The 72,089-nt window shown below is 37.5% G+C and overlaps 1 protein-coding gene across 1 annotated transcript; it reads right to left on the reverse strand.

The window, feature by feature from the left end:
* Positions 1 to 1,585: 1,585 nt before the first annotated feature.
* LRRC2 (leucine rich repeat containing 2) lies at positions 1,586 to 57,508 on the reverse strand. Its single transcript, XM_049795445.1, has 8 exons — positions 57,384 to 57,508; positions 47,018 to 47,228; positions 39,159 to 39,315; positions 27,295 to 27,431; positions 7,430 to 7,575; positions 5,094 to 5,249; positions 3,105 to 3,241; positions 1,586 to 1,682 (listed from the first exon to the last, which is right to left on the reverse strand). Exons 1-8 carry the CDS (start codon positions 57,506 to 57,508, stop codon positions 1,633 to 1,635), a joined length of 1,119 nt encoding a protein of 372 aa, XP_049651402.1. The 3' UTR covers positions 1,586 to 1,632.
* Between the last annotated feature and the right edge of the window lie 14,581 nt (positions 57,509 to 72,089).

Consider the following 72,089-nt stretch of genomic DNA (forward strand, 5'->3'; position numbering starts at 1 on the left):
CCCCTAGTTTTTCTTAAAATTACAACTGTCACAGTGGACATCTAGATTCTATAAATACAGCAGTTGTGATTTCCATTCCTACGATTATCAGTGGATCATATTAGACTACAATAGAACTCTAGAGATAGAATTTGAAGCAATGCCAGATCTGATGTCTTATAGGAGTTTATTGCATCAATATCAATACCTAATCAACCAAATGTATAATTTCACTACAAGAAAATTTGGTAGAGTAGTTTCAGAGAGTCTGATTTCTCTAAGCCCACTTTGCCACTATTTTATCATATTTCAATATCTTTGTAATAAAAAAAAAATAAATCAGATTTTCCATTCTTCTGTTTCAGATCAATGTCAAGTTTTCTTGGAGTTTTTTAAAACTTTCTTTTTGTTCCAGGACTTGCTTAAAAGCAGCAATAACACCTAGAGACCAACTCAAGAAGGTTTAGTTTTGGATAGTAATATAACTGCAGGAGTTTGTGACTGGAATAAATAACACATCTAGTATTTACAAATTCTCTTCTTTCAAAAGGTTGAATGCTAAAAAGGAAAGAAAACGTCAAAAGCAATGTTCTTTTATATGGAAGTCTTGAGGAGCACATCCTTTGTTGCTTTGCTTTTTAAATATGATTGTCACTACTGTGCAAAACTGGACATAGCTCATCTATAATAAAAAAGCAAGATGTAAATGTGATTTCCTCTACATGCACTCATAAGTTTAGGACTATTTAAATTCTCTAATCTGAGTCTAATTTGAGTCTAAATTCTCAAAGTCTCAAGTCTTTTTAGATTAAAAAGTATTGATTTATTAAACAAAAGATATATGAAAATCTAGATTGCTGAAACTCTACAGTATATATACTTACATAATTGTATATAAACAGATTATTAAATAGCAAGCAACATAACTTTTTATCAAGCAAACTCATTCTTATACAACTTTGAAAATTCCAATAAATGTCCACAAAATCCTGTAATCTGAAACCATTAGTAGAAAACCTTTATGATCATTTTGCTGATAGTATTTGTTCACACTGCTTAGTTCTTAAAATCTTATTTAATACACTGCTATATTGTAAGACTGCTTAACACAGAAGTTTCAGTCACATTGGTACTTGAATTTGCAAACAGGTAAAAGCTTATAATATGCTTGAATAAAGCAGCAGAATTGCTACAGTTTCTATGTATAAAGTTGTTGAAAATTATCTAAACTGAAAATCCTGAGAGCAATTTCTCTGAAGACAGAAAGTAAATGCAAACAGCTATATATGTGTTCATGCTTTAAATATTGTAAAGAACTAAATGTGTTATTTGGTCTTAAGAATACAATAGGTCACATTCATTTTCTAAATTAATCCTTCCCCTCTTATAAAATCAATTCTCTTTTTAAGATGATGATTTATGTTCCACTGTCTCTATTACAACGTATAATGTCTTCATCCTAAGGGTACCTTTGCCTGTGTATAATTTATTACAGTAAGTATTTACTTTCACCAGCTCTATATGTAAATTAGTGGCTGTTGTTGTGGACTTGAAAATAAATACGTTGGGTTAAAAGGTGAAACAGCATCTTATTCAGGTGGATAAAAATAGAGTTATTCTGATATTCATTAGTGCTGTAGAGATTTTTGATCTTCAGAGCTGAAGACTGAGTAATACTTTTGTAGTGTAGGAAGGAGTAGAATCTGTGAAAAGAGAAAAATGAAATACATCTCAGACTTCAGTATTGTAATCCAGCACAAATAAATGGGGCCCTTAGCTAGAAACAGCTAGATTTGGTTTTATTTCAAAGATACTCCACAAGTGATCTCTGTGCTATCTTTCAGAAATTCTGCTGGCTAGTATTACGCAGAAGCTATTCCTTCACTGTTGTGCTTTTCAAAAGCAGGTGTTGGCATAATATATAGCACAAGAGTTCAGAAGCAGGAAATCCAGGAGTGATCCATGATCCAACCTCATCATAAAAAGCATGGAAATAAGTTTTGTCTAGGAAGGCAGAAAAGTGTATCCCTGAGCTGCTTTGACCCAAAGGAGTATAAAGCTGGCCTATGCTTGACAGGGCCAAATGCAGGTTTCAGGCACCCATTATCTTAGACTCCACATTTCACAAGTATGTAAATACAACTTCATCACTACATATTTCGTGGGTATTGCTAAAGCTAAATTATGACCTCAGTTTTTCCTCCATTCTTTCTCCTTGTTTTAACCACTGTTGCTACTTTTATCAGAATCTGGCACTTTTAGAGCAGACTTCACTTTAAAATTAGACGGCTTGCATACTCAAGTGTGTAGCTTATGGCCATTAAGGAGCAAAAGTCCAGTATCAGAACATGAAAAGTATCCTGCAGCCACATCCTGTGGCCTTATTTTACACTTCTCTTTTACCAGGTCTTGTAGGATCACTATACAGACCACTTACATGACATGCAAGAAATTAAAAGGTACCGTAAGATTAATTCCACAAAAATTCATTTCTACACACAATCTCTCAGAGAGATTTAAACAGAGCCTACAGGCTATTTTGGTTCAGAGGAAATTTTCCCTTTGTTTCCTAACACATTTTACTAAACAAGACTCCAGGGATTGACAGTTACTTAATTATGGTAAATATAAGACAGAATAGCAAAACGAAGTAATATGTAAACTTTCACATGCTGTGCAATAAAGAAAAAAGCAGTGATTTTACTACAATAATTTTACAGTGGTTAAACAATTAGTGCATTCATACAGATACACTATTAAAGAATGTTCTATCAATGCAAAGAGCATTTCATATATACACTGCATTACTTTTTGAGGAAAGGCAGTTCTGCAGGAATTCAAAATCGCTAATGCTAATCCCAAGACAGGTAAGTAAACCTGGAGAATGAGGCTAATCATTGCATACATTATCATTGAATTGTATACATTTGTTCAATATCAAGTGTTTTAGTTAGGGACCAAACTTTTAACAAAACACGTTTGACATTTTCACTTTTAGTCTTATTTAAGACCATAACAGATAATTACAGTTTAAGGGTATATTGCTTGTACTCATAAAAACTAGTGTTTCAAATGTATGTCTGCATCTATAACCAAGACAGCAGGAAGTGTACTGTAACACATACCCCTTTCCTTTAGGTCTTCAATGTATGCCTTCATAAACTCTTTCTCAATTTGCTCCCGTTCACGTTCACTTTCTATAATTTCTTCTGTGTCTTCACATACAATAGTTTCAACTGGGCTGTCCCTGAGGCTTACAAATCTAGAGAGATTAACATAAGAATATATGCAACAGGCTTCTGAACATCACTGGCCAACATGAACAACATTTTAGAAGTTGCTACTACAGCCAGAAGGGCAAACAAAGAACACTTGCTCAATTTTTGTATCATGGTATTGTTAGGATCCAGTTATTATTATAAATAAAGATCTCAGATGGCACCTTCTCTATACTCCACTTTCCATATAAAAGTGACTAGATTTATCTCTTTCTTTTTGCCTACATACATAAATCATTCTTTGCTATTACAGATATATTTCTTTTGAAATATACTTACAGATATATTTCTTTATTATGGAACTTCTGACAGACTACACTGTAATTTCACGTCTGTTAATGAGAGGTATGAACTTCATCCTAAAAACATTGCCTAGCAATCTGGAATTTTTCCAGTATCACTTAGCTGACATGTATCTCCATTTTTTGGTTGTTGTACTTCTTTTTCCAATGCATGACTGGACATGCATTATGTCGTATTTGCAAATTTCCTAAAGCTACACATTGCAGGTGAAAAACTAGATGGTTACATAAACAACTTACAAAATGTGCAAATATAGTTCACAGCATTCTGAAAATCTCTGATGATATTACCACTCCAAGAAGGAAAAAAATCAATAAAATTGTTACTTTCAAAAGAACAAATGTTCCAACAAATCATATGGGTTTTTAAAATCTCATAAATTGCTGTGAGTCTGTGGTCAGTTGACCTTGGCTGGCCAGGTGCCTACTGAGGAGCTCTCTCGCTCCCCCTCCTCAGCAGGACAGGAAGAGAATATAAGATGAAAAGCTCACAGGCTGAGATAAAGATGAATTAATGAAGAAAAGCAAAAGCAAAGCAAAGCAAAAAAAAATTATTCTCTACTTCTAATCAACAGGCAATGCCCAGCCACTTCCTGGGAAGCAGGAACTCAGTACTTGTAGTGTTTGCTTTGAAAGACAAACACCTTAATAACAAATGGCCCACCTCCTTTCTCTTAGCTTTTTTGCTGAGCCTGACTTCATACGGTATGGAATACCCCTGTGATCTGTTTGAGTCAGCTGTCCCAGCTATGTCCCCTACCAACTTCTTGTTCATCCTCAGCCTACAGGCCTTTGTGGGGGAGGGTTGGAGAGACAGCCTTGATGCTGTGGAATCATTGCTCAACAGTAGTCAAAAACTTTGGTGTGTTATCAACACCATTCTAGCTACAAATACAAAGCCTGGCACTGTAAGGGCTGCTATGGGGAAAGTTAACTCCATCCCAGCCAGACCCAGTATATAGTCTTGAATGGTTTCATAATCAAAACTCTGAACATCGCCTGCAGAAATGCAAGGTCATTGTAATTGCAGACTGAAAGGCCTTTTAGTCTTATCCTCCATGCAGCAAGGTACTGTTTCACAGCAAAGAATAGATGAACTACTAACCTCATGTGACACTATTTAGCCTTTTAACTAGCCATGTGTCCCACTCCCAACAGCATACTTCTGACTGCACTGAGCTTATCAACAGCTAATTGCCAGACGAGTGGTCCCACTCTGGGGCATGGCTTTGCAACTCCAGAGGTAGAGCTACTACGACCAAGTCTACACAGGAATAGCAATTTAGGCATACAGACACACAGTGTAGGGAACTGGCAGATGAAAACCAGAAAGCTTCGACCTCTCTGCAATTTCGAATCTTGCTAGTGCAATGCTTTTTGCAATGCTAGTGCATCCTTAAGGATTCTGATATAAATTGGGTCAGAATTTGACCACCAGGTATGGTAGAAACTGATGCTTATAAAAGTGTTTCTTTTGGGTGCATCTACCATATCTTCTTAAGAACATATTCCTTCCTCTGTCACTTTTACTTACTTTAATCCTGTGGTTGACTCACAGACAGCTGTAGGTATCTCAACCAGGTCATCCCCACTGACAACTAGCAAATTGAGGTTTGGCATGTTGACCAGAGCTCGTGGAAGGTAAGTCAACTTGTTTTTCTGTAGAAGAAGCGTCTGCAGTTGATCTAACCTGTAAAAATGTGAAAGATAAAGATAATGTAAAATATTTATTTCAGACAGGAACATCTATCCAAAATAGCAGTACATACTTAATCTTGTATAAAAAAAGAACAATTATATGCACCACGTTTGGCTTCTCAAAAATTACTTATACCACACTTTCACAAATTGTCATCAACTTTAATGGAAATTTCCAGTTATGGTTCAACATTATAGATATTACTAGCATACCTCTGACATGTACTCAGAAGCATGGCCAAGATAAAATGTTACAAAAATTACTGTGCTTTCATACAGAATGTTGACAGATTATGATATAAAGCCTCAACATGTGTATCCCAGAACTAATGAAAAATGTGGGTCACCAGCTTACACCTTTGCCCATATGCTGGTTTCTATGAACCAAATACATCTGTGCTAGGCAGTATACTCCCATCTATTGTATTTCACTAGTAATTAGTACTGTGGGGAGCAAGAGAAAGACCAGCTCCTGGTCATATGACTTTTGCAAGTTGTCCCACTGAAATCAATTTAATGGCAATGTTTTGTGGAGGAAGGCATTGGGCTTCTTTTGCTTTATTTCCCCTGGCTTTTCCTAATTCAGTAGTAATTTGTGGCTGTGCATTTATGCCTTGGAGTAGATAGAAGACAAAAAGCATAGCAAACCGATGAAACAAGTTTACCTCATTTGACCAGAAGGGTCCATTCCTAAAACACTGTTGCAGGCTATTGTTTATCAGGCCCATATGGTTTGTTTGAATTTAGGGAAAGATATTAAGTAAGGCTTCAGTTTACTGCCAACTCATCTTTTTTAATCACAGACTTCATGGTAGTTCACTGAGGTTCTTCGACACTGCAGGCATTGAAATCATGAGTCTGAATAAGAGTACCAGTTTATGGGGGAGGGGCGGGGCATATCCTGACATTTTCTAGCCTTCAGAACACACATGAGCCCAAGAGATCTCGAAATTCAAAACTCAAAGACAAACAGAGAAAATCTTATTTTGTGTTATCTGCTTATGATGCTTTAGTGTTGAGGCTGGCAACTCAATACGAAATGGAGAAGATGAAATGTAGAAAAGGAATATTTTGGAGATAGATAAATATATATAGGTTACAGGGAAAAAAATGATCCTTAAGTTGAGTGTGTATCCTTCCATAAAATAAAAATATCTTCTTAGAAGCTCTTTGAAGTTAATCAAATTTCTGCTCAGGTCCTCTGGAAGAAAATGGCAGGTTTATACTATTGTGGCTAGAGCATGTGAATTACATAAATTAAGACTTCAGCCCTGCTGTCAGAGAAATCTGTGATTACACAATGTCCCAGAAAAGTCTTTTTGCCCAACAACAAAGGTCTTGTGAAAGTTAAGATTGAATGAGTTTTCTGTGAAGTCTCTTCTGACTCAGGGATCTCTATTCCCAGATCAACAAATAATCCACATTTTTTTAATAAACTTCACTTAATATGTGTTTTGGTTTACTTACGGCTATGTAAAGTTTTGTAAAACAAGTTACAACAGGATTTCAGAATTAATAAATAGGCCTAGGGATAATAAAAGTGCTTTCTCAGGCTAGTAAGTCCCATTAAAGGGATCAGTCCCATTAAAATGAGTTCTAGTGGATCTCTAAAATGAGAGAGTGAGTATATGTGTGCACATGCATATATACTTTGGAGTAGGAGGGGAGGATTGTCAGTGGGTTTTTTTAATCTTACCAATATTTTTCTGCTTTACTGAAAAAGTTTTTCAGGTTCTTTCAGTAACTTAAATATGCTTTAGTTCATGTTTTCCTCCACCCCTTCTACCCTCCAGATTGATACTGCTGCTAACTGCATATGGTGAATCATCTTTGCTGGAACTGGGGCAGAGTATGCCCCATGAACTTCCCAAAGAGCAATGCCTGGATATAATGACAAAATATCATGAATACAGCAGAAAATGTAATTAGTTAATGGAACAGTAGAGGCACTGACTGTGCAATCTGCCATCAATGAGCTAAAAAATGTAGTTTCTGTTCTCTGACCTAGTCCATCAATAATAACAGTAAAGCTTACATGCAAAACTATCTGATGCATATCCAAATGTAATTTTTTCATGTGATTTTTCATTAATGGTGTCCCTTGGAACCTTGTTATTTTCTACATTTTCTTTATAGTTCACAAGCCTGTCAACGAATTAAAACATAAACTACCTGTCTATGTCTTCTGGGAGATCTTTCAGGTTGTTGCTGCTAATATCCAGCCACTGCAAATTAGACATCCGGAGTACACAGATTGGAATAGAATGGAACTTGTTTGCTGACATGTCCACAACTGTGACTTGTTTCAGGTTACTTAGCTAGAAAGAAGTGGTGCTTTATTTTAGTTACGTTTTGCAGATACAAGAAGACATTTCATTCATCAAACATTCTTATTCCTCTCAAAGCACTTAGAAAAATAAGAATTGAATTATATTTTTACTCAATTTTTTGCCAGCCTTATCACTTAGTCACATTTTATAGGAAAAAGGATTTCAGAAATAACTACGTCCCAAAGTGTTCATCACCTTTCTAGCACTGTCATGGTATTGAATGAATTTTTTTTCTAATAAAACCTATAGTTTCAGGTGCCACCAAGGCTGCAACCAGACAATGACTTAGTTCCTTCCTAAGTTACATATGAACTAAGGTCTGAAGTGACGAAACACAGTTTTGATAATTTATAGAATCCAGGTTACCATCCTCAAAATCAGAGATTTTATAACTCCCATCAAAAATACATAGATTTCCTTTGCTATAACTCTGTTATGCACTGAAAGTGTATTGTTACGAGACCCTTAGAAAATGAAATTGCCAATTTAAACCAACAGAAAATTTGGTCCAATATTTTTCAAAGATCTTTAAAAATACATCTTTCATACTGCAAACTAAATATATAAGGTGCACTAGAGCTTTTTATTTGAATACTTTTCAAAGGAATTACATTTTTAAGTAATAAACCTTTAGTGCAATGAAGGTTAACTACAAATGTAAAATATATCTGTTAAAGAAATAAATGTGTTAAATAAAGTTCTCTGTGTACTGAATCAATTATTCACACTACCAGTGTTCATAAAACCATGCAGCTAGCTAAAGTGAATGTCAAAAGAGTATAAATGTTAAGCAAAAAAAGTACTTTAGTATTGAAACTATGTCTCGGAGCTTGTAGTCATATGTCACCATCATAATCTAGGTCTGTAGATCCTGATACAGAAGAGAAAGTAGCAAAAAAAATTTGTTGGTCTTTGCCTGAACGTTTCTTAGAATGTAGAAAATAATTAGGAATCAAAAACCCCAAACCAAACATATTTTCCACTTCCAAAGTGAGCAAAATGCAAGCAACAGCATCAATTATGAAAAAAAAAAATCAGAAAGTAATAAAATACATTCTGAGAAATATTTTTTTAATTATCTTTTTTTAAGAATCAAGTTATGTTCTGTTATATTTTATGGCCAAACGTCTTACTGCAGTACTGCCAGACTTTCATCTTAATTTGACTCATGCCATTTAAAATGTTCACATTCACAACTTGGTGCTGTGTCAGAGCCAGTTCGGTTTCGGATTGTTTTGGTGGTGGTTTTTTTGTTTGTGGGTGTGGGGTTTTTGTTTGGTCAGGGTTTTGTTTTGTTTTTTCTAGATATAACATCATATTGTTGCCAGACCTTAAAAATTTGGGGCAACGTTTTCAGGCAGATTTACTGAAGTTATCTTATTACAAATGACTACACAATTAAGTTTACCTTTCTAAAACATAATTAAGGTTCAGAGTATCTCAAGTCAAAGATATAATTTCTAAATCTGCATTAAAACAGCCTTGGTGAGGCATTACCATGGAAATGTCTGACTCCTGATTCAGAACAGGCAAGCACACATTTTATTCTGATACATCTCACTTCCAAACCATTTTGTCATTTTGAGGACTGACTACTAGCAATGAACCCTCATTCCTATACTGTAAATTTTCCAGATGCTGAATCTTTTTTTCCAACAAAACAGAACCTTCCTTTGAACAAGGAAAGCAGAGTGACTCTTCTAGATCATAGCAATGAGAGAATAGAGAAAATAATTGGCACCATCTTTACACTGCATTTACTTTGTGGTTTCAAATTATTGTCACAATTCCAAATCGCAAGCAAATATTTCAAGTTTCTCTTTACTCAGAACAATTTGCTAAAACTGCTGATACATTTCTTTCAACAAACTCTGCCAAAAGAGTTCTCAGACTATGCCCAAAGAAGAAAAGCCACAGTCTCCAAACACCAAGCAGTAGGTTATTTTAAAATAAAGACATCACCGTTCACCCAAGTTCCTAAACACTTTGCTTTCACATGCAGTCACCTGTCATGCTGAAACAACTTGATAATGTTAACATTAAGTGGTAAAATGGTATTTCTTTAACAGTAGTAACTAGTTTTATAGGTTTTCCTGAAAGTGCTTTATTGTGTTAAATATTAAAAGTAACATTAATATAGCAGTATTTTTTTAATAAACGTTTCTGCCTTTTTTATACAGTATTGAAAATAGATTGTTTTAATACTTGATTAGATGAGAATCTACATTTTTCAGAAGTTTGTACTCCCATAAAAATGTACCAAAAAAATATAAGGCTATGAACTCTCTTGATATAAAGTTTAGTTCAGCATGCCACAGAATATATGGAGCCATAATTATATTGTGTAAACTGCAAGCCCTCAGTACTTGTTCTTTTAGGGTAATATTTAACAAAACCTGTCCATTTTGTATAGTATGTTGAAGCCTAATGGAGTTTTTATTTAATCTGTCTCTGATATGTTACCAACAAACATCTATGATATACGATGCATTGGAAATTATGGCTCCTATGTGTTATATTTTCTAAAGAAAACCCTGTGTATTTTATTTCTTCTTGAAGGACTGATGGATTTTTGCACCTTTTATAACATTTCATTTTCAAACAAGCATGGTTCCCTTATCATTTTTACATAATAATTTATTTTTGCGTGATGCTGATTTTTGCTATTTTCCTTTGTTATATGACTTTGAATCAATCAGTGTATAGGCTTTACGCAAGTTCCATTTTAAAAAATAGTTATATTTGATAGTCTAGCTACCTGGACCCACTTATTGTGGTCCTTATGTTCAATCACTGTTGTCATTTTTATTTGACAAAGTGCCCCATTTTGCTTATCTTAATAATTTTTTTCATAGAAATAATCCAGATAACATTGTAGAACTCTACTGCTTCTCTTTCCCTCTGACAGGTGAACCTTCAGTTGAATGAAAAGGACATCATGTCCTGGGCTGAACAAGTTATTTCACTAATGGGTGTGTTTTTAATTCCTGTCTGCTTTTACCATGAAAGGGATTTACTGATAAAGTTGCATGCAAGTTTACCATGAGTTGCATACTACTTAGCGCCAGCAAATGAAAAGGTGTAAAGTCATGTCAAGCCTTACCACAAAATTACTGTATTTTTCAATTACATGCAAACATTCTGAGACAGAAACAACATCCCATCAAATTCAATGTATGACTAGACATACAAAGGATTAACCCGGAAACGTCTATCAATCCACTACAAAGGTGCTTTTGCCCAGAAATTTTAGACTCAGTGAATTCAAAAAAATTTGCACCACTTCAGTAAGATCAGGTTATCACATATGTTGTGTCCTAAAACAGACAGATTGGCACTCAGCATCTCATTAGCTTGCTGAAAGCAGTACGGTGTGCATGACAAAGGAGCACCCTAGGTGCAAACTGCACAGTTGCCCACTTAGCTCTCAGGCATTCAAACTAAAACCCCAGCTTTTCTTTCACAGAACTGTAAGTGTAACCTCTTCTCCAATCTCATTGACACTCCTGGAGAGATATACCAATTAAAGAAACAGGGTACAAGCATCTTTAGAGGTGGAAGATAACTTTCATGAAGTCACACTTGTTTATTTATAGCCCAGTCCACCATCGGACTTCCAAACTGGACTCTTAAACTTGAGGAGGCAAAGGCTTTTAACAGTCAACCCCACACTTAGTAACAGGGTACTTATTCACATATTTTGTGACAAAACCCTCTGAAGCCTAAAAATGCATGACTTCAAACAGCACTTCATTTGGTGGTAACATGATAAGCTAAATCCAAGAAATGTATGTGGAAGCATATCTTCAACCAAATGGCATTATTCAGATTTTGCAATGCTAAAATCCTAAATCTTTTGCAGAGTTAATCCACAAACAGACATTATTCTGATGCCAGACTGTTTACTTTGAAGTTTAACATTATCCCTTTTCATCTTTGGAACATTACCATCATTCAAACACCTAATGTTTAAAGTCTAATAGAATAATTATAGCTATGATGATCTAAGCATAAAAAGTTCGTAGAAAGGGACTTTGCTTTTTATTAGAGCATTTTTTTGTATACACAAACCTTTCATCAGGTCTGCAAAGAATGAGAAAGCTGGCTGCATATGCAATATTCACAAAATTATCAGGTATTGATCATTCACAGGTGATTGAAGAACCACATAGCAATAAGAGCAGGACTATCTTCATCCAGTTAAGATCCCTAAGAATGTGGATCATGTGTTTAAATTTAAGTATAGGAGTTGTTCCAAGCCAATAGATGAGTCACATGCATGAAATTAAGTATCCGATTAATGATTTTCTGGGCTGAAGCCAAAACAAGTTTACTGTCTCAAAAAATAAATTCATGTTGATTAGTTACATTAAATTTTTGTAGTATTACTGCTGCAGCTACACACAGACTGCACATATTATTGCACTTTGCGATCATAAAGTCATCTTCAAATCTCCAAAACTTTTAAATAAAGGACACATATCAGAAAAGAAAACTAGGCTCTACCAAAAGTCAATTACAGGTTTCTCATCAACTTAAATGGATGCCGTAGCTCACTTTGGGTGCATACTCTTCATGTTGTAATTAAAACCACTAGAAGAGGAAGAGCAGCAGCAATGTCAGCAGCATACAGGCCTTAACTGACCTCTCGAGAATGTTTGGATAGTAAGTGTCCTTTGAATATATCAAAAGACCTTTTTAAGATATATTCTGTTCCTTCACGAAGAGATTACCAGAAGTGCTCACTTTCAAAACAGAATAGAAAGACAGAATCTGTTCTCATTTCTGCTCCAAAATGCAACAGCAGTTGAAGAGATAGTATTCAAATGGTGCCATCTTATGATTTAAACATATACTACAATTCTGTTTTGCTATGACAATACACTGTAGCCTGTGAAGTCACTCTTCTGAGTTTAAAAACTGGGTATGTTCATTTGAGCTCATTCTGTAACCCAGAGTAAATGACTATTTGCCAAAGTAGGGCAAGGGGAAAACAAAATAGAAGGAAAATTTATTCTGTAACAACTCAAAAAAGATATCATAAACAAAGATGACAACAAAAATAAATAATTATAACACACTGGTTGTTGGTTTTGCTTTACATTGATAAAATAGTAACCATTCACTTGAAAGGAAAAAATTATCAAGGATATTTGAAGAGATAATACCAGTAGAAGAGAACCAGGTAATGGCATAATATTGACAGAAGCAAATAAATACTATGAAAAATTATGTGAGAAAAATATTCAAGTGAAACTAAGAATGTGGTCCTATGGCTCTAACCTATTAGAGTGGCACCATTTTGATGATAGATGGTGAAATCATTTCACCTTATGTATATTGGTGCTGGGCAATGACAACTGTTTTCTACATCAGATTGAACAGATATAGCCCGATGAACGTGGAAACAAGGCTTTCTTGGAATGTCAGCCAGAAATCACCTTGCTTATAAATGTAAGTGGAAGACAGAATATTAAGGGGAAAAAGACATTCTGACTTAAGCAGTGGTCAGAAGATCTGTGATCTGTGAGCTGCCTCCTATGATACCAGGAATAAGGATCTCCAAAGTTTTTGTTTTGTTTTACAAACAGAAATGGTAGAACTTCTTTTTACCTTGGCACAGAGTAACTTCACTAAAATCCACAAGATTCCTGCCTGCTGTGGTGCAGGACACCAGAGCAGTTTGAAAAATACCACTAATTGGCTACCAAGCAGGAGAACCCTGCAACTTGGAACTGGATTTATCTGTTCTTGAAGCAGGAGTTTCATAAAGAAAATCCCCAAGTTCAGGAAAGTCACAATGGAGATAAGTCTGTTTTGCACCCTGTGACTTATCTGGTCTGGAATTAGACCTTATCTAGTTGAGCAAACTGTTGCAAAATGTCTATCATCAAAATTATTTTTCTTTAATGCCACAGACTACATGTGCATGACACTGATAGTACACAAACCTGCAGTTGAGAACACTGTCAACAATTGAACATGACAGTTCACAAGTTTGTGGTTTGCCAGGATTATAGCAAATTTTCTCTCTCTCCTCTTCTTTCCTTTCTCATAGCACTGTTAGATACATGCAGGGGTTTTTTCTATAGTTTCTTTCAGGTGGTGACAAACCTAACAGGAAAAATTTTGAGTTCATCTCTTCCCAAAGGATTCTTTTCTTTCTATATTATAACAGTATTTCTAGAAGGCTTTATGTCTTGCTCGGATACAAACACATCAAAATCAGAAATACAACTAATATTAGTAAAAGATTCAGATATGGGAAAGATCTTTTCCTGCCCTGGACAAGAAAGCTGAGGAATGGCACATATGTTGCATGCACACTGGGCGGGAGTTTTGCACAAATAGACATTTGGCTACTTTCTAAGAACTTGTTGGTGCAATTAGGAGCATCAGGCTATGAATTCTTGCAGGTTTTAGTGCTTCATTGCTATTTTGCACTACTCCATCCAGGCTGCCTCCAAATAACTTGGGTGTGTCCAAGTAATTTAAAGTATTAAATTACTGTTGTTCTTATTAAGTGTCTGCTTATAAAAATATAACTGAATACTTATTTATATACTTATTCATGAAAGCTTGTAAAGAAGCTGGGCTTTCAAGATACATTTTACAGGAAGAATTCGCCTGCCATGCAACTTACAGAGACCTGGCGCAGGCACTGAACACACTGGAGCCCTCCAGTAATACCACCCAGCCATGTGACCTTTGGTACTGCCCCACAGATGAGAACATAGCAAGCTTACAAACCTCATCTGCTTTTTACTGGAAATTCATTAATTTTTTTTTTTTTTTCTTTCTTCACCCCTGCTCCCCTTTGATACACTAATGAAGCACTTGTTGAAATTGTCTTTTTAAAAAGCAACCAAAAAAAAATTGCCTGCATAGAAAATATCTGGCCAGGTCTCAGTGTAGCCAAAAGGTTCCTATAATTCAGGCAAGCTTCTGGGTCTAAATTATGTCAGGAGCTCTTCTATCAACTCAGAATACCTTAGGAAGAGGTAGGCATAGATACAACTGAAGGTTTGTCCATAATGCTCCTTGGATTACTAAATTTTGGCCTGTGTCTCTTAAACAACAAGGAAAAGATATCTAATAAAATCAGTCATCTGGCCTGTCCCAGCATACTTACTCACAAGATAAATTATGTAGAATCAGGTTTCATGGTACTGAAACAGTATAAGGTCAGATACATTTTACACTTTTTCTTCTATGTCCTATAACAAAATAAGCAGCTTCCAAACAATTTTTTTTACTACCCAGTCCCCTTCAGACTGTGTCCAAGCAACTTATCTCTGCTTAGCTATACATTGCTGCTGGAGAAATTTATTCCCCCAGTAATTTTTTAATAGTAAACAACAAAAAACTTCTGCGTGTTTGTGTACATCATGTGCAATGCCAGATAATATTTTCAGTGAACATGACATTTTACAAGTACCTGTGTAATGCTTTGAGCATATAAAAACATGAATATAACAAAGGAAACTATGACTACTGAGCAAATACTTAGAAGGAGTAACATTTATTATTAACAGCATGCATATAAAACTGTCAAAATTTTCACAACTGCAAGTAAAATCTAATATGGAGAAGTACAAGCTAATACAAGAACAGGGAACACATTTCTTAAACTTACTGAAACCTGGGAAAAGATGGAAAGATAAAAAAAGTAACTATATAAGTCAGTGAAATTCTTGTGTTCACTATGCACTAGTGGTCAAAAAAGAAAATAAACAGTCGGATATATACATAATGTGATATACAATAATTAACCCCAAAATTACTTGCCACTAAATAAAACAATTGTGCACCTACATACAAAACATCATACTTCTAGTTAGTTTTTCTCAGAGAAAAATACAGTAGATGGGATTCAGGGAAGAGGAACAGTCATTAACAGAATGGAAAAACTATTATTTTTGTTAACTTTTTGTTTTGTTGTAGTTCTGAAAGACCTAAATCAAGATTAGGAAAGACTGTAAAGATTAAGACAGTTGGGCAGGAAATGGTAAATTCATAGTGCATTCTTCCTTCACAATACAACAGCAATGTAACCAAAAAGTATTGCACTTCCCAATAAAATGAAATTTCTATACAATTAGGCTATAGGATTTGCAACAACAACATGTTTTTCAGTTTAGGAACTTTGCAGAATTCAGAAGATGACATTTACATAAATAATGAAAGTGTCTATTTCTATGTCACAGTCCAAACAAGCACAGTTCAGATTTTTTTAACATCAGACTATGGCACAAACACCTCACTGACGTTCTTGTAGAATAATACTGAACACTCCATATTCAGCTTGCTTATGAAGATTTCCAAGGTGAAAACTGCTAAAAGTTGAATTCTTTGGAAAGCAGATCTGCAATTTAGCAGTGTATTACGATACAAGCATCATTATTACCAGAGCACGTAGAACTGCAAATAAAGCTCTGTGTTGCTGTGCTGTAAAAACACAGGTTGAGAGATCTCTACTGTGCAGGTTTAATCATTAATAGCCATGACAAGCAAATGGGAGAAAGCAAACAGAAACACAGTGGCAAGTCACTTACCAAGGTCAAAAAATATGTCAGAGAAAGTATAATACAGTTTTCCTGATTTCTAGTCTTGAGATACTAAGGACCACTCCAGGTATGCATTATGAAAAGTCTCAGACATGTATCAAGACTTTATTTAATTATGGTAATGGAATTAGTGGGGATTTAAGATGCTTTATATTTTTTTATAACCTACTCATTTCATCCCTTTTTTTAAAAAATGTACTCCAGCATTCTAGAATTCTGAAGCATCTCATTAGGTCCTCAAGTCTAGCCATCTTATTATTGCCTCTAAGCAGCATTTCAAAGAGCATTTTTTATTAGTAACTTGAAGGTTTGGAGCCAGTTTCTGAGAATGAAAAATATTTCAATTATATTAAAAGCAGTTTGGGGTAGCCTGGCTTCTTCTTAACCATCTCCCTGACCTACAAGGAATGTATTCAAAGAGAAGCAAAAAAACCCAAAACCAAAACCAAACAAAAAACAACCCCCCAAAAAAAACAACAGCAAAACAAAAGAAAACAAAAGAAAACCCAAACAACAGCAATAAAAAAAACCACCAGCAGCAAAAGCAGAAGAGAAGAACAGCGAATCATGAAATGGTGATGCCCATGTGTGACCCTGGCACATGTGTCTTCTAATGCATTGCAGCCCCTCTGTCACCACCATCACACAGGTCAGACATAACTTTTAACTGACTGGCTCTGTATTTCAAGATGAGACAAAATAGCAGCCTCAGGACAGCTTGGCAGCCAGCATATGCCGCCTGACAGGATTGAAACTAGGAGACATAGCCCTCAGCAGCAGTCTAGTGTTGTATACTCTCCCGAGTCATATAGCCATATAATCATGTATCATATAACCAGACACAGTCAGGGAAAGTTCTGTCACATAGTCATACCCATTCTTCACAGAAACTCTACATACAGGTGAGCATTGGCTACATATACCCAGCATCCACACTGCCCATGTAAACTGATGCATGGAGTCTCAAGTTTTGGGTCAAGGAGTTTGGCAGACCAGCATTCACAGCGTCACCTCAGATTAGTCCAGAGTCCAATTGACTAATGTGGCTAGAGTAAAATGCAGGTGATGGGGAAGCAAATAAAACATTTGTCAATTAAAAATAAATAGGAAGAAAAAAAATTACCAGGATCAATTTTGCAAAGTAAAAGATAAGGGAAGTCTACGAAATCTTACTTCTGCAAAGCTGTGTTTACACCATAAAGCATGAAGTTACTTTAACCTTACCATAACCTTTGTAACTTGTCTTTTTATTGTTCATAAAATTACCCATCTCCTTCTGAACTCCATCAGTAGTAACTCCATCAGCTCTATGACAAGCCACAACAGTGAATTAGATGGATAGACTAAACAGCAGGTGAAAACACCTCTTTTTTTACATTAGTTCTGAGGTTTCCAGACGTAAATTTCTTAACCTGAAACTCATTGTGCTTTGCACTGCAGTTCAGAAGCATGACAGAGGCCCAGGTTTGTGAGCTGGCTTCTCTTCAATACGGAAAAGGGGAACCACTGGGCCATATTCTCCTTTGAATTCTCTTGCATCTTCAGCATCACTTTCATTTCACATCGGGTATAATTCTATACTCTTTTGCACAGCACTAGTAGAGCAGATGTCTTACCTGACTAAGCTCTATATGAGACAAAAAAATACAATGATATCTACCTTCAAGTGATAGGGCTGGCTCTTGTCTTTATGCCTTTCCTACTGATCAATGATGATGAATAAAAATCACAGTCAGCCTTACCAAGTGTTCTTTACAGCTGTGAAGAGTTGATCAATCATGTAACTACCTATAATTAGTTAACAACTGATAGGAATGTATTCAGTAATAAATTAAATGCATTAACTTCCATTAGACTCTCCAATTTTATTCTTCTTACAGAGTAAATAATACCTTTGTTTTAGCTGCACTTTATGGAATAACCAATAACATGTTTTTCTTTCCCTTCACTTACAACTCCCTTCTAACTCTCATCAATCCACGTATGTGGGTATCAAAGACATTTTTCTTTAAGTTAAAATATGCAAATGTGATAGTGCTATGTATTTGTTCTTGTCTCTGATTCTATTCAGTAGTTATACAAAATCTGCCTTAGATTATGTCGTTGATGAATGGAGGATATATATAACCAAGATTTTGAAAGCCTGTTTTGCTCTTGGGCTCAATGAGATTTTGAACTGTTTTCACAGAAAGCAGAGCTAGAACGATACCAGTACTCTTTCCTACCACTGAATTATTTTACAATTAGATTCATGCTTTTTGTGACAACATAGCCATGTTGTAGTGTTCACATTATGCCCCTTTGCTCATTGCTAAGTCTTCCCTTACGCTGCAAAACTACTCTGTCATTCCCCACTATAAAAAAATTTCAGACAGTGAAAAGTGGTGTTACTTATATTGAACTCATGTGAAAGGTAAAGAAAAGGTCACTGACACCATAGCACAGAGGTAGGCATGGCTCGGTTCTCCAATGAAGTGGGCTGTTATTATTAGCTGCTGACTTGCTCTGATAGTGGAGTAGTTTTGAAGTGATGCTATATTAATTAGTAGGCTTTGGAAGCACAATGTCAAGAACAGGATCAACTGACACACTTTCCTGTACCTAACTGTTTAATCCTGTTTCCTAACATAGACCCATGCCCTTCTTTAGCCCCTTGTCTATTAAAACATTTATAAGAGCTTCTGCAGCAGTAAGGCCTCCATGAATCTCCTCTGACATCTAACACCTTTGCACCTGCTCTTTTGGGTTTCACACCCCTCCTGCTAATGTTTGATGTTACATCTTATACTAGTTCCATAAAGCAGCTGTTGCTTTGCATGGATTGACAGCACTTCGGCCGACTGTATTGGAAAGCAACTTGTCATGAACATTAAGCAAATTCAAAGGGAAAACAAGCACTGAGTAAAGAAAGGCAAGATGAAATCTTGTCTAACAGAAATGTACTCGAGCCAAGCAATTAGAAAAACATTTCTGAGACTGCAAAATGTGTGCAAAGAAATGCTGGTCCAATTAAAGTCAACTGGACTTTTGCCAGTCATTTAAAATGAAGAATTTCACCATAGGTTGGCTTAATGTTGTTGGCTTCACAGTACAAAGTTAAGCCCTTTATTACACCACTCCTCTCTGCTTTGTGGTCCTGAAAAAAACACACAAATTGAATTCATTTTTTAACAAATCTAGTACATGACTCCTTTGTAACTTTCTAGAAATTCTACAAATGTGAAGATTTTACAGGTTCTTTATAATCTATTGAATGAGAGAGGAAGGAGCTAAGGGTGAATTCTTCCAGTGCCTGCCTGGATAGTGAAACCCCTGGGAAATTAGTGTCCTGTACATCCCCCTGACTGTGTTTTACATTTTATAATTGTTACTCACATAAAAACCAAATGGCAAGGGAAAAAAACAGGTCTGGAAGTTTACAGCTTTGAAGAATAATGTGCTGCTAAAACAACCTGTCATTTTACATTTCTGTTGAGACTGTTGGTGTCCTGCCTGCATAACCAGGGTACAGCTTTGGGACGTCTGAGTCATGGATCACAAAGACATCAAGTTACATGGAAATGCCCAGTGGGGACTTATCTGAAGCTCCCCACACTTGCATAGAGCTTGTGCCTCTTCTCTTCCTGCTAAATGTTTTCTTTTGCTGAATAGGACTCATCAGAAAAACAGAATCAGACCAAAAGAGACTGAAAACTTTCTATCTGTAAAATCTTGGTTTTAAAATATCCTTTGAAATTGTATTAGTGTATAAAAAGTTAGTTATGTTTGTTCTGGATACTGCTGTGTTTGAAAACGTTAGGAGACTAATGTTAATGCTTAATGAATCTCTAATCACGTCACCTCTTTTTTTTAGGGTCACACATTAGCATTGTTGAAAGATGCAAGAGACAACTAATCATAATTATATTTTTCAGGTAAACAAAGCAGAGAGTAGGTACCAGCTATAACTCCTGTAACTCTAGACAGCCTTACCAGAGGGGGTGCATCACTGAACCTGTTGGTCATCAATGTAAGTGACCTAATTGGTGATGTCAAGATTGGAGGCAGCCTGGGCTGCAGTCATCATGCGCTGGTGGAGTTCACAGCTGTAAAGGATATGGTTCAGGTGAAGAGTAAAGTCAGGACCCTGAACTTTAGGAAAGTAAATTTCCAGCTGTTCAAGGAGTTAGTCAATAGGGCCCCCTGGTAAACTGCCCTCAGGGACAAGGGAACAGAACAGAGCTGGCAGATCTTTAAGGATGCTTTCCATAGAGACCAAGAGCTCTCAATACCAATACTCGATATTCTCCATGATATTTGAAATGTCATGGCAGTCAGGTGAAGTCCCCAGTGACTGGGAAAAGGGAAACACTGTATCCATTTTTAAAAAGGTAGAAAGGAGGATCCTGGGAACTACCGACCTGTCAGTCTCATCTCTGTGCCTGGGAAGATCATGGAAAAGATCATCCTAGAAGCTATGCTAAGGCACATGGAGGACAGGGAGGTGATTGGAGACAGCCAGCATGGCTTCACCAAGGGCAAGTCTTGCCTGACCAACCTAGTGGCTTCTATGGAAACTGAACATGGGCTAGCAATGTGTACTCACAGCCCTGAAAGCCAAGCATATCCTGGGCAGCATCAAAAGAAGCATGGCCAGCATGTTGAGGGAGGTTATTCTGCCCCTCTTCTCTGCTGGTGAGACCTCACGTGGGGTACTGCATTCAGCTCTGGAGTCCTCAGCACAGGAAAGACATGGACCTGTTGGAGTGGGTCCAGAGGAGGGCCACAAAAGGGATGGTACACCTCTCCTATGAAGAAAGTCTGAGAGAGTTGGGGTTGTTTAGCCTGGAGAAGAGAAGCCTCCGGCGAGACCTTATTTCAGACTTTTAATACTTAAAGGGGGTTTATAAGAAAGGAGGGGACACACACCTTAGTAAGGCTTGTAGCGATAGGACAAGGGATTTTAAACTAAAATAGGGTAGATTCAGGCTAGATGTAAGGAAGAAATTTTTTACAGCGACAGTGGTGGAACACTGGAACAGGTTGCGCAGAGAGGTGGTAGATGCCCCATCCCTGGAAACACTCATGATCAGGTTGGACAGAGCTCTGAGCAACCTGATCTATTTGAAGATGTCCCCACTCATTGCAGGGAGGTTGGACGAGATGACCTTTAAAGGTCCCTTCCAACCCAAAATATTCTATGATTCTATGATTTTGAAAGCTCCCAAAGTCTGTACCTGCTTATATCTGGAGTTAGCTTAAACCATCTATGCATCAAAAATACAAAAAAAGATTTTATTTGATCTGTTAAAAACACAGTGTGCTAAAACAGCCAGAAAGCATAACCTTGCCATTCCTCTGAACTTCAAAGATCATTTTTTACAGGATTGACATGGAACTGCAGGCATACATACATATGCTCTTTCTTTGACAAAGTATTCATATGCTATAACAGTCTGTCTCGTCGTTTCACTTTGCGCTACCCAGACCTCACGAAGGATACAGAAAACATTTCTGATCACTTGCTGGGCCTGCTAGATGTGGTATTGAACACTCTTCAAAGTAGAATAAATTTGAAAAGCCCCTTTTTAATTTATTTTGAATATCAGAATATCTATCTGTAAGCATTTCTGTCTTGTTGTTGGTAGTGTGGAGTGACTTGCCTGTCCCGTGACTGACAGCATGTGCCACACCAAATAGTACATACGGAGGAAGTGAGAATTTCTTCATCTTCCCTCTCTTCTCATTAAAGTTCCTTCAGGTCATATCTATAGATACTCTTGGCTGATGTAGCACTATTAACAGAATTTTACAGTATGGAAGAAGAACCGGCCCTTCAACACAGCAAAGCTGTCACTGAAATATCAGAACAAAGCAGGTATTCTGCCATGCACAGGAAACATTAATTGGGTGATTCAGTAAATAACTGCAGAATACAATACTTTCTGCAAAAAGCACATCTCAAAATAAGGTCAGAACAGGGTTTTTTACAAACCTATATCAGAAAACATGTTATTTATAATACTGGTTTTATTCCTAAAAAAAAAAAATAAAATAAATCAGTTGCATAACGTGTATGAAAATAGCAATAGCAGCTCTATCCAACAGTTAAAATACAAATACCAGCATCATATTAATTCTTAAATTCACACAAAAGCAGTACAAGAAATTTAGAAACAAATCCATTCATCCCTCCCCTTCTCTCTGCAGCTAGAGTATGGTACCTAGCATAATCCCACTATGCTGGAAGAGGAAGTGCATAACATACAGAGCATGCCTCTCCTGAGCATCTTAGCTAAAGGAACAAATTTACCTCCACAGAGGAGTCTCATCAGCTACGTGTCATCTCAGGAAAGATTGTGCCCTAAACTTCATAGTGCACCTTCTGCCTGCTGAGCTTGGTTACTAAGGTCTAGAAGAATCTGTTACAAGCTGGCTGCATAAATGTAATGCCATATAGGTTGCATTTTCTAACATCTACATTTGATTTCAATTTGGATTTTCAGTTATGTTCAGAGAAATTTTCAGATGTGGCTAAAAAAGGTTTGAATTCACCTGCAGATCCATAAACCTTTTCTGTCAAAGGACTTAGTTTGCAACTAATACTAATCAGATACCGAAGTTTAATGGAACTTTTAAAAACCTAAAGATGCCAGATATCCAACAGTAGAAGAAAGAAAAATAAACTCAAAAGTAGACATCGAACCAGCTTGCTCTTCCTTAGGCATAGTATGACATGGCATGAAATCCTAAGCCTTGAAAAAGTAAAAGATGACAGCACACACCCTCAATTTTTTTTAATGGAACTTCAGATTACCTCATTTTAAGATTCAGAGAGATGAATTACAGAGTGCTGGAAGTGGCCTTTGAAAACAGAGAAAGAGCTTTCCACAAGAAACGGGCAAGTGAGCATTGTGCCTCCCCGCCCAATGTTGTGACACGAGGCATGTCACTCAAGGCATGGCTCCAAAGCACAACCAAACAGAAATACTGCAAAACGTTCAGGTACTGGACATACATGTTCCTAGCAGGCTGATAAACCCACTCCATGAAACAGGTTGCATTAGACCAAGCAGAATGCCATGGTTTGTGGTGGGGTTTTTTTCTTCACACACTGAAAAAGATGGCTGTGTCACTGCCATATATTGAATCTATTAACAGAAAATGAAGAACCACAAGATTTCAGATGTGCTAGAGCATCTCAATCATAGTATACCTCAGCTTAAAACAGCTGCATTAAAAAATGAAATTGGTGGATTAAAAAGGCAAAAAGTATAGTCAGTATACATGCTGGAAACCTCCTTAACAACTGTAGTTTACCTGGCAAGTAGTACAAGATAAAGGTGCTTAGCAATCTTGTCTTTCCTGAAGTTTCCCTGTTTACAAAACAAATTAACAGGCCTAACAAACATCATAACAGTCTGTGAATTTCTTATGTGGCTGTCTGACAAATTCAGGCACAGAGACATCTGATATGCCAGCAAAAATTTATATACATATATGGTAGCTGTCTTCGCAAATTAGGAACTTCAATTCAAAATAGATATTTGGTGACACTGTATGGTTATGTGTAATAACCTATCTTCACCCTCTACCACTTCTGGGTAACAACTACAGTCATGTGTTATATGATCTATCTCATCGGGATTTGTGCCCCTAAATTATCTCATCATGTAATATTTTCTGTCTATTAAAGAAAAAAACCCCACACAACTGAACTCTTTTCCTAAGAAAGCAAACAACTAAATAACCAAATAAACTAAAAGCTTCAAGACTTCTCTATTTTTTGCACCTGTCATAAAGAAATGGATAGAAAGGGAACAAGGAGACTGATTACGGAAGATGTAATTCAGTCTCAGAGTTCTGACAATCTCATAAACCTTTATGGGTCTGTCGAAAAATCTTGACTGAATTACAGGCATGTTATCAATCTCTTCAAATCCATTTTTGTATATGTTATGGGTGTCTCTCTGGCGGTTATTCTATGTTACAAAATCTAGGTAAAATTAGACTGTGATCATTTCTGCTGGGCTGAAGTTTACCTTTATTTCTTTTGAGTAAGTTTTACACTGGAGAATACTGTGCTGCTCTCATGCATTTCTTTAACCTTCTCAGAAGAAAATTTTAAGGATTTGAAAGTAAAATAAAAATTGAACTTCCTAAAAGATAATGAACAGAAAACATTTTTAGCAACTCTCTACCTTATTTTGTGTATCGGTTGCTAAGTTTTCTCTTTTTTTCCTAACATTGTAAAGGGAACCCATTCACCTACCAAAACAGAGCTTGCACATACTTGCTTATTTACACTCTCCAGTTCCCAGTACTCATACCACAGGAGACAATGATGACCAATCCTTATGAGCATTTCACTGGATTAGTAGGTGTTAGCAACAATTGTATTAGGTAATAATTGATCTGACCTGTCTGAATTGGGTCATAAATACTTGTATTGGGTGTCCATGGTAAGGTGCTGGCAGCACGGGGGCTGCAGGGTGGCCTCTGTGGGAAGAGACCAGAGGCTGTCTGGTGCTGGACACAAGCAGTTCCAGCCAGCTCCAGTGGGCCCACTACAGGACACAGCTGAGACCCTTAGCCAAGTGTGTGGTGCCAGTCTAAAAACTTATTTAAGAAAGGGGAAAAAACACCAGAGAAGGAGGGAGAGAATAAAAAGAGTGAGAAAGAGCAGAGGGAACACCCAGGTCCAAGCAGGAGGAGGAGGAGGAGGTGTTCCATGGTGGAGCAGATCTCCACACCACAGCTGGTGGAAGACCCACACTGCTGCAGATGGATATTCCATCTGAAGAAAGTACAGCCTGTGGATACCCCAGACTGGAGAAGAGGAAAAGTGTGAGGAGGAAGAAGAAGCAGCTAGAAACCACAGTGTACTGGCTGTAACTTCCCCCACCTTGCTTCACTGCTAAGGGCTGGGAGAGGAATCTGGAGTGAAGGAGTGAAGCTGACCTTGGGAAAGCAGGGAGGAAAGATGTAGTTTTAATGTCTTTGTTTCTCAGTACCTAAATATATATTGGCAAATATTGCATTAATCTTTCCCAAGTACAGACTGTTTCGCCCACAAGAGTAAGTGGTAAACAGTCTCCCTGTCTTTTATCTCAACACATGAGTTTCTTATTTATTTTTTCCTGATGTCACACTGAGGAAGGGGAGGGAGGGAGCAGCTGGGTGGGCCTTTGGCTATTAGCTAAGGTTAGCCCACCACAACACTTCACATTGTCTCTCTGTTTTCCCTTTTTAGATTGTTCACACTAATTCAAAATTTTAATTCATTAGCTACCTGTCAGTGACTACAACCTTTTGCCCATCTGAGAATCAAACATCAGACACCTATTACATTAGCAAGGATATGATGCAATTGCTCTCAATAACATCAGCCATATTAAATACTCCAAAGGTCACTTTGCAGCATTTTAAATCATTTGACAACAGTGTTCCTTTAATTCTATGTTCAGCTTCCAAAGCTGCCCTTGAAATGTTGATTCTCAGAAACTAATTTTATAAACTAAAGCAGAAGGGTTTGTGTAGCCTACCTCCCAGGTCACTGCAAGTATAAATTAAGTGCCGGCCTCCAGAGAACAAGGAAACACAATAGACAATGCCAATATTTTTCTTCTTGACCTTTTAGACCATGCTGACACAATGTCACTTCTAGTTTTTGCTGTTACATAAAGTCATTTGCACAGCTCCAAATTTTTTTCCATAGGTTGTAAGTGAACCACTACCCAGTAGCCTACATTCAGTTTTAGTGGCTTTCAATCCCATTGAATAGGACACTACCAGAAGGGAACAACTTTTTGAGCTTTCTAAGAGAAAAAGTGGTCTCTTAGGACTCAGCCCTGGAAAGACTTACATGCACAGTTAGGTTTACATGCAAAGGCTATCCATAATGCATAGACATGGGTAAGCCTTTGCACTATGAGGACTTTAGAAGCAACTGGGAAAGTACTCAGAGATTTTAACATACCAATGATCAGGGCTAAATTCACTGTTCTAGTCCACAGGTTTGAATTTACCCACTTTTCCTACACACTTATATTTCATTCCTTTGCCTGTTCATGTTATAAGTTTTTCTGATTCCATTATGGTTCCTTTTACCAGTAAAGTTTTACTTGGTTTATCCCCTACCTTTGCTATCCGAAGGAGGGGGAGAGGAAGGAGAAAGGACACCTGTGCTATTTGTTTTTGCTAGCATTTCTATCCAGTGTCCACTTATGGTGAGAAGCTAATGTTCACCCTTTGTTTCTGTTTCTGTCACATCATTTTTTAAAAATTCTTTTCAGATAAACTTCCTTGCAGTGAAAAGTTGGAGGGGAAAGTTAATTACTGTTTGCATTTCCTCAGAACAAAACATAAGCATGGCCAAACCAGGTACCACATAAGTTTAATCCACTCCAACATTGACTGTAAATCTCCAGTAAAAGATGTTTAGAGGAAAAGTAGGAATCAATCAGTAAAGAAGAGCATGACACTTCTTCCTAAAGCTCCCCCCACTTATCCTCCAAGAATCAGGATATTAAGAACCTGATAAATACAGATGACATCTGAAATTGTGGTTAGGTACCAGCCAACTGTTTCATTTGTCCGTGAGCAGTAAGTCTCAGAGCAGCTGTGGCAGAGAGCAGTTATGCATCCAACACAAGAAACAATGTTGGTGCATGCTTGGGAGTCCTTTTCTCAGTCTTTTTTATATATTCATGCCACGCCTCGCACGTAATATCCCTTTCAGACAGATATTTATGCTCATAGCAACATGCAGTGCTGTTTATAGAACTCTCCATAGTCTTTTTAAAGGAAAACAGACACTGGAAACAAATGAAGGTTAGTATGTGAATCTGACTGTCAAGATGCACTTCAACTTCACAGAAAATAGCTATTTGCAGCCTTCTCCTTATCATCACTGGCCAAGTCCCCTTTGGGATCATGTCCTACCTTATATATCAGAATGAATACAAGCAAAATTTAGCCACTTGAAAACCAAAACAAAGAAGTTGGTCTCATTTAACTGCTGCTAAAGCATTTTCAGTGATATTACTACTAAAATATTATTGCTAAAAACTGCAAGGAAGGAGATCTACTCTGTTAAGAAAAGATTTTAAGATTGTAAGCCAAATAAAAAAGATGGAAGAAACATAGTTTGTTATCTTACTTCAAATGGGAGCTCTCTTATTTCCATATTTCCAGACAAATCCAGTTTTTCCAGATTCTCACAATCACCCAATTCTGGAGGGATTGACTTCAAATTATTGAAACTCACATTGAGCACTTTGAGTTTTTTTAAGCAGCCTGTGAGGGAAAGATAATTAAAATCAGTGCATAAAAAAAAAAAAAAAAAAAAAAAAAAAAAGAGAAGGTAAAAACAAAAAGCATACTCCAGCTTAGCAAAGAAAAAACTCTTTAATGTGATGATAAGTAAGAGATTAATAAATATTTTCTGCAGTGGTCACTAACATTGGGAGAGGGGCAAATAAAGTTGTGTTGCACTTGTATGGTGTTCCCTTAATCGGCAATGGTTTTGGTGAGAGTTTGAAAGGAGGCAGCAAAGACTTGCAAAGATCTTGATTCTACCTAAGAATGGGATACCTATTGACTTCATTTGAAACACAGGCTGTTGTGCCTGTGAATAGGCTGCACAGGGACGGTGAAGACCAGCAAGAGCTTTTAGGGCTGACACCTTCCTTGTGGGAGAAGAAGCCAGATGTTTGTCTTTTTGGAAAGAGGCTCTGCCGAGAACGAGCGCCATGAGATGTGCTGTCTGTGGGAAAGCAGAGATCCTGTGGGAAAGCACAGATCCCCAATGCTGTTGTGCCTGTGATTTGGCACAACGACTTAATTGGCAATGGTTTTGGTGAGAGTTTGAAAGGTTGCAAAGATCTTGACTCTACCAGGGATGAGATACCTATTGACTTAATTTGAAACTAGAGAAGTTGGCTTTTGGTTTGGCCATTTTAGAAAACTTGCCTGGTAACTGAAAAGCATTTTTTTTTATATATGTTTTATAGAACATGTTCATTGGGAAAAATCACTCTTACTAAACTTACTACATCAAGACCTCTGTCTTTGGTATCCAGCATTGCATACTTTTGATCATAAAAGATAATGGATGTGTGCATTTGTTTCATTATTTTCTTTATTGCAATTTATCATTCTTTTTGTCTTCATTTTAAGGACCTTATAATATCCTAGGGCTACATTTAGTCACATTGTACTTTCTCTTTCTTTGATTTATAACTTTACATAATCTTCAGTAAAAAAAGGTTTAGAAACATCATTAAAATGAAAAATGTTTTATACTGAAAAAAAAGAAATTATACTGTGACATAGTCAAAAGAGAAGGGAGTAAGGGAAATAGCTGACATGTTAGCAAAATGATACTTAAATACATACATAGCAAGATGAGAACATTCTATGGACAGCTGTGCTGTTGTATTACATAGACGGTCTTAGAATCACAGAATCACAAAATGGTTTCAATTGGAAGGCACCTTCAAAGTTCGTCTAGTCCCAAGCTTCATCCAACCTAACTTTGAACACTTGCCATGATGGGGCATCCACAATTTCACTAGGAAACCTGTTCCAGTGCCTCACCACTCTCATCATAAAAAATTTCTTCCTTATGTCCAATCTAAATCTACCCTCTTTCAGTTTAAAACCATTATCCCTTGTCCTGTCACTACAGGCCCTGGTAAAAAGTCTTTCTCCATCTTTCTCATAAGCCTGCATTATATATTGAAAGGTCTTCCTGGAGCCTTCTCTTCTCCAGGTTGAACAACCCCAACTCTCTCAGCTTTTCTTCATAGGAGAGGTGTTCCCACCCTCTGACCATGTTCATGGCCGTCCCCTGGACCCACTCTAACAGATACATGTCTTTCTTGTACTGGGGACCCCAGAATTGCATGCAGTACTCCAGGTGGAGTTTCACAAGCATGGAGCATAAAAGGGAGAATCACTTCCTTCTGCCTGCTGGCCACGCTTCTTTTGATGCAACACAGGATACAATTGGCTTTCTGGGCTGCAAGTGCATATTGCTGACTCATATCCAATTTCTCATCCACCAGTATCTCCAAGCTCTTCCCTGTGGGGCTGCTCTCAATCCATTCATCCCCCAGCCTGTATTCATATTGGAGATTGCCCCAACACAGGTGCAGGACCTCACACTTAGCCTAGTTGACTTTCATGAGGTTCACATGGGCCCACTCCTCCAGCCTGTCAAGGTTCCCATGGATGACATCCCTTCCCTCAAGCATAACTGCAACACTCAGCTTGGTATCATCTGCAATATTCCCCTCTAACCAGTCACAGAGTACAGCATTCACAAGGAAAAACTGCAGTAAGAAACTTAAATGCAATTCCCCAGTTGGAAATCGGGAGAGAACAGCACCTTGTGGCAACAGGTTCTCAAAGCAGACTATATATTGGCAAATCCAGGCAAGACATACATGAGATTCACAATTATATATTATATCAGTCTTCTATTTATAATCAAATTCTTAAAAAGCACTTCATGTTTCATGGGATTTGGATGACACCGGAGAGAATCTCTCTACAGTACATCTCAAGTGGTCAAAACAGTGTCTTAAGAGTGAGCTTCTCCTTAAGACACTAATGTCTAGATAAACTCTCTCCAAAGCAAAAGTTGTTTTAGAGCTGCTCACCTTTTACAATGTGTGGAAATCCTTATCAGAGGCCAGATGGTGCTTCCACAGGAAAGGACAGAGAAGAAACATAGGGACTTGAAAGTCCCACATATTTTCCCTGAGAAATTGCTGTTGTCAGAGGCATGCAGCCACCAAATCACACAGCATTTTACATAAACCCCAGTCTCCCTTGGACACAACATTGTCTTCAAATGATGACTGGGCCACCCAAATCTTTCTCACAGGTGGCAGACAAGTCATATATGGTAAGAACTCCATTATGTTAAACTCTACAGGTTGCAACAGAGAAAAATATAGAAGCTTCCACTCAGCTTCCTCCCAGTTTTAGTTCTGTCAGAAACAGAAACTGAAGTGGTATTTCAAAATTCAGCTGTTATTTCAGGAAGGTAACCTTGTGTTTCCTATTAACTGTGAAGTGCTGTTTTAGTTAAAATAGCAGAAGCAAAACTTTCTGTAAGACTACAATGGGCATTGTTTTGGCAGTACATTACTGTCCAACAAGGGTCATTGGGGCTGGTGCAAGAGAATAATAGAAGCAACTTAATGGTTTAAATGTGTGAACTGACTTATTTCCAGATTTTTAAGGACATAAAAGTAATAAAAGTTTAGGCTACCCATGACAAAACCTCACCAGGTTTAGTACCATGATGTAGACAAATGAAGGTGTTATATCACATGCTAAATGGCATAAACATCAACTTACCACCTCATTGCAACAAAATAATCACTGAAGCAGAAATGCCTTAAAATAAAATAGAGAATCAGAGAATCACAGATTAATTCCTCATCCAATTAATCCCTCAGTGAAGAAGAGCAAATCCCATTGGAATGAAAAATGAACTACTTACTCGTTAGCACGGCAATGTTTTGTCTTTTCTTTTAGCAATGGGATATTGTACTGGTTCTGTCTGGAATGAAGTTAATTTTCTTCATAGCAGCCCGTATGGTGCTACGTTTTGGATTTGTGACCAAACAGTGGTGATGACACACCAGTGTTTTCTCTATTGTTGAACAGTACTGACACAGCATGAAGGCCTTCTCTTGTTTCTCATTCTGCTGCCTCAGTGAGTCAGCTAAGGGTAGGCAAGAGGCTGGGAGGGGACAGGACCAAGACACTGGCCCTGAGTTGACCAAAGGAATGTACTATAGCATATAACATCACATTCTGGAGTAAAAGCTGGAGGCGGGGAGGAATGCAGGGGAAAGTTTCCAAGGTGTCTATTGCTCAGGACTGGCTAGGCATTGGTCAGCTGGTCATGAGTGATTGCTTTTGCACCACTTGTTTGTTTCTTTCTTTGTTTGTTTTTCTTCACTTATTAAACTGTCTTCATCCGGATGCATGACTTTTCTCACTTTTGCCCTTCTAATTCTCTCCCCATCCTGCTGTGGGAAACTGAACAAGCAGCTGTGGGGAGCTGAGCAAGCAGTGTGAGGAATAGCTGCCTATAAGTGTTAACCCATAACAGATCTATTTGCTAACTTTTCAGCCCCTGCAATTTCTCTCTTTCAGTTCCATTAGTATCTGGAGAACTGTCACCAACATCCTAGTCATGCTCTTGTCTAACACTGCTCAGATGATGCATTTCCGGTGCATAACATGGAGCAGAATTGCTTACCAAAAAAAATCACAAAAATTTAACACCCTTTCTTGGCAGAGTGATGGATACAAGCACAGCTTCCCTTTCTGACTTTTCTGCCTTCTGAAACCATGGGTTTTCAAGCTTTTTTCTGCTTTCACAGTTTCTAACATGTATGTCAGTGTTCACAAGATGGTTTGCTCCAGCTTGCAGGTGTGAGAAAACAAGTAATTAGAAGATGCATCACATTTTTTCTTGTTATATATAATCTCTCTCTAATCTGACAGAAGTGCACTACAGAAACTACAGTCAATTGCTAGTAATTGCTGTATCTAAGATTATGAAAATTACTGGGGAAAAAACATGAGTCTTACAGCTGAATTTAATTCTGATAACAAACTTGGGACGACATAAAAGAGTGGGGTACAGTTCACTGAGATCTGCCTGTGGGGAGCAATCTCTTGCATTTCTGTGTAACACCTGTTTTTTCACCTCTGGGCTCTCCAGTGGATTAAGTTATGCTGCTTGACAGCTGAGCAGTAGTTAAGTATTCACCCTCCCTCTAGGACCATAAGACATACATAGGACTCGCCAGGATCTCCTAGATAAAAACCTTACACCACCACTTCACTTAATCCCATTTTTTGGTTTATCACATTCCATCTTAAAGGTAGTTTATTTTTTTAACATCCACTGCTCTTATGGAGAAACAAAGTTACAGAGTTTCATCCTTTTCATGATTTGAAATGGTCTTTGGATTATAAGTCTGAATTTATTTGTAGAAGTTTTATAACCATTAATTCTTTTGACAATTTTATCTTTAAATAGCTCTTTTCCTTCCCTGGTGTTTACTTCTCTGAAGTTTTCATAGGTAGCAGACATATCAGAATTTATTTTACTAGCCTGAATAAGCCAATTCTTCTAATCTCCTCTCACAAAATAAAAATTCCCCTCCTTGAATGGTCCTAACAGACTTTTTTTGCATCTGTTCCCACCTGAAATAACTTTTCTTGAATATGGGTGACCACAATTTTATGTATGTATCAGACTACATTGTCCTTCTGTGACTGTTAGATTAGGAGTTTTGTTTCTTCAATTATTTGCATTTAATGAGCTCATGACTTGTTGAACAAACTCTTAGCTCCCGAGTACATGACTTGGAATTCTGCAATCATGAATTTAATCCCTCTGCTTTTTTGGAAGCCCACCTGCTCATTCAGCTTTTCATATTTCCTCCTGTTTGTGCAGTGACAATAATACCCAAACTGTGTCAGCAAAAATTTCAGTAGCCCAGGTCCTCAAAATAATTAAGAAATAGACTCAAGACTGATCCTTGAGAAACCCCACAAGCAATTTTGCTCCTGACCGATAGCTTCTTTTTCCCAACATGTGCCTTGTTGCCTCCGCTTTAGCAAGTCCTCTGCTTGTTTTTACAATAGTTGAATCAAAATCCATTTTCTTAGATTCAAACTTTCATTTTCCATAATTCACTGAATCAAATACTTTATGGGATGCCAGATAGACAAGATCTACTACTTGAATCTCAATCACCTTCTCGAAAGAAAGACAGAAACCAAATGAGTTTGGCACAACTTACTTTTACTTTATAAATTTTTAATTTTAACCTAGTTTCCATTCAGCTCCACATCTCTAATTACTCCTTCCTCTAAAAAACTGTTTAAAATTCTTACAAGCAATAATCTACACAGGGATAGAATTAGGTTATATGACTTGCCTGAATGGTAATCAAGGTTACAGACTGAGATCTTTTCCTTTCTCAGACAAAAGGACTAAGACTGTCACTCTCCTTTCCCTCTAGATATGTTAAACAAGGCTGCTAGGCTATTTTTGTCAGGGAAAGAGCACAATTATATGACTATAAAACAGTATTCATGACAATTCAAGATTCTTACATCCAGGTATCTTGGTTGAAGCAGTGAAAAATTGGGGAGCAATGAGTCCCTAAATAACCTTCAAACATCATAGGCATTGTCAGTGAGATTCCAACCATTCTCACCCACATTTGGAGTTTATTGCAATAGGAGCTGGGGGATTTGGGGGCCAGGGGGAGGGGGCATGGGGGGACAGGGAGGCGAGCAGTGGTAAGGCAGTATGAATTACTTTCACTACCCTGTAATCTGTATTTAGCGGCTTTAGAAGCATTTAGAAGGTATACCATCTTAGTATTATATTTATACCTACTTTCTTAGGTATGGTTTCCAGCCACTACCAGACTTAAGGAGCATGCAGTAGAGCTATTGAGGCAGCCTTAGGCAGGTACACAGGAGGTGACACCCCCTTCATAACTGCACAAATGTAGAGCAGGATTTGACTGCCACATCTGCCACCTGTACCTTCAAATAATACCTAAACACAACTTCTCGATTTAAAGTAGTAGTAATAAAATCATTGCTGCTACAACACTGTTGTTAACCATGCTTAATGGCACTGAATTTTCAGTTCTATTAAAGATGCAAATTAGGGAGTTAAACAGCTAACATCTCTGTGTTTTTCAAGGAGAGGCAGTAAAAGCAGTAATGAAATCCATGGTTTCCCTGGCAGTTTCACAATTAAAAATATTTTATATTTAAGTGGGAACTGCAATGCCGTAGTTGTTGCCTAAGATAGCTTTTATTCCCAGTTTAAATTTTTAATTCGTTATTTAAAAAAATTAAACCAGTAATTAAACTCTATAATTTCTGATTGGGCAATGCAGCATAGTAATAATAGTAATGCAACTTCACCATTCAGACAAGCCTGCATTAGTGCTCCTAACAAGATGGCAGAGACAAAATACAGATGAGGTTATGGAGAGCCTTTATTCACTAAGGATCCCATTCAATGAAAATGAAGATCCACTTGTATAACCTGGAGTAAAATGCAAAGCAAATTTTTGCATTGACCTGCAATGATCTGATAGCAGTTTCCTACAGGCCAAGACAAATAATCTCCTATTTCCAGTCTTCTCCGCTGTATCTGTGACATTGCCTTCAATTTATCTGAAAGGAGATATTGATGTTCAGGCTTACAAGACACAGTTAAAACATCAATATTTTTTTCCTTACTTCTGCTCAAAGCATCCAAGCAAAAGAGGGATGAAGACTTCCTGAACTCCTTTTGCATAACAAAGTTGCAAAAGCCTTTTTTGCCACTAGGGCTTACAAAAGCTGTAGCACAGTAACAGATTGACTGTAGGCTAGTAAAATTTCCTTCTTTAACCAACCTTCAAGTGCTCAATTAAAAAAATTTAAACGTGCTGAGAGAAATTGCAGGTGATTACTATGAACCAAAAATAAAAAGGCTAAAGCTTGGGACCTTGGTCTGTGGTGGGAAGACTATTAGTACAATGTAAAGGGTGTGGGGGTGTAGGGAAAGAAGGTTATCTTGTAGCAAAATAGAGGTAGAAAAACATGAATTAGTTCTTGTGGCCTGAATGGCAGAGAGAGATACCTCTGGGGAAAAAAATGTAGGGTGAGGGTCTACTGAAAGGGCTCAAAAGAAAATTAATGAAAACAAAAATGCGATAAGCTGAACTCAAGATATTTTGGTAGATCAGAAATTCTGTAGAAAAGTATGTGACTTCCTTTTTTCATGTGAGCAGATAAGCTGAAACATGGACTCTGATCTCACTGAAGATCCCAAAAAAAAGGGTTTATCTCCCAAGGGCAAAGTAGAGTATAAACTCAATCTCTGGGCGGGAAGCCACTTTCTGAGCATTAGAAATAAACATAGAGTAAACTGTTTGGAAAGGGTAGAACAATACATTTTGATCACCTTGGAAACTGAAAAAGCTTTTTCTTGGATAAAACTTTTCCATCATAGCCAGACTGGTGTGCACAGCCTCCAACATTCCCACTGTAAACCAAGTCAAGACTGAAAAATAAACCACAGAGTTTTCTAATACCAATCTGGTCTGTGTAGAAGGAGCACATCCTAACATTGTTATTTATAATATATTGACATAAAGCAATACGGCAAAGTCAATAGATAGGAATCTTTTGGCAAAAATACTTTATGTAATGAGTAGTTTCCATGGCAGTGTTTATAGTCTGAGCTCAGTACCCAATGGCACTACTTCAAATCCTTTCAAGAAATTCGGCTTAATAAAGTACTGGCCTTTGCAAGATCCAATGATGTTGAAATTTGTATAAGCAGCATGTGTGTATTACATTTAAGTACAATATTCCCATTTTTGATAGCTTAAGCAGGTGAATAAGAAAGATTATTTCCTCTCTAGTTGGTCCAATAAAAAGTACAATTTTGTACTTTTGTGATGCACTAACTAGGGGTTAAATTTTGAGGGGCTTACCAGCTGTTCCAGTATGAGCAAGCCATCATTTGAGCAGCTAGCCTTAAAGCAACTGGCACCCTTCTAAAAACAGTCAACTTGCAACAGAGGTGTTTAATACTTCCCCTTTTCCTCAGCTGTATACAAGACTGTGCTATGGACAGATAATGGTCAATATGGAACAAATGGCAAGGGTAAGAGATGAGTCTGCAACTCCTCAGAACTAGACTGTATTTAAACTGAGAATACGTATTTTCTTCTTGGAAACTTACACATCAGCACACTGGGAATCATTTTACTAGAAAAAGCTATTTTAGGTATCTAGTAGTCATTTAAAACTGTATTACTTATGGTTTTCCCCTCTGAGTTCTAGGAAATTGGATGAATGGTATGCACAAATGAAATGTTATATAGTGAGGTAGGGAGGAGACCAAAAAAATCGCTGTGATTTCTTATTAAAATATGTCTCAAAGGCACAGTTATTTTTCCTCTTAAATATTTGGCATATAAAAGAATGTGAGATAATATAATAAGTTACAAATATTTTATTAACAGCTTTTTGAGATTTTTTGTAATTTGCAGGACAAAAAAATCCTGATATAGCCTCACTATCCCATCCCAGTGCAAAAGCTTTGGGATCACTTGAAAATGCAGTTCACTACTTCCTATGGGAATATATTCTACTGGATATTTACAATTATAGCAATTACTAATGTACTAGCACTAACTGATACACAGCAACTGCACTGCAGCCATGCAGTCAGAGCCAGAACTGCAAACTCACTCAGAAGCCATTTCCAAAGAAAATCCCCTGGCTACACCCCTGCTCATGACTTTTTCTGTTATTCCTGGGAAAACCAGACTTGACAACTTTGAGACAGACAACAACTCCATTTTGCAGTTTTCTCCATTTTTATTTACTTGCTTCCCGTGAAAATATTTGCTATCCCACAAAAAGAATCAAATCAAAAGTATTCTCATCCGTCTTCTAATCCAGATTTGATCTGTTCAAGTGCATAGGTGATTATAGCTAAGAGTGTGATTTGAAAAATCTAAGAATGGATTCAGTTCTTTCTTCACTCTGATTCAGGGTAGAGCATTCCCTTCTAAATCAGGTAAAACGGGAACATGAACTTCAGTTCCTGCAGATATTTTAGTCCAGAGACTGCTACTGCAGCAATACTTTTTTTCATTGAAAGTATTCTTATCGTCTCCTGTTCTCTCACACCTTTAAAGCCCTCTTGTGTCAAACAAAAGTAGTCTGAACATGGCTCAGCAGGTCAGCTTCTGTCAGACGATTTTGTGGTCTAAACTTGGCTTCAATTCTCTCTGAAGATTAAAGACTCAACAGCATGCGTGTCACTGCCAACTTCAACCATCTGTCATTACTCTCAAGTATGTTTTAGCTGTGATATTTACCTACTTGCTGCTGGTTTGTAAACAGAACACAGAATGATAAATACCTTAGCACTTAACCTTTCCAGAGACCTTACCTTCTGATTTAGCACCTAGTCCTCATTCCTTGCTTAGATAGAGCTCCCAAACCAAACCCTCATTGATTATTTCCCTGCGATAATTTAGTAGCTAGATGACTAAAGTATGAAAGGTTTCATTTTGAAGCAGCATTCAAAACTTCAAAATATCCAAGACCTTTCATAATAATGTCTTGTTAAAATAATGAACATTTCCAATATATATTAATGCCTATGTCTGTATGCATATATAGTACATGAAATAAAAGCATAGCCATTTGCAAGCATACCATGTTATATGTCAAAAAAAGAGAGCTTTAAACAAATTGAGATAAAAAATTATCTGCAATTTATGCCATAACAACAAGAGCAGCTCCACTGCATTACTAATAGGTGGCCTATCCACAAGTACATTCACTAAGACTGAAAATCACTAGGCAGTTTTGGCAAAAAAGCAGAAATCACATAATTTAAATGCAATTGAAAGAACAATGATTGCTACTCAAAGCATTTGAAAGGTCTGATATGGCCTCTACATTACCCCCTACAGAGAATTGGTTATGTTAGAATGATCTGGTTTTGTGCCTTTATTCTGGAAACAGACTCCATTAGCATTCATAATCACTTTTTCTTGGGGATCATTTTCATTAATGATGCACAATATTACAAGAAGGAAGAAAAAACTTTCTTAGCCTTTACATGCCTTGATTGTGCAACCCCTTAAAACCTTATGTTTAATGGTTTAGGGTAGCCTCTGGAAGGGAACTGTCATTTCCCCTCTCCTCCGCACCACCTGGTAGAAGGTATTTGTCCATTAAACCCACTGACCCATCTGAGTTCCATGGTCAAAGTGCTGACAAAATATTTAGGGTTTATTTTATGTCCATTATCTCCTTTTTGTGTCTTGTTTATGATTTGTTAGTGTATTTAGCTGCAAGGTTGACATTATAAAATATATCTCAATGTCAGTGGGAAATTTTCTGTGTAAAATCTAATGTTAGTAAATAAATCAAAAGCATTAGCATTACTCTATTAATAGAGTAGAAAAAGAGTAGAAAAGAGTAGAAAAGTCTAGCACTAATTTCTATATTTCAGGCTGCTCTCTTCCTGTTTTTCTTAGTTAAACCTATGATAATTATGGAGGTGGAAGTTTTAGCCTTTATCTCTTTTTTGAAAGTTCATAGCTTTTAGTGTACGTAAGGAATGCCAATCATGGGGAATGCTTAGGACTACTGCATTAAAAAACAAAGGCTGAAGTATTAGTATACCTGTGTGCGTGGAATTGACTACAGAGGCCTTATAGTGGATTCTGTTTCTTCAGCTCTCAAAGCTACCACTTACAAGCAACACTCTTCCTTGCAAGAGCAGTAAATCTCTCAAACTATCACAGTCTTTCAAACAAGCTTATTTATATTTTAAAATCAGAAAACACAGGAGAGCCAAATACTAAAACTCTTTGTTATTACGTAGCTTAAAATAGCAAAGGCCAAAGTATGTAAACATTAAGAATTTGCTTGATGTCATGTTGGATGTACCACTTTATTAGATGGGGATCATTACTGAACTCATTATAATTCAATTCAAAAGATGGATTTTATGTGACGTCATATTTTTTATTCCTTTTTACCACAATCTTATATTTCAATTCACCTTGTTGGAGGTTTACAATTCTGTAATACTTCTATTTTTCTTAACCTGTAGGGAACATAAAGCATCACCTGTTCTCAGGAAGAACTTTCCATCTACTTCAATACAAGCAATAACTACCTTATAGTCAGATAACTATAAAATGTGTCAGTTTTTTCCCATGTTTGAGACATGCTACACACATGGTATTGCATACAATTAAGCAAGTATAATTACAGCCAGAGACCTAAAAAAATTTAAAGGGGACTGTTCACTGGAAACAAGCAAGACAGTTATCAGTAAATGAGTAAGAATATCCATGGATGCTCATTTCCCTGCAATATAGTTAAATGGTGTAAGTATAAATAGCTGAACGCCTTGAACCACCTTACCAATTTCCACTGGGAGATGGTTGATCTGATTTTTTGACAAATCCAGTACTCTCAGATCTTGAAACAATGCAATGTAGGCTGGAATGGTTTGTATCAATGTATTGCACACATGCCATTCTTTCAGATAGGTTTGTTCTTTCAGAGAATCTGGGAATTCCTGTAAATGAAATAAGAAAAGATAAACAGAAAGCATGAAGTTAATATTTTGTTCTACCATGTTTCTAAATACAGGGGGAGAAAAGTCCACAGCCAAACCTCAAGACTTTGCCTTAAGTATCTTCATGTTGAACAGCAGTTTGCCAAACCCTCATGGGAGCTGTTTGCTTTTGAAGAGCATTGCAGCTGCCTGTCACCACCTACTCATGTTTTAACTGTTAATGCAATCATTTTGCTCTAAAACAGAAACCTATCTGAAGCACTCAACCTGCTTGGTGTCTCCCATATCATCTCCTTTTTCCAGCTGGAGGATTTCTTTGAAACACATTTCAGTGCTTTAACTCACACATCAAGATGTTGTAAAATGCAACACGGAACAGAAGAGTGGGCATATGAAGAATGTCTAAATAAGGCTTGCCACCCAAAAAAAAAAAAAAAAGTTTGACTACTTTCTTAATACCTGCCAGTGTTTCAAAATTTGTTTGCCAAGATGGAACACAGTCCAAGGAACAGAAACATTTCAGATTGGATACACTCATATCACCTCTTGAAAGTCTTTTTTTAAATAGTTGACTTAACTTCCTAAGTTATTTCAGCAATGTGTGAGATTTTTTACTAAATTTCTTTAGGAAGAATAAAAATACTCAATTTTTAAATCTGTCCAATGGTTGCAATTAATTCTTGCTTTAGTCATGCAGAAACCTTTTCTTTAAGAATTCTAGTATTGTTCCAAACACACAGCAAATAAATTTGCTTCTGAGTAATTTTCAGACTATTCTGTTTGTTCAAAATCTCCAATGTATAACAGTTACAGAAACTAAAAGTTTTAAAGCCTTTAATTCTTACAAAATTGCTTTAGTTAATTGGCATTCAGTTCAGATGTACACATCTTTGTTTGAATCATGTCACCAAATTCCTTGAACTTGAAACAGACAAAAATCAATTCATAAAGTTGAAGGTCAGATCATTTAAACTCCACTTTATAAAGCAGCACATAATTTACCAGTCTGTCCTGAGTTTTATGTCACTATGCATTGGTAACACCTGGAATAAATAATCTGGATGAAGTGCTATCACTAACTTTGCTCCGCAAAAAACAGATGTAAGAGTTTCATCCTTTTATTCCTTTATAAATTCCAGATTTGTTTCCTCTTCATGAAGAATATGACACAGTAGGAGTGACTGTTTTTCATACAGAGGACATTGCCCACTTTTTTTTTCCCCCCTTCTAGATTTAATACATCCCCTAAGACATTAACAAGAGTGATGCATTTCAATTGTTTTTTATTAATTCTGGAATTCTGAACTAGGAATAGTGCTAATTAACTCTAAGCTAATTTTAAACATCTAATTGTAATTAAAGATATAGTGGACTGTTGATCATAAGATGTTCTTTGTTTGGTTGTTGCCGCTTCTAATTTCAGTTCTTTTCAAATTTACACATGTAGACACATAGCCTATATATGTACTTCTGCCTTGCTACCTGCCCTTCCATATTTGATATGGATTGTTTCATTTCTTGCTTCATTTTCCCACTAGGTGTATATTGCATTGTGATCCATCCTCTATATTTGTCAGTTTATGGCAGTTAAAAAATAAAATGCCTGAAATGCCTCAGGGCTGGTAATGAGAAATCTCTCCAAATTTCTGGACTGGGTTTCCACTCCTCCACCTTCAGTGCTGCACATTTTTCTGCAGCAAAATAAAAGAATAAATACCAACTGCAAATTCAATTAGTATTGTCTTTCCCACCTGTACAGAATTGAAAATACAGCACACAGGGGATAGCATTTAGCTGGAGTGTTACAGATGCCACTGTAGGGAAGAACTCTGATTCACAGAGAAAGCAGATGCAGAATAGTCATACAGGAGGGAAAAGGATGTCTGGGTAACAGATACCATTTGCCACCCTGTTTCTCCACAGTCCAGGTCTGTCTTTGTTGTTCTACTGACCTACTGGTTTTTTGCACTTTATTGTCATAACAGACCATCTCCAGCTCCCTACTGGCAGAAGCAGCAGGGAGCAAAGGGGAACGCTTTCCCCTGTGAAGCCAAAAAGCCTTGCTGTTCTCCCAGACTGTAGGGGGTATCCCACAAACTTCTCCTTGATACATTGAAAACAGTGCATCACACAAAGCACTGCCTCAGATTAAGGTCAAATTCCATTATAATTTTGGAAAAATCAAGCAAAAATACTTTTGAAATTATTTATTATTAACATAAAAAAGATTTTTTAAAATCTTTGCTTCTCTATTAAGGGTGTTTTAAAGCACCAAGGTATTCTTGTGCAGCAACTGAAATTAATTCAGACATGACCTCAAAAGAATGGAAGGAGGTTCCATTCTTCTATCAATTGCCCTAACTTACTTCTCTTTCTTGAGATTATTTCTTTATATCTTATAATCATATTTACAATTTGCAAATGTAAGTTTACCAATACTTTGTTATAATGTCGTTTTTTAGCATTGTCCATGTTACAATACATTTTATTTGTGTTGTTGTAACATAAATTGATGTGATATTTTACTTCATTTACGAACTAGATAGGGATGAGAACTGAAATTTGCACAAGCTTTACGTTTGCTTTACTCTCTGATTCCCTTGTGTTCTTCTGTAATCTGCTGCTGCCACGCTAAAGCTGGCAGCCTGCTGATAAATTGCTCCATGAAGACTGACACTTGGAGGATAGCCAGTCTTTTGCCTTTAACAGCAAAACAATACCTCAAACTCCTTTGATTTTGGGGAGAGAAAAAAAAAAAAAGTATTAAAAGGAAATAAATAGCAAACCTACAACCACTGTTGATTATACTATTTCTAATTAGGAGAGAATTTACCTGCTAGACATGAGCCTGAACTAAAACTGTGATCAAAGCTCTAAGAAGTTTCAATTCTGTTTCTTTTCCAGCTCTGTAGTTTTATCTATCTGTCATGGGTCAACCCAAAACCTTGGATCCAAATCTCCCTTATCTTTGAGAAAGTTTGGAGCTAGTTCCAAAACCAGTATATCTCAGAGCCACCGGTATTACCTGACTGGGTCAGGAATTAATACTTTTTGTGGGGAAAAGAAAATCTCTAGAAGTCAAATAAACACAAGAAAGATTTTCTCTGTCCAGTCAATGAAGCAATTCTACTTTACCCTTTGTGGCAAATAAATACCTCACTGTTACTAACAGGTGGGAATAACAAATGGAAATTATCTTGAAAATACACAGCATGTTAGACAATAAAACTGGGAGTATACATACAAATGTAGTAATTAATTTGCTGCTTTTTTCTCTGACAAAGGTATACGCAAGAAGGTCATGATTTACGACTAAAGAATTTTACCATTGCTCATTCATTTACTTGTCGTGCACATTTGACATTAAAGTTGTTTAAAGTAGGTATGCATCCAGATCCTCTGCTTAGGTAATACAGCACACGCAAGAAGAGTCCTGCTCTGTATTTGAGTGAATATCACCACTTTCCCTCTGCCAATATTGATAGCACATATTCAAAAATTTGTTTTTCTTGAGTATTTTCTGAACATTATTTAAAATTCATCGATCCACTAGAGAATAAACATTCATTAGTTAGGAGCAGAAAGTAAACACTCAGAGGGGAAAAACAGAGTTAAAGTGAATTCATTGAAAAATTCAATATGAATATTCATGGCATTATTTTGTTACAGTTTTCATTCTGCTCTAATAGCAGTGCTATTTCTCTGAAGAACTAATTTAATTCAGTAGCTACATGTTTACATGTACAAAGGATCTCAATTAAGTGTTTCATCAACTCTCCATCATTCTCTCCTAGGCAACTGATTCAACCATACAATTCAAGAGTCCAAAGTCCTTATACAGTTCCTTTTCTTGGTGGGTTTGCCTGGAAAACTCTCAGATAAATAAAAAGTTTTTCTGAAACATACCTTGGGAACCTCAAATTACTTGTGGCACAGTACACCATTCTTGTGCTGTCAAGTCCCAAGGGTTTTGCAAAGACAGGAGGATTTAGGAGACTTGCTGCTGGGGCAATACAACTGGCTTCTGCCCATTTTTTATAAAAAGAGAAAAGCCTGTCTGATTTCATTCATAACATCAGATTATGAGACTAGCCTATTTGTTATAAGACTTTTTCTTTCCTAAATACAAATATTAATTCATTACTGCTCTCAGCTGGCAGAAATGCACCACACAAGGGTGTAGACACTTGAGCCATAAATATTTAGTTGGTATGTAAAAAATGAGGCAAGGATAACTGAACTTGTTGTCACACAGCCTCTTCCAGGTGGAACTCTGACAGATGAAGGTAAAATTATCTCATCACGGCAATTATCAACCACTGCCCACAGCCAGAAGCTAACCACCCTGGACAGGCATGGCCAAACCAGTACCCAAGTTACAGGAGGACTTTCAGATTCAGAGGGACTCACTGAGTATATGTTCTTCAAGCATAAAGGCTTGATACTAATCCTACTTAAGCGTTGTAGTTCAGATTTCCATTAAGTTAGTGTGACCATGTTGTTAGAAAATGTTGTGGGTTGAGACATCTAGAGGCTCAAACTGCATGTCTCAAAAAATTAGCCTAAAAGTGAATGATAACTAGTAAGAATTAACAATCCACAAGGAATTATGGATCTGCATAAACAGAATACAATTTAGCTAGTACTCTGCCTGTATTTGTCTAGCTTAATATTCGTTCTATGAACTTTATCTCTCCTCAGATATGTTAAAATAATTACTTTACAAGTACGAAGAACAGTGGATCTCCACTTAATGAAAATATATTATCATTTCAATGACATTTAAGAGGTGGGAAAAAAATGGCACAGAGGTCCTGAAGGAAGGAATTCCTATTAGGAATTCAAGATGTGTGATCTGCTCTGATTTTCTCCCTTATAAAGGTTCTCAGAAGGAGATCTGAGATTATTTTCAAAAGACCACTATCCAGGTGATTTTCAAAACAATTGTCCAACCTACGCCAGGATATGATGGAGTGTTTTACAAAACCCATTTTTAAATTCATACTTAACAAAGAAGAACCAGTGGGGCATGGATATGGAGCACAAGACAATAGCATCTTTGCAACATGTCTACATTTTTACCATCTAGGCAGCCTGGGCACTGATTAGTGCCTAACGCAAGCTACCTTTCTAATTGACTGCAACATAGCAAATAACACCATTAGTTGATTTGTGGACTCAGCTCATTTGCTGCTGAAGTTTCCAATGAGAGCCTTTACTTTGAGACCTATGGGAAGGATGTAGTAAAGCCACTTGCTTTGATCTTGAAAAATCCCTATGCTGGGGATTACTCCTCTGTGAGACTTAACTTCACAGCATCCAGAAAAGGAACTGGTACAGCCCATAAGCAAGCCCCGTTCTCAAAATTAAATCTGTAAGTCATACCAGCAACCTACTCGGATTTAGCTATCAACTGTCTAGAGGATATATTACTGCTTCATTGATGAGAGGAAAAGAGAAACATAATAGAAATACTTATCAGCTAAAAGCAAGTGAGATAGGGGATCCAGCAGCTAGCTCCCAAATGGACACTTCACAGAGCTGTGCTGTTAGCTGCTGCCAACGGTAAGTGGCCAGCCAACAGCAAACCAAGCTGGTTATGTGCCTGTCAATCTTCACAGGCAATCCCAGCTCTGACTTCTAGAGTCTGAGTGTTTAATTGTCCAAACTTTCAACTCATAGAGCTATTTGTGTACAAAACATGACAAAAAAACTATACCACAATTGATAGTACAGCTCCCAGATACATAACATACAGGCTTCTCTGAGAAAACTGTCACATGTCCACAGATCTTTTCACATGCAAATTGCCAGCCTGTGCAGCTTTGGTTGTATAGTCTGCAAATTCATTTTGCCTAAGTGCACTTTTTTGTGAGAGAGTAATAGGGGGAAAGAGTGTCATGTGTGATTTTGTCTTTGGTTTAGAAGCAGTAGTTGAGATTTTAAAAAGTAAAATAAGTGGTATCATTTGTATAACCGATATAATTTTTACTAACTTTCTGCAATAATGCGAAATACACTTCTTTCAGGACTTCATCAAGTGGATTTTCACTTTTTTTTTAAATAATTTTCAGCTATAGGAGACGGGCAATGTTCTTTCTTTGATTTTGAAGGAGCGTTGGTCTTCCCTAAATAAAGCAGCTTGATTTTATCTTCATCTGCAGACACCTGAACTATGTCATAGTATCTTGTTGAAACAGGAAGCCCACTTTAACCAGGCTAGAGCTGGACAATGAGGTACAATGATTGTGTGATACGGCCACAGTGAGCATATGATATGGAGACAGAATCAAAGTGCATGGTGGCTAGAAGTGTACTGCTTAAGGTGGCATAATGTACATAGTAGCACACCGATAACTCTTAAGTGTGATCTTTCAGCATGCCAAATTGAAATTAAATGCTCCAGAAAACAGAGCAAATTATGTATGTTTGATTTTGCCTCCTAGCGTAAAGCCTTCTTTATGGTGACAAAACAAAATGTTAACAGTTTGGCAAAAGAGAATAAGCAGCAGAAAAGTTTAGTTATGCGGCTCTCTGCTCCCTAATGCACTGAAAATATTTGCAGTTGCTACTATATTGGTGTCTAAGGAGCTGTTATACCTCTTTTTTTCCTCCTAAGGTACCTACAAAGTTTACAACACAGGAAAGTGTGCAGTATAAGACCACACAGATTTAACATCATTTTCAATATCCAAGGTTCTTGAAGGATGAGACATGACAGCTCTCCAGCAACCAACCCTACCACAGGAATGATTGGCATCAGTTTAACAAATAGATGGGAACCAGCGTTTCCTATTTTCCAGAAATTTCCTCTGTTTTACGTTTATTCAACAAAGAACTAAAGTCAGAAAAAAAAACCCAAGAGCTGAAAAAGAAAACACCTTCATATCCAAGATCAAATCTGGGACAAAGTTATGTTTCAGGTCAATCAAAAGAATTGTTTTAGTAAAATTTAGCCATTTAAATGATTGACCATTTAACTTGCATTTTTTGTAATGAAAATCTCAAAAATACGTTTCAAAATTATAAACTATACACAAGTCAGAATTCTGATTTCTCTTTCTCATTAACAAAGTAGTGTATAGTCAAAATACAGATCAGTCAAAGCTTTAACAATTCTAGAAAACTTCAAACCAACACTAATTCACCTTTTGCTGAATTTCAAAATGAGATTAATTTAGAGCTCACTTCCAAACTGCTATTCCACATCAAATACAACTGCAAGTAAAAAGTGCTTTTTTCAGCAAGACCATTGTGGAATGATGCTATTACTAGTTTTGATTTGAACAGAGCTTGAGAAAAATGTTATCACACCATCAGAGCAAGAAGACAGATCTCTGAGTAGAAGACATCAACAAGCCAACAAAGCTGAATATTATTTTCATCTCTTTCCACCCATTGGGGAATTTCAGAGAAAGATACCTTATTGCAATATGATTGCTTATACCAAAATATTTAGGAGGGCTAAATTACATGTATCATTAGAGAATTTAAAATGAGCATATTTGAAAACTAAACCACTAGTTCAGGGTAAGATAGGAAATGTTTTTATCACTTCTAACACTGTGAAAAAGTATCAATTTCATATGCATTGGGAAAAAAAAAAAAAGAAAAAAAAAAAAAAAGGTTTGGGGATTAAAAGTTACAGTGCTAAGTTACCCAAACTCTTTAACAATAGAAACATATTTTCCATCATATTTACCATCCACTGCTCTCCAGAAAGCTGAAAAATAAACTTGTTTCTTTCCTTATTTGCTTCATCTGACAAAGTATGCCTCTTCCGGAGCTGAGGAGTATTTCCGTAAGTGTCTAAGATCTTCTCATCGGTGTTTACAAAGCCATTCTTGAGATATTTTGATTGAGGAATGCCTTTCTTCCGGCACTCTAGTATGAAATTCCATTCCTGCTTTATCCTGAAATAGTGCCAAAAAGGGTTTATGTGAATCAGCAGAAACAATATGGCAAGTGAGTCTTAAAGCTTGATCTTTGTTTGCACAAGTGCTTAACAAAATATAATTATTCACCTAACATATTGAGCATTTTCCATGTATTGAGCATTTTCAAAAAGAAAAAAAAAAACATTCCTGGAGTCATGCTTAGATTTTCTAGACTTACATATAGATTTCAGATGAGCAGAATTTCATTTACTGACTATAAAACAGTGAAACCCAGGGAATAACAGAAAAGTGGAGACTGAGCACACTGTCACAGAAAACAGCATGAATGATGTCCTTTATTTTAATAGGGTGAGAAATACATTCTCACAGAACAAGTTATATGCATAAACAAAAACAAGGACTTGGTGATATATGCAAAATTTTTCAGTTGAAATAAGTAAGAAGTAAGAAAGTAAGAAGTTAGAAATATTCCTTTTTCCCTGCCCTTTCCTGTTCAAGTATAATGATCTATTTTAATTTTTCACATATTATCTTCCAATATCATCTTAGAAGGTGGAGGTAAAGGTCATAGTTATCACATGCCAACTAATTTCAGATTCAATTTCAGTGTAACTTTAGGCTCACTTCCAGGGCAAACTTTTACCCACATAACTTCAAGTGCAAATTCAATCTGATATAATTAAGCATTGCCAAAAGCATGTGCTTTAATTTAAGAGAGATTTATTTCAGCTTAATCAATTAAGGAACAGGTTGATTAACTGAAACAAGCCTTCCTTATACCAAAATAAGACTCTGCAGAGCCCCTTGCATCATAAATCTGATCTCACACTTTGAATGCTAGATTCTTGTAGTACATGAGATTCATTTATGTGATCTCCACCCTTTGGAAGAAATTTTAAGCTAAGACCTGAATTGAAGAAAGACTTGAAGAAAACTGACAGGTAAAGAAGGGCACAAAGTTCAGGATAATGTGCTTCCTAGATAAAGTAAAAAATAGCATGGAAAGAGAATCACATGCAAGTTTGTAAAGTCCAAGTAGGAAGTAACTAAACCTGTACACAAATTCCTAGCTAAGCATGGGATTTTCTCTAAATGTTAAGATGTTAAAAAAATGGCAGATGAAACAGAATGTCTGGCTTTAAGTCATGTACAAGAAATCAGCTACAAAATTAGGTACAAGAAGCATGTTCAAAATTTGGTGAAAATAAGTAAATTTTGGACACTCATAGCAAGGTATGAGATAGAAACTGCAGGGCAAGGTATAATATGGGAATATGATAGCATAGATTAAAAGTCATATTTGACTCAATGCTATCAAAATATATCTTTAGGGATCAAAACTGCATGCCTAAATAGGAAAGAGACAGCTGTAGACTGTCCAGCACAAATTGTGGCACTTACTGGAACCTTAGGGGATGTTAGAAAGACCTGAAAGCAGAGAGCACAGCAACAGCAGGAGACTTCAGCCAGCAGCATACACACAGCACATTGACACACTGCAAACAATACACACTTTTGGAAACTACGTATGATGTTATCAGAGCAGCTAGCCTGAGAGACCACAAGAGGACCTGATTTAGTTTCAAGGAGCAGCATACTACATGGGTCATCAGAGAACTACAGAAAGCCCCTTCCATAATATTGACTGCAATCTATTCCCATACAGCGTTTTTATAAGGAGAAAATAAGGAAAAACATCTTCTACAAATATTTCAGAAGATGACCTACATATAACAGTGAAGTTGGTTAAAAGTGCAGCTCGCTGGGTAAAGTGCTAGCAGACTGCATGAAGACAGCATGACCTCAGAGTAAGTACATTCTAAAGAAGCCACTGTAAGGATTTCTTTCTCCCCTCATTTCCAAAAATTGAAAAATAAAAGAAGATAAAATGGCATTTGTGTTCAAATGAAGAAATGAGTAGGCTGTATAAGCTCTGATAAATTAAATGTAAAAACACAAAAAAGCGAGTGAAGTCACTTACTGCAAGTATACAAATGAATAGGAAAAGGATTTGTAGCATAACAGAAGCAGAAAGACTCTCAGAGAGATGGTGGGAGCAATAACTTATCAAGGTATGAAAGGAGCAGTGAAGGAATAGTTAAAGAAGTTATTGAGAGCTGCAGAAAAATTACTCATCCATGGCTTCAGTTTTCATTAGAGAGGTCAGTAGGTTCTTTACAAGTAGGCATCTGGAGGACTTTTTGATATTTAAAGTGTTGATAGAGGAGGCTTGAGAATAAAAAAAAATATATATTTGAAGTAAAACTCCCAGTTTCTCTCAGTGTCTAATTGTGGGCTGCTTTACACCACAAGCTGTCATATGTAAATCAGTTAGGAGTAAGAAGACTGGACAGACAAAAAGCATGCCCAGCAACACATTTAGCTCAAAGAATCCCTAGAGGGGTACTGAACCCGCTAGTACAGTCAAGGAAGATTCCACCACCAACCCACAACATCTCAAAAACTTTTCTGAAGCTACTTGATATGAAAAAGACCAAAAAAAATAGGTTAGAGCAGACACAGCTCCTTAGTCCATTTTATGATCCTTCAGCATACTGCATCTGATCCTTCTGGTTACAGAGGGAGAGACACCCAAGTACCTGACTGCACTAGGCAGCCCTGCCAAAGGGTACCCGCTCCAGCTGCAGTCTGGACATGGTCAGATGACAGAATTTTCCATACCAGCAGACATGAACGTTGAAACACCTCTTTCAGATGCTTTGACACATGAGCTAATTCGATTTTTAGCATTGATCTTGCCTATTCAGTCTGTCTTTTGAACCCCAGAGACCACAAGGACAACAGAGGCGAGAAAATGCAATAGCAAGAGATCACTAGGAAAAGCTACAAAATAACACCTTCACATACCATAAGAAAAATAAACAGGCCCAAACCACCTACTCATCTTTTTTTCCAAAACTCATCTACCAATGAGCACAGCTAATTAGTTATAAAATCTCCATATTACTGTGCGAGGTGGGTGGCAGGTGAAGTGGGCAGTGGGGGTGGGAAAAGTGAGTTGAATGTCCAAGGAAGAGAACAACAAAAGGATCTGAACCATTAAAAGGCAGTAACTGAAAAGGATGAAAACCCTGGCATTCTTTTTTTCTAAAATCTTCTAAATAATCCTAGCTTTACTTAACACTGCTGTACTGCTATTTCTCACATCCTCCTCCAGTCTTCCACATACAGCTTTTCTGTCCCTCTGCAAAGCTTAACTCTGTATTATTGCTCTCTCATTTCCATGGAATTCCTTCATTTTCTACCAAAGCAATAAACATTTGATCTCAGTGCATAATTCAATGCACTGAAAAAGTTTGCCCCCAAGATGCTTTTTTTGTATTCATTGCTCTTCACTCATACACACAAAAATTACTGTCTTGTTCCTCACGGTATAAATACTAAGAACATTAGAAACTTAACAAATGGAAAGAAGAGGTCAAAAAGTCTCACTCTTGATAAAAAGTAAGGCACTGAGCTGCTCTATTACACTTCAGCGCTGGCTCTGTCAGGTAGACCCTAGGAAGGGCTCAGATCTAAAATTTTACTCTCTCATAACAAGGAATATAGAACGGCAAGAAAAGAGCTAAATTAAAGATGAAAGAAAAAACTGTCCTCTGCCACTCTACTGTTAACATGTACAAAACACAAATCTCATGAGGTCATGACAGATTGTTAGCCAAATAAAATAAAATGCACATAACTAAAACCGCTGTTAACCAAATCAGTGAAATACTGACCTCAGAAAGGCATTAAAAATTAAACCTTGTTAGGTAGGAATTCAATGTAGATATCACACACTGATGTGGAAATCCTGTGTTAAATTTCTTCTTTACTCATACATTAAATGATGGCAACATGCTCTGTTAAGCTTTTAAAGAATGCCCACTTATGGTCACCAGGCTAAGTATTATGTACAAGCACATTTTGAACAGATGGGAAGTGAATTAATAATAGGCAACAAACATGCATAATTTTGTACAGTACATCTCAGAATGAAAACATGATATATCCCAAGGGCAGAGGGTCTAACAATTTATGACCCCTGCTTGTATCATTGAGGTACACACTAACAAAATTAATCAATATGAGCTTTCCTGGCTTGGAGGTGTGACTTACATCAAGCCTGTATGTATCATTAAGCAAAGATTACAAAGCTGCAATTTCCAGGTTACAGCTAAGATCAAATCAAAGGGATCTATTCAGCTACATGGTTGTCACTCAGGTCTATCATTGTCAAAAAATTGAGACGATGGTACTTCTTAAAGGATATTTATGGAAAAAAAAAGACCATTTTAAGTCTTCCTCAGGTGACAATCATCAAATAAAATAGAATTACTAGCACATTTGTCGTATCTGGAGGCTATTATATGAATCTTCAGGAAGACAGGAAAAGCATCTAAGCCATTGTGACAAACAGAAAAAAAAATATCTACACAAATAAAATCAGCCTTTAAATATGTGAATATACTTTTAGAGAAATAAACTTCTTATCTTGGCACTTTAAAGTCTCCTGATATTCCAGGAACACATTTTCACATACGACAAACTAATGAGTTGGTTACAAAATCACAGCCCTCCTGAAGTTTATGTCTTTTTATTACTATTAAGCAACAAATTATTTTGATCTTCCTCTAGATCTTGATCAAACAGTTGCCATCAGATTAAACAAAAAAATACCATTTTCAGTATTCAAAAAGTTGGTGTTAGTCAAGTCAAGCCTAATTTAGGTGGGAGTATGAACACACAAAAAAATATTTTTTCTGGACATAGGACCCAGATGATATCGAAGGTTCCAACTCAGCTACTTACTCCAGTATTTCCACTTCAATCATGCAAATAGTCCAACTAATTTTAAAAAAGGTTGATTGTGTGCTGCTTATGTTTGTCAAAAAAAAGTTATGTTTCATAACTTTTTATCTGTAACACAAAAGCACACCTGTCACTAAAGCAGACTGTAAATGGCATAAAGAAAACGTAAATTCTGGCAAGCTATTTCCCAATAGATTGCTGGTTTTCAGTAAGCTTTCAGGACAATACACTATAGATATGAAACAGGATCAGCAGGGAAATGGAATATTCAAGTATTTCCATTTTGGTTAGTGCTGAACTTATCTTCAGGTAATCATTTCCCATATATTACTTCACTATTTGAGTATATCTGTAGCAAAGAGATTTGACAAATCTAATGAACCTGATGCAAAGAATTACTGTAAAATAAACTCAGTGATTGGACCCTTCAAAGAAGTGACCAGCTTGGAAAACAAGAAGCTTTCATTCGTAAGGATTTCAGAGCCATCCCAGTAAATAAGGGTTTATTAGTAGCTGGGTTCATTTGAATGGTTCTTCCTTCTTCAGTTATCCACTGCTCAATGTCTGTTTAGGAGATCTTGAGGAAAAGCTATGCTTTTAGGTACAGAAAGGAAGTTTCATTAGATGGCACTGTTTCCTTTAAATCAGCGTGGAAGAAATAGCCAGGACACTACATGGTGACACCAGTTTAGTACTCCTGGTGATGTTTAAATCAGAATCACTAGCCACGCAGGATCATTAAATAATCTTATGGAATTTTTATAAGAGCAGTACAGTTAAACTGGAGCTCAGCCCAGACTAATATTCCTGACGGACGATTAACAGTTGCTTCAAATTCAATTGGATTGATCGAATTTCAGTCCCTCTGCCAAGCTCTTCCATGGGTTGTAAAGGATTGTGGTTGAACAGCAGCTTTTATCTTTCAACCCGTTTGCTTGCATTGTATTAGATGCAAGGTCTGTATGCACAAGTGCCTGAGAACAAAGGCAAATAAGTGGTTATCAGTGCTGCAGATCGACTCCCAACTCATTGCCTATACTTTGTGTTTGGGGCTAAGGACTCCCAGCTTGAGTTTTAGTCTTGCTTAGAAAAATTTCCAAATTGGGTATTGAGTGGGAGAATAAACTTCACAAATAAAATCTTTGTTTGGTTGCAAATAGAGTTATAACACTGAAGTTTGGCAGAGAGATGGAGACAAATCTATTTTATTAAACAAACACATAACATCTCAGGGGAAAAAAAGTCACTGGCTGCTTGTAGACCGAAAGTTACCTTTTGACATTTAACATTGAGGAAGTGCATAACTCAGAAAAGCAATACATGCACATTTAGCTAGCCAGACCTTGAAAGGAAATTTCTGGAAAAGAAACACACTGAAAGAGGTGGCTGAACAAACTGTTTTCTTTGCTGTATGATTGGTTGGTGGACAGGGGAGGCTGTGCCATTTCACAGCAAAGATTTAGATAGCTAATCTGGACAAACAGCTCTGGCATTTCCTCACTTGAATGCTTAATTTGTCAGCCTTCAATTTTTACCTAACCTACTTTTCACACAGAAGACAAACATGTTGCAATCCTTAAAATAATAATAAAAAAATTAACTGTGAACTTTCAGTCTCATTCCCTTTCCAAAAAAATGACAAGTAGGAAGGAAAATTTAATGAGCAATATCATCATACCACATCAAGTTAGTCTGACAGCGTTCAGGATTTCAGGGTACAATATAAGATTGTTCACCACTACCAGAATCTAGAAGATTAAATATAAAACAGTGCTATAAACACAAACTTCTTTCCGTAATACAGACTTTCATAAACAGTGTGGATAACCACGGAACAGTGCACATTCTTTGTAAAAGTTCATGTTTCATATCCTACCAGTGATTTAGAACAGGCTTGTCTGATAGGATTAGGGACATGAAGTAAAATGAAATTACTCCTGCACCACACTGTACTGTTTCTTTTTTTTTTATATTCAGTTGCTGGTTTATATGTGCCCTCCAGAAGCAGGGGTTCCTTAAACTGCCATACTTCCACAGTCCCACAAAACCAAAGGGGAAACAGAAGAGTGAATTAACTCCACCAAAATGATCTGATACCAGTATCTCAGAAAGACAGATATAAGCCTCTCACAGTATTCTCAGTAGACTGTTCTCCAGAATCAGCTTTCACTGGCTGGCTGCTTAAACATCTGTTCTAGACCTGTAAATTCCCAAAATCTTTACAAGACCTCACCATTAATGCAAATATAGTTCAAGCTTTGCTTTTATTTGTGAGGTTTTCCTCTTAGAAAATCTTCCGTCAAAAAAGAAAAATATCTTACATGTGACTGCTGACTGAGCCTGCATGAACTAAATTACCTTGCCCCAAGGCAAGCAAAGTTCCCTAGAGGTTAATTGGAATTTTTTCCTCAAATAATACATACTACATTTCAGAACATATTATCAGGTCATTTTGCATAGCATCATGGCTGATAAGGAGCTGCACAGTCTCAAGGGCATTAGTGAATTGTAACCTCTCTGAGAAAAACTGGATATTGTTTAAAAAAAAAAAAAAAAGAAAAAGGCAAAGCAGCCTCAGCAGGCCAGACTCCAAACTCATCTGTTACATGAGTATATTTGCAGAGAAACTCTATTAATTTCAGCCCTACTTGGGAATTCACTCTGGCTGCTGAGAAAATTAAATATCAAGAATCCTAAATGCTAGAATGCAGTCCTCAATTTGGGAAACTGCCTTCTTTGAATGTCTTCTGGGAATTATCATTTTGGGTGGCAACTCTTTCCAAAATACTTTCTTACTGTGACTTGACAGTAAGTACTAGCATTGATTTCAGTGGACCTACCAGACAGTGGTAAAATGTTAATCTCTGAGTAGAATACCAGAATTTGGTCATACACAGAACTCCCTAAAATAATGAAATGTATTACCTGTAAACAGGCAAACATTATTTCTATTAAGCAGTTAATTATCATTACAATTTTATCTATGCTTTTGAGCTAGCACAAGCAAAATCTTGCCCTAATTTTGGCTCAATCTTTGGAAGCACTGAAAAGCATCTAAGAAATAACTTGTAATGTGACCTTTAGTACCTAAAGGCCAGTGATCACTGCACACCTCATAAAACAAAGAGAATTTTTTTCTTCTAACTGAATTTTGCATTTTATTACCAATATTTTTATGACTTTGACCATTATTCTACCAGCTTCATCCATTCTATGAGGCCTGCATCACAAGAATGAACATGAACTTTGCCATTCATTTCAGTGGGTGAAATACTGATCACTTGCATTCAGGAAACAAAGTCTTATCTATTTCCTCCTTTTTTCCAAGAGCTCTAAAAGAAGTAGGACTAACTGGAAAGCAATCTGATTGCACAAAGACATGCAACAAGACAAAGTACCATGTGTAATTTGCAAGCTAAAGGAAGAAAACAAAAAACCTTTGTGAATGCTGAAAGTGCACTTGGAACCTTTTACTTCTTTGCATCATATCCCAAATTCCCCATCTCCAGTTGGTGCAGGCAGATAACAGAATTACTTTGGACCTCATTAGTGGAAAACAGTAGAACGTACAGTCAAGCTCCACTCTTTCAGCTGGAGGGGTCGCTACAGCCAAATAGCCACGGGCAGAAATGGCAGAGAGAATGTATTGTTTTTATAGAAAACACAAGTCACCATAAGAAATTAGGCTTAACATATGCTACAGACAAATAAACATGGGAGCTGAAATTAGCTACCTCAGAGCACATAAGGTTACCCTCCTTCACTCCTCCATACAGAAGTTCCCCATGCCTGACACTTGTGGTTTGCTTTGGTACAAGCAAACTCAGAAGTTACCTTCTGCACCACAGAAAACCAAAAACCAAACAAAATGTGGCAGGGGGATATTGACATTTAGGTCCACATTGGGATTGACTTTCCATCAGCTCTGAAGATGACTGCATGCACCATTAGAAGCTATGGGTGCAGATTCCTAGTCATAATATTCTTTTTATGAAGAAGGCTGCAGTGGCACCCAAAGAGCCACTAGCTGACATAGACAGCAGTAAAGTAGAGAGTCATCTGCTTTATCTACATTAGAATTGCACAAAAAGACTTCTTAGTAGCATCTGGGACAGAAATAAGGTTTGGTCAAGTTTCATCCCAAATACTTTCACTTCTCTTTTCTACAACAGTCAAAACAGCAAACATCATCTTATCCCTCAGCTCATACCAAAAAGAAAGTTCATCCTTCCTAGAGAATTAAAACTGAAGGATAAGCTTCCCTTTTCTTTTTTTTTCTTTTTTTTTCTTTTTTTTTTTTTTTGTTTGTTTGTTTTGTTTTTTGTTTGTTTGGTATTTTTTTTTGTTAGGATTATGGTTTTTAATGTAGTCTTTGGGTAGAGACAGGAGAACCAAGACTGCGACTATGGATGTTTTGAAGTGAAAGTTCTTGCAGAAAGGGCAGTCAGACTTTGTATTACCCTGGTCCCCTCTTAGCCCAGCCGCTCTGTTGTCAGTGTAGCTGCACTGGCAGTGAGAATCTGAGAGTGGGGGTCTCCTGAGATGGCCAACACACAACATGAAGGTTCAATGCAATGATGCTCTTAAACAAGGACACTGTTTAACCCCGTGCATTTTATTTTTAAAGCAGAAAATGAATGTTATTGCTTTGTTCTCTTCTCAGGGGGAAAATATGATAAGTCATATATTTCCAACATTGCCAGCACAGTATAATATTTCAATGTGTCTAATGAGAATGAACATAAAGAAACAAAAATAGTGCTTAAAGAAAACATAAATTAAATATATATAAAAAAAAAACAATAACATGATTAGTGGGTGTAAGCTTTATAATCAAGGCTTTCTTTAATATTTGGCCAAGAAAAAAATCCCCTGATAATTCTTTTATTCTATCCTCTCTCTCCTATTCAGATGCAATTGTATGTGTCCATTTATTTAATTCCTTTTTGTTTCTCCTGTCAACTCAACAAAAAGACTTAAAGTATTTCTTAGTACTGAATTTTATGAGCATGTTTTCATGTATTCCATAATAAAAAGCCATACTTTTATATAGCATATAAGCAATAGAAAGGTACAAAATGTGTTATTTTTCTCTTCAAATTAAATCTACACAGGAGACAATAAAATACACTATTAGTAAATCACTATCTACCTAGGAAAGAGCATGGACTAATGAAATATGAGCACAGTTTGTGCTGCATTTCTTTTACAATCATCTGAGGAAAGGAGGCAAGAAATCATTGAAATCAAACCCAGAAAAATAAATTCTAAATCATATGATAACGCTTAGTATATGGCAATGGTAGTAGATAATAATAATGGATTCCATTAAAATGAACAGCAGAAAAGTTAGCTTACTTCTCCAATGAGCTTTTTTCTAATCTTTCTTTCTCTTTCCTCTGACGTTCTTTGTTCTTCTTTACTCGAGTTTCCCACAGTCCTCTTATGAGAGAAAAGTCAAATATTATCACCTGATGCCCCATACTGTCAACATTAAGCTTCTCCTGCAAGAACAAACCATCATGAACACTTCAGGAAAGAAATAATGAGAAATAGAAGGAACTAAGACAACACATTTCATTAAAATAGCTGGGGAAAAAAGCTGAAGTCATAAGAAATGCTAACATAGTATGCTTTCTATCTTACCTCATTTGTCTAGTGTTTTATGCTGGCAGTAATCAATGTAGCATATAATTGACTTCTACATAAAATCTGTGACAGTGGTTATATGTTGAATTTTTTTTTAATTCCTTGCACTTTTCCCTTTCCAACGTAAAGACACAGTTGCAAAGAAATACTAATTTGGTTAAGTAACACTGATTAAAAATAACTTTAAAGACTTTGTATTTTTAACAATTTATGTAACTAATATTAAAATGAGAGCTCATAAAAAGCTTATTCCTTGTAAATCATTCAAAATCATTTCATCTTGGATGTATTGATCTTTATGCACCTAAGCTATCCTGTTCCAGTGGAATTTGGGAATTTCCAGTGTTTACATAAGTAGGTGCTTATCTGTGAAAGGCATTGAAAGACCAGCCCTGCAACACACAGTGAAAACTTACCTAAGGTAGAGATAAGGTGAAGGGTTTGTGAACACATGGTCCCCATTTATTAGTATGTCTAGAATTACCTTCCAACAATTGAAGGCTTGGTATCAATGTACTAGTTTCTGTGCAGTTAAGATCTGAGCTGAACAGGACCTTAACTCGCCAAGCTTTCCCTATTCAATTAAAACCACAGAAACTTCTTGCAGGAACCTTGCCCCTACTGAAGTCCATGACAAATGTCTCATTCCCTTTAGTAGGCATGATGCTTGAGCTTGGCCCATGTCCTGGTTTCAGCTGGGATAGAGTTAACTGTCTTCCTAGTAGCTGGTACAGTGCTATGTTTTGAGTTTACCATATGAAGAATGTTGATAACACACTGATGTTTTCAGTTGTTGCTCAGTAGTGTTTAGACTATAGTCAAGGATTTTTCAGCTTCTCATGCCCAGCCAGTGAGAAAGCTGGAGGGGCACAAGAAGTTGGCACAGGACACAGCCAGGGCACCTGACCCAAACTGGCCAACGGTGTATTCCATACCATGGGACGTCCCATCCAGTATAGGAACTGGGGGGACTGGGGGCGGGGAATCACCGCTAGGGGACTGACTGGGTGTCGGTCGGCGGGTGGTGAGCAATTGCCCGCGCATCATTTGGACATCCCAATCCTTTCATTATTTCTGTTGTCATTTTATTAGTGTTACCATTATCATTATTAGTTTCTTCTTTTCTGTTCTATTAAACCGTTCTTACCTCAACCCATGAGTTTCACTTCTTTTTCCTGATTTTCTCCCCCATCCCACTGGATGGGGGGGAGTGAGTGAGCAGCTGTGTGGTGCTTAGTTGCTGGCCGGGGTTAAACCATGACACCCGATATGAATGCTACCTTCTTTTTACAGGAGGAAAAAACCCCACTGTAGTATCTTTAAGAACCACAGGAGATTAAGATCTCGGATTTACATCTTGTGAAACACAGTATGACTCGCAACATAGTGTTCCTTACTGAACTGTAGCAATGGTTCAGTATCAATAAAGGAAAAAATCACCTACTAAATCACTAAAGCAAGTATAGATACAAATCTTGATAAAACAGGTAAAAGTGTACTCTCTTGCTTGGAGTCACTGGTGAGGGTACAATCATCACAATACACTGTTTTTTATTAAACGCAGTTAGATCGTCAGCAGAGGACTTCTGTCATGCTTACTTCCTTATAAAATGGTTTGATGAACCACTGCAAACAAGTCTTATAAAACAGAAGTTTGAAGCCTTTTAAAAAATAATTCCTTCTACCAACATAAAAGCAGAGAAAAGGAAAATCACTTATTTAAACTTTGCTTGAGGTTTCATTAGACACCACATTTACTATACCAGTCATAAGCCTAAAAAAAAAATTTAAAAAGGAAAGAAGGAAACCCCACCAGACCACCTACTGGTCATTTAAAAAGCTATCTGCCCCTTCCTCTACTGGGTGTTTTCAAGCTTGTATCTATTAGTTTTTCCTCAGACCCTACTGTGATCATTTTTTCCAAGCTCTACATCCTTCAACTGGGGCTATTTATTACCTGTCCTTCTGTTATAATACTAAGGAGGAAGGGGAAATTCTTTTCCCCTCTGCATTTTTCCTGTTGTAACTTTGTAACAGTGTCTACTCTCTTTTACCCCCTTTCACCAGTACATCTCTCTGTAACGCATAAAGAAATAATTTCTTCTGAGCCAGCAAAGTACCCTCATGTCCTCTGGAAATGTACAACATGGACTATAAAGTATTATGCATAGGTACACCAAAAGGAAATGTTCCTACCTGTCCACCTTATTTGTCATCTCAGTAAGAAACACCCTTACAAATACCTCCAAGCACTGGCACAGAGACTGGTCGAACACCAATATTCTTCTATGACATAGCTTTCTGTATCTTAAGATGTTTATATAAACTGCTATCTTTGCTGTTCATAAAGCTGCTTCCATTGCTTGTTTATCTTTACGAGCACTAACAAAGAGGCAAAAATAGTTCCCAACCTATCTGGAAAGGACTGCTGACAACAGCCGAGTCAAAACCCCATTAATAGCAGTGTAATGAGAATGGTGACCTTATTCTCAGTGGAAAGTTTTATCTATAATCAGCTTCACCCTTCTTCTAAAACATGTTCACTGATAATTTACAGGAAACTGTTTACTGCACAAAATAAAACATTCTCCTCTGCTGCCCAAATCAAGAAATCCAGTGACAAAGACTTCTCCCTCACAGGAGCTGCAGGCCAGCAGTCACTCTGCAGGATCTAATTCATTTTAATAGACCAGTTCATAGCAGTGTGTTTTGGTAGAAGGGTTATTGCAGGAGCTGAATTGCTGAGAGACGGTGAAGTGGCAGCTGGACACTTGACCTCTGTTGGAACTAGATGGCCTTAATCAACACAAAGTCTGAATAAACTGTGAAAGTACTCTATTTCCTTGACTTGTTCCCCACCTTCCTGTCTCCCAGGTTAAGTCATCTCTTCTTTATTGAGACACTGATTTATTAGACACCCAGGTTGGAAAAGTTCATACAGATTTTATCCACATATTGGATTAGGCTGCAATGCATCAGGGTTTTTCTTCAATGGTAAAACCAAGCAGAGGAGGAATGTGGGTGGGAAGTGAGAGGTGTCCATCATAACTCCTCAGGACTAACCTCTTCAGAAGGACCAAAGCCACAAATCCTGATCAGATCACGGGTGCTAAGGCCTTAAAAATATTCATCAGGACAAACATGAAACTTTGTTGCTATCTGCAACTCCGAAAAGGTCACCCAACAAGCTTTTCAGGGCTGCTCCTTTACCACATTTCCTAGTCCAAAAAATGGGCATGAAGTATCAAGTGTGATGACAGAATGTGTATTTCCCAAAGTTCAGGTGCCACCATTTTCCTGACGATGAGATGTTGCCCAGAAAAAAGCCTGGCAAGCTGGCAGAAACTAGATCTATGGGTACATTCTTCAGGGTGTTTACTCATGCATGACAAGAATTTGCAACAGAAGAAGCAACCACCAACAATAATTTCCATTTCTAGGAAGACGTAAGGGTGTACCTGGTCAAGTTCACATACAGCAGTTGCTTTCTTCCAATCATTGGCTTAGGCCTGCACAATAAAACCCGAAGCTATCATCTGTTAGTCACAGGTGGGAAGTTACATTTGAGTAGAGAAATACCTCATTATAGACTTCTTTCTAATTTCTTCCCTCCAGCTGGCATTCCACACCTGTGTTCCATCCCATACTTAGGCTCTTCACAGGTAATCACTATTAGCATTTTACCCATTGTCAGAAACCACAGCACCAGTGAGGTTGGAAGGGGCCTCTGAAGGTCACCTAGTCCAAACTGCCCTGCTCAAAGCAGTCACACACCCAAATCTAAACAGACTTCAGCCCCCTTCCTCTTCCAATTTTCCCATCCTTTTGTAATTCAGCATTGCTCCTTTCACATGCCATAGTTACACATGCTCATTAAGGACAAGCTTTGGTCATACCAAACTTTGGTGAGGATTACCTGACCCACTAATATGGCAGTAAGTGGAAAACAAAACCTGTACTCAAGCTATTTCTCACCTAAGAAACAGGCAATCTTGTGTTCATTAAGGACAAGTCCTGACCACAGAAGCAACCATCACCTGCATCTGCAAGGCCCTACTTCATAACTACACTGAGTTTGCAGCTTAATGCCCTCTTCCTTGGGTGACGCCTATGTCTAAATTATGCTGTAGATCATAAGCACTCTTTTCTTAGATGATGCATAGTTATAAGGTTCATTCAGTCTTCAAAGTTATTAGTGAGATAGATCACAAGGGCCAGCCTCTTCAGTAATATATGATAATGAAAGCACAGTGTTTTCCAGGGTAAAAGGGGTTCAGCAACATAAATGGAAGGCAAAGATGTCATTTACACGAGAGTCACTTGTGGAGAAATTAGTTCTCTGTATGTGTCTATGGAAGCAAATAATCTTATCCCTAGCCATTTACACCTCCCAAGAAGTAATCTACAAGGCCTTAATCAATATCCTTAAAAGGCAACATACTGGGAAGTCAGTCTGATTTCTTATCTTTCTCATAATGGTTAGCTCAGAAAAAAAGCTGGCCACTCTGGGTACATTTCTTTTTTTAATGGTAGCAAGAAAATAAAAAAGAGGGGGTTTTATAATAAGCATCTGCAATATTTGGCGAAGTGATACTAGAGCTTCTAACCAGAGAAACTTGTACTAATGGCAGAGGAAAGAAGTTTCCCTTTGCTTCAGTCCTTCCCTCTTTTTATACTTTTCTTAAAAAGAAGCAGAAGGAAAAAAAAAATAACATTTACCTTTGAAAAAAAAAATATCTGTTTGAACCCCATGGCCTTTGCAACATCTTCTCTTCCTCAACTAGCCAGTTAGTTCATCTGCAACCTTGCCCCAGTTTTCATCAATAAGAGACTCAAAAGAATCCTTATAACTAGCATTTTCCCTCTCTACATTCTAAACCACAAATTCATATTTCTTCCCCCAGAGCTGTACTTCTAGTCTCAGATACTATGACCCACAAACTTTTCTCAATTTCACCCTTCTAGAGCCCTGTGCCTTCACTAAATCACTAAAGAACCTTACCAAGCCCCTCTCCTCAGCAAGTCTCTCAGCCTAGCCTTACTGCAGGCCCCATCTCAACACTGAAACCAATCTTTACTTCTTTCCAGTTGAATTTAACAATCCACCACCTTTCTGGGCCAGCTGAGTTAGGAATAAGAGCTTGCTCACATAAGAGTACTCTTTTGCTATCAATATTTGGGTTTAGGTCTCTCATTGCCTTGAGCTATCCCTGCATGCATGGAACAACACAATTGCTTTACAGACACTTCTGTGAGATTTCTAGTCTTAAAAAGAAGACAACATCGTTTCTTTACAATCTTGCAAAAATTTTATTCATTTAACTGTATATATAAATAGGCCTATTAAAATCAAACACAGTCCTTATATGTATAAGGATATTGACATTCTTAAGCATTTAGAGGATTAGGTGGCAAAAAACCCCAAAATCTTAGTGATAATGCTCATCATGTGTTTTCATTTAAATGGTACATTAATGCCAAATGTTATTGCTAGTAAAAGCATCTGCATGGATTATTTTTATTTTATCATTTATATTATAATTCGTTTTATTTTGTTATATAAATTCACCTAAAGGTATGCTGATATTTCTCTAACCTCTATTTCAGGCTTTCTTCTTTAAAAAGTAGGAGTACCCAGGAGCTCTAGACCAGAATCTATTTAGTAAGGTGTTGAAAAACTACAGAATAAAAAAGAAGATATCTGCCTTGTAAAGTCTATAATCTTTATTATTTTCTATTTATTGTTATTCATGTTGTTGTTACAAAGATATGTGTACTTCACACCATGTAGACCCACCAGTAAAATTGGAGACATTTAGTATGCTACCCCTTTAATTTCCTTGCTCCCTTCAGCTACTGATATCTCCACCCTTTGTTTACAGCTCTGCCACAGACCTGCCAGATGTTGCCACAGCCATCTTTTGCAACAGCCAGTGATCTCATGACCACTTACTTGTATTTGTTCCCACTTGGCCTCAACCCAGAGCAGGCATTTGACCCTTTTTTTTTTTTTGGGGGGGGGGGGGTCAGTTCTGGGCTTAATAAAAAGGGGGGCAGTGATGACTTGCAATGTGCCTGGGAATGTAAGCAACCTGCAATATGGAGGAACTCTCAGGCAACAGGGTTTTAAAATGGGACTGCCTTTTAGAAAGTCCTGGTGTTTAATGCTGAAAGAGTTTCATCAGAGTTACCTGTGCCTGCAACACAAGATGTCATGGTCTTCCTCATCTTTGAGAATCAAACTGTTTAAGGATACATAAGCTAAAAGTAACACTGAATTCCAGACAAAAGGCCTTCCGCAGAAAAAAAGTGCTCTTCAGATCAGCAGCTTCACTGAATGAACAGTTTGCAGCCTTTCTGCACTCATCTTGGCATTTGAGATATATCAATGTATAGATGCACTGAGGAGCATACTACAAAAAATTAAGGACAAGGCAAGGTCTTCTTTGGAAAGAAAAGTAGTGGAGCACAGGGGAAAGTGTTCTTAGATATGATGACTGTGTGGCCTTCCAGAACTAACTGTACCAACTCTTCTATAGCTTTTCCCTGTTTACAAACATTATCTCTGTCTTGTCTGGGCTGGGTTGAATACAGCCAGTCATAAGCCAAAATTATATTTGCTTTATTATACTACAGTCTAGCCTCCTCTGAACATAGCTGGGATCAGTGTTAATGCTGGCCAACTTGCCTGTGCACAGCGTATTCTGTAGAACAAGTTCTGTGTCTTCTTTTGAGTCTGGAAGATGTCCACATAGTTTTGGTACTACAGATACAGCCAATATTAGTCTCTGTTACAGCCATCCTGAGTTTGTATGGGGCCTGGCTGCCCTCAATAACAGCACTGTGTATACTTTCCTTTGCTGCTTTATATGAGTTACCAAATTATTAATGTTTTGATTTCTTCAATTTGTTTAACAGCCTTGTTCACTTGGGTCCTTTTTCTTTCAGATAATCACTGTGGGAGATCTGCTACAATCTTATGAATATTACTGGCAGGATTACATAGGGGAAAATGTGGGTGAACGTTATTTTGTACCAACCCTGCAAATAATTTCTTAGGAAATAAGCTCTCTCACACTGTGCTTCAGAAGGATCAAGTCATTTATCTCACAAGTCTTTAAATAATTCAAAGGAAACCTGACATTTGGATAGCAATTGAACACATTTTTTGTGTTATCAAGGAAAGATTAAATTACAGAAACATGCTGTGATTGAAAGAGCAATAGAAATGGTGACAATGTTCGTAGTATACGACTATACTGTGCTAACTGTTCACAGATTGTAAGTGGGGTAGTGCTTCCCTATGCCACTTCGGGAGTGGGAGAGGACTGAAAAGCAGGAAGCTGCTCTTCCCTACCTAGTCTTGCTGCGAGTAACAATTTCTTGTTGTTCTACACCAGCAGGGAATTATCCTCCCTGCTAGTTTGGCTGATTTATCTGTCGCTAGACTTGCCAAATGTGCAGATTTGACAGTCGGAGTTTCAGGTCGGGGATCCAAGTTAGATTGTGCTTCAGATCATATATGCATGCGTGTGATGGCTGGGTCCTGGGGAGCATGTGGGCAGGGCAAAGCTATGGATCACAGCAGGTGCCCCCCCGAAGGCCCAGGTCCACAGAGATCCAGCAAATGCAGCTGCACCATGAAATAAATAGAAGAGGAAAGGGACAAGCTGCTCCAGGGCTGGAGAAAACCGTCCTGACACCTGGACACAAGCCCAGATGTTCTGGGAGTTTGAAATGTTCCCTCCTGCTCTCTCAAGAGCACAGTCTCAGCCAGCCAGCTCCTAGATAAACAAACACAGACAAACAGTGACACTTTCAAGCTATTAATTAGTCCAGCTTTCACCGAAGTTAATTTCAGAAATTAGTGTCTTTACATACCATGGGGTTTAATCCTGAATGCTCTGATGAATCAAATTCTTTCTGACTTTTCTGCTTTAGCTATTTCATAAAAAAGGCATTTAAGAACAGAATCTGACATTAGCGTCTTTCACACACAAATAAATAACTTCTGCTTTGTTTACATACCACAGCTGAGAGAGCAAATATGTCTTTTCTTAACCTACTCCTTATACTTCAGGTGGAAATAACTATGAACGTCATAAAATTAAAATTATATGTTAATATAGATATGCAAAGGTTGAGCTTGGTTTCCACACATTTTTATGTGCATATTTCTCTTTGTCCAGTTGGCAGCACAATGTCTTACTGACAGTTTTCATTAATCAGTTCCTATTCTAGATGTAAATTAACCAGTCTCACAAACAAGATTCCTCTTTATCACAGAAGTCTTCACATCTCGATTTTTAGATAATTTTTCACAGGGTTATTCATTAATTAGGTCTTTAATTATGGATTAATTAGCAGCTGAATTACAATATTCCTTATACTTCCTCAACTCTTGTAGCACTAATATGTTTGCCATCAAGCATGATAGATGTTACATATGCAAGGGGATTTATTACAGATGTATTCCCCTAGCACTTCAGTGAGCTGACTAATTATTCAAAGTGATTCTTCCACTGACAATGAAGCTAATGAAACAATGGACTGACGTCTGTGACATAAATCCATCCTTTTTTTTTTCCATTGGGCATTGCTGAAAAGAGGTCTAATTCTCATAAGATTGAGAGAGGGCTGATGTATTTGAAATGGGCATGTATTTTAAGGCTGTTTCTTGTCAAAGGAAAAACAGTAAGCTCAAAAGTGTACTACATATTTTTAAAGGTGGTTGAATCTATGATCGTCACTGTAGTCAGCAGGTGAAAACAATTGTCTTAGGTAGTAGACAACAGAGTCCTGGGAAAGCTAGAGCATGTGTTAAAGATTGATTAAATAGACCCCATTTAATGACTCATAGGCAAATAAAATGGCACGCAGTGCCACTGAACAAAACATGGAGGTTTTCATATACAACTAGAGTATCTTAATTAAGCATGGAATCTTAGTCAGACTTTTTTTATGCCATCCAGGTTTTTAGCACAATGTTTCATTGACTTACTCTCATTTTTCGTAAGGTTAATGGACCTGGACCATTCCCAGGAAGTGAGGCTACTACTGTTACCTTACGTGTACAGGGTCCAGCCTTCAAAGTTATCTGTGTGGGTGACAGCATCTTTAATGTTATTTTAGGCTCACTGTCCTAATTGAGACTAGCCAAAGACCCTCAAAATTTTGTTAATTTCCTTTTGCTCCCAGGGGTCTATTTTCCATGCTTTGATCTAAGAATCCAATGCTATTACCTGTGTCTTCCTCTACTGCAGAAGGAGAGCAAAAACCTATGTCTGACCTATGGCATCAAGCTCTTAGTCCTATTTCCAGTGTCAGCCACAAGATCCTCATATAGTGAGTAAAATGCTCATATCCAGTTCCTAAGCAGTCAAATTCTGTGATTTAAGAAGGTATGGCAGACCATTTAGATAAGCAAGAGGAGATGCTGCTTTCAGCTACTTCAGCAGCCAAGTTAATTTAGCCCAAATAGTCCAAACCCCACCACAGGGTCCTGAGGTGGCAGCTGTATTTTATCAGATCTCTTCCCTCACCACAGCTGTGTCTTAGTCTTTCCCACAAAACCTTCCCATGCCTGTGGATAGGAGACACAGGTGGCATGGACAGATGGACATCCTCATTGGAATAATTCTCCACCTTCACCTTCTGTCCGAGGAGAGCAAAGTGGATGAAACGCTGGTAGGTTCTACCTCTTTGGCTAATAAGCATTATCATCCATCACTGATGCTTGAAATCGTGCTCAGTTAGCTACTATTGAGAGGAGGAGAACTGGTCAGCACCTTTTAGCCTACAGAAAGTAACATGTCAGAGATAGCACATAAATACTTACGGTAGCAATAATAACAACAATAATGACAATATTTGACTTTAAATGATAGGCTTTGTTCACCAAAGATTTAGCAACCTAGATTTCCTATACCAGTTAGATTAGCTGTAAGTGGCCTTCAGAAACAGAAGTTCTATAACTCTTTTTAAATTCCAGTCTAAATTTTGACAGACAACAAAGATAAATGGCCAATCTCTCCAACAATTTTTTTACTGAAAATCATGCTCACATACGTCCTTGTGTTGTAATAGCACGGGTCTATTACAACTGAGTCACAGAGTGAGCCTTGAAAGCTTTCCTAAATTATAAAGTTTGGGTTTGTCACAGGTGTAAATCTACTTAGAGGAAAAACATACAGGGAGACTCTTACTATCTTTAAGGGTATCCAGCAAACACACCACTTGGGACTAATATTCCACATTTCAGCTGTTTTTCCCGTATACATTAGCACTTAAAAATCCACAGCATGGTAGCAGCAACAAAGACCTGATAATGACTTCCCACTTTCCCTGCCACTTCCCACCTTGACCCCACACACCTGAAGAAACACAATAGTCAGCAAAACTGTCACTTACCAACTACTAAAGAACACTAGTGTCCAAGAGCTCCCGAGTGCGCTCTGCGGTTATTCAATTTGGGACACTGGAGTTGTTTATAGCAGCAGCATAGCTCATAGCCAGCCAGACCTGTTTGAACCTCACAGCGTGACTAGCCTTCCAGATGTACTAATATGCTATATTTATAAAGTGATAACATGATCTGTGGTCTTACAGCAGCACACGGGCAGGATAAAGTGTCTACACTGCGTGACTCAACATAGGACGAGAAACAACAGCGCTACGGCAGCATCTCATTTACACCAAGGAAAGTGTGACAGAGCTAATGTTACTCATGCTTATGTATTTTCCTTGGAAAAGGGCAAGGAGAATAAAAAAAAATAAACATAGTCTGTCTTCCTCTGGTATGGACTATCTCTTCCTCCCCACGTCCATGCAAGTGTGAGAGATAAATAGACACATATGCACACAGACACTCACTGTGCAGCTGCCATGAGTGATTGATTTACAGCAAATTCAGCTTTTACTTGCTGGTGATAACTCACTTTTTTTATGCCCACTGCTTGTTATTTATATCAGTATTCCTGCTTACTCTTAGTGTTGCCCCGTGGTCCAGCAGGGCAGGGCTGTGAGGAGCTGAAGACCATCCCTGCTTGCTGCATTGGCAACACTGGGGCAGGAGCTGATGGCCCTGGGGGGCTGATGTGGGGTCATGGGCCATGGACAGCTGGGGAAGGTTGGGAAGCAGGGTCAAAGTTGGGGTGGAAGACTGGAGAAGATGCAAGCATGACAGGGAGGCCCTGAGGGCCCTGATGATCCCGCATGAATAGTTGAAATTTTCTGATTGTTCCTTTGATGAAATAAGCCCACTCATTCCTAATCAGAAAATCTTTCTTAGTCAAAAAATAACTGATTTACAACTAACCAGAGAAAGAAAGAAAGCACTTTTAGTGCAAGGGTTTGGGTCTGATGTTTTCAAAAAATAAAGTTTTTCATCAGAAACATTTCCAAAAGCTGATTTTTAATTAATTTCCTTTTAAATTCAGCTTTTCAGTTAAAATATTACTTAATTTTCTGATAAAGAAAGAACTGGCATTTTTCAACCATCTCTGTTTATTATTCATCACTGCCAGTACATAATAAGCATTAATTACAGTAGCTGGGCTTGGCTGAAACTTCAGATACGAGTTTTACACTGCTATGTTTTAAATGCCCTTGCTGAAATCACATCACATTGTTACCAATTGAAGGGAAAAAATCAGGGAAAACCATGAACTGAAGATTTAAACATTCAATTTTGTCTTCAAGCCTGAAGGAGATAATATCAGTATTCACTTTTATCTCTTTCAATGCAACATGTTTTGAGGTATGGTGACATGCCTGAAGGATCTGCATCACAAGTCCTTACTGTTCAGTCATCTTATTCTTCACAAACATCAGTGATAAAAACTGTATTGACCACTGCTACCACGTCTGAGTTGCCCAAGATATTTTTGTGTTATGATGCATCTGCCCACCAACATGCACATTTTTGCCAAATAGCTATCTGGGTTTCCTGTAGCAGTGATGCATATCAGACTTCAGCTGCAAGGGCTGATAAAACAATGAGGGAGACAGACAATACTTTGGAGAGAAAGTGCATCCTTTGTGTGATCAAAGGCATGCTCCATATTTCTGTTTTCTTGTATACTGCCTAGGAAAACATGTTCCTATATCTTTGTTCAGGACATAATAACATAAATCAATTCTTAATTAGCAATTATGTTAAGAAACATGTGATCTCCATCTCACTTTTTCAGCATCCACCAGTTGCTGTACAGGTGTTGATTTTGGCTAAGGAAGGTAAGAGGTCTTGTGCTCTTTAAATGTTGAAATACTGACATGTGTCTCAGCAACAGACAGCTGACTTTGCAGTTACTTCCCTGGCCCTAGCCAAGGCGTCATAAATTAACCATTCTCCAAATTACAGTCATAGCCCATCCATGAGAAGGAGAGACCTGGGACATGTGCTGGGAAGAGAATGAGAAAGAAAGATCAGCTGGTGAAATAGACATGGTCTAATTAAAAAAATAAAAGGCTGTCCTACGAAGGAGAAGATACTAATGATGGAAGAACAACCAAGAAATGGCATGAGAGATTTAGAAGAGGTATAAAAAGCGACTGAAGAGACGGTGGGGGGAGAGAGAGAGAGACTGAACATGTAATATTGTTTAGTGGTGGAACTCAGTGTAGTTTACAAAAAAAGATTAAGGAAAAGGAAAATCGTAAGTTAATTCAATACCTAAATGAGTCTCCAAAGCCATCTTCATTCAAAGAGTAACTTGCATCTAAGGTTGCACAAATTCAGTCAAAGTATAGTCCATTCTTGGAGCTAACAGGGAAGCTGCTATACCAGAAAATAGCAGGAAAAGCTTGGATAGTATGGATAACACCGCAAACAGGGGAGTAGTAGACAGTGAATAGACAGAAGGCTTGTTTGCATCCAGCCAAACCTATTGGCAGGCTTGAACCAATTTAAGGCATGCTTGGTTCACAGAGGCTAGTTCCCTCAATGATGTTCCCTGCATACTGCATCCCAGTGCAGCCGTGGCATCAAACACAGCACTGCACGCCTGCAGCAATGCTCCCCTGGGAAGCGCTTCTCATCCAGCTGATCCAGTAGACTGAGCAGGGTCCATGTACTCATGCAACACTGAAGTCTACTGAATCATCTTCCTGGACAAGGAGCACTGCCTGGGAAGCAGTACTGAAGCAGTCATTTCATTTTCATTTCAACACACAGGTCCATTTTGGCTGCTGGAGCTCATCAGCTGCACCAAACTGGAGCTATCACTAAATGGAGATGGAGCCTGCATTGAAATGCCTGGTATCCCAGCCTTGGGAATAACATGCAAAAATGCCCAAGCTGTTCCACTGTGATGCCAGCTGCTCCATGAGACAGCAGCTATATTGCCTCCAGTGATGAGCTCACCCTGAAAGCAATACAGCCATGGTCATGAATCACTGTGCTCATCTAATGCTGCTACTACCCTAAGATAGTATATCCTCTACCCATGACACTGATAAATCCACAACTCAGATAATCCATCTGGGGTAACCAAGAGTTGACTATTAACAAATCAACCAAGGGATATTTCTTTTTTCCACTTCTGCTCTAGCTAGACCACAGTTCCTCTACTTGAACAATCTCTTCTGGTGTGCCACTTTATAGAAAACTCACAAAGTAAAGGCAACAAAGATACTAACAACACAATCTACTGTATAAATGATTGTTATAGATAATCAATTGCAATCAATATGCTTATTTTTCTGGTCTCTCTTACTTGTTCATTCTACTATGGATAATAATATGCGATTCAGTAAAGGTCTGTAGAAGACTTTGGACATTCAGGTGAGTGTCTGGGTAACACAGGTTCACGCCAAGACCTAGCATGGGTAGAACTGGGAAGAGCATTTAGTGTAGACAAGGCACCTTCACACTAACACTTCAAACAAAAAAGACTGACAACAGAAGTGCCTCTAGCACAGCTGCCATCAAAACACCTACTACAAGAAAACACATGACAATTAAGAGCTATACTAATTTATCATGTGCTGAACAGAACTGTTCAGCAAAACAATGTATTTTTGCTTGTTGCTTTGTTTTCATACTATCCATGTGGCCTTCAGTCTAGACCTGTCAGAGCTGCAGAATAACTGTAATAATACTGCAGAATCCATAAGTCACATTACAAATCACTTCAACAGAGCAGATTCTTATATCTGTGACCTTTCAGCCTTGAGGGGTCAGCCCTTTCTGATTCAATCTCCGTATGCACCAAGGGAAAGATCCAATTTATAACTCTTGACAGAGCTACAGCCTAGAGATGGCTGTTCTGAAATGTGCCTGGAGCATTAGTATGATGGGCAAAGTCTCAGGCTATGTTCTCAATTCTGGGCTGTGAGTCACATTATCTTGCTGTCCTAACCTGTGCTATGAAGCCTTTTGTGCCAATTTACCTCTGCTATCACACAAGTGCTTCA

Source organism: Accipiter gentilis, chromosome Z, assembly GCF_929443795.1.
Source record: "Accipiter gentilis chromosome Z, bAccGen1.1, whole genome shotgun sequence".
Classification (NCBI taxonomy): domain Eukaryota; kingdom Metazoa; phylum Chordata; class Aves; order Accipitriformes; family Accipitridae; genus Astur; species Astur gentilis.

Bases quoted from the DNA above. Each gene is read 5' to 3' on its own strand.
- LRRC2 (XM_049795445.1), bottom strand. From the start codon at position 57,508: ATGGGGCATCAGGTGATAATATTTGACTTTTCTCTCATAAGAGGACTG. The intron at 47,229-57,383 runs GTAAGCTAACTT...GCACTATTTCAG, and splicing joins GAAAAAAGCTCATTGGAGAA to GATAAAGCAGGAATGGAATT. The intron at 3,242-5,093 runs GTAAGTAAAAGT...TAATCTCTCTAG, and splicing joins GAGTCAACCACAGGATTAAA to ATTTGTAAGCCTCAGGGACA.